This window comes from Metopolophium dirhodum, chromosome 1, assembly GCF_019925205.1.
Source record: "Metopolophium dirhodum isolate CAU chromosome 1, ASM1992520v1, whole genome shotgun sequence".
Classification (NCBI taxonomy): Eukaryota; Metazoa; Arthropoda; class Insecta; order Hemiptera; family Aphididae; genus Metopolophium; species Metopolophium dirhodum.
This window is the reverse complement of record NC_083560.1, coordinates 119,510,642-119,570,561: the sequence shown is the minus strand read 5'-3', so window position 1 is coordinate 119,570,561 and position 59,920 is coordinate 119,510,642. Positions and strand designations below refer to the sequence as shown.

The 59,920-nt window shown below is 28.8% G+C and overlaps 3 pseudogenes; 2 read left to right on the top strand and 1 right to left on the bottom strand.

Moving 5' to 3' along the window:
- The first annotated feature begins 12,249 nt into the window (after positions 1–12,249).
- Positions 12,250–15,590, top strand: LOC132936395 (dynamin-1-like protein; annotated as a pseudogene).
- A 7,151-nt stretch (positions 15,591–22,741) lies between these two features.
- Positions 22,742–29,689, bottom strand: LOC132953568 (uncharacterized; annotated as a pseudogene).
- Positions 26,030–26,738, top strand: LOC132933907 (zinc finger MYM-type protein 1-like; annotated as a pseudogene).
- Positions 29,690–59,920: the final 30,231 nt, after the last annotated feature.

Below are 59,920 nucleotides of genomic sequence, written 5' to 3'. Positions count from 1 at the left end.
TTTTATCCTTAAATTTTATAATAATATGTCTGAAAAAATATTAGATAAAAAGCATTTTTTACAAATTTTTTAATACAATTATTTGAAATAAAATATAAAATCAGAGATCGATGCGGGCTGTAGGAAGTCTTCTAATTTCAGATAAATATAGGTATCGGGTAGTAGATTAGTGGAAAAGTATTATAATTGAGGTAGCAACTATGGGGGGGGGGGGGGGGCTTACAATATATGTTCCTACTTCGCATTATATAGTTCACTTTTTTTGAGAAAGAACAGTAGTTGATTCGTTATGTTCCTCTAATGGATTATTTTCGCCCTCAGAATTATTCATTAAGCCCCCTTTTTTTTTTACTAATAAGTAATAAAATAGTAGTTATAAATATAGGCAATCACTACTTACAGGCAAAGCAAGACAGAGAAAAAAAATAATATAATAATAATAATATAAATATAACAATTTATACTATTTTATAGTGATAACATGTTATATAATATATAAGAAAAAAATAATAATTTTAACTCACGAGGATCGGTGTACCTATATATATTTAGTGTCATCCTGTCCATTGTTGAATAGATCGTTTTCGATGTTGAAATGTTCGGGAATATGGTATGCTGATCGATCACGTACTCCTCTATAAAACGACTACTGTCCTTTTCGACTGCAATGTTTTGATTCGAAGTTTTACGACCCAAAACCGCCAGTGGTGGATTCAGAGGGGGAGCAAAGGGTGCATTTCCCCCCCCCCCCCAACCAAAATCGTCGTAGTTTACCTTTGTTCTACACTGTATTTAGCTAATTTTGTAGCATCATTTTGTATTTTTTGTACTTTAGCCCCCCCCCCCCAAAAAAAAAAAAATTAAGCCCTGGAAACAGCTGACGCAGGGACCAATAATTATTAATATTATATACGAGTATATTCAGGTATAGTAGGTAGAGTTTTGAAATCTTGAAATTATTTATCAAAGATTTAATATGAAAATTTGCTAGACATGATAAATTTTTCAAAATATTTTGGTTTGTTCGTGTTTTTTTTTACACATATTAATTTGTGGACTATTTAAAAATAATTAACCCTGATGATTAAACCATGAGACATGAGAGAAATGCCAACAATATAATTTATGATCAACTAGGTAAATTAAATGTATACGAATATTCGGCTTTATACGAGTGTTAAAGATTGTATCCGTGCAATATGTTTTTTGACGCTCGACATTAACGTCGAAGGGTGGTCACCAACGATATCTTAGCACAATGGACGACACGTGTGGCTTAGCCCCCCTCACTAAGATTTAGCCCTCCACAAATATCGCTTATTGATTTAGATATAAGCCCCTAGATATGGGTTATTTTAAATAAATAGTTTTGTGCCTCCCCCCCTCCATAATTTTAACTCTAGTTGCGCCTATGGACTGGCCGCCGGCTAGCATTAATGGGATATTGAGAATTAGTATGCAAATTGCAAACTTCACGACGCGTGAGTGCAGGATTCGTCAGGGAGGACGGGCGGCCGCAGCTTGCGCTTGCCGCAGATCGGAAAATAAAAATATGCCCATTAATTCATACATTTAGGTTGTAAATGACAACGTTGATTATGACGAAATTAGACAACGTTGTATCACAAAACTATGATGGTGATGAAACGTAAATTGCGTAGAGATGTCAACTGCACAATAACATTTACATTTATAACATAATAATATTATAATACATTTATAATTATTATAATTATTGTTTTTTATATTTTTATTATAACGCGGTGCGCGTTTTATAACTAATTCACTACGTACCATAATATAGGCAAAATGGTCTGTCTGTACTATCTATACTAAACTGTATTAGTGTACACGACAAAATTACGTATTTGCGTGTTGTTTATTATACGCGGCGGCGCGTACACTATGACGGCGGAGATTTCACGGTCATGACCTACTTTCTTCGCGGCGGTTCGATCGAATGTCAATAAATCACCGTGTGGCGTCCGAATCGCGGCAACTCTCGTTTGCTGAAGGGCGTTACCTCCACACGCAACAAGTAGTGCCCACGACGCAGTGCGGTGGCACCTTATGACGTGCTTATTGCGATGACGTCCCGCCGGTCGTAGGTACACCACGGTCATCCGTTAACATCTTCTGACGGCGATTCGGGCGGCGGCTGCACAATAACGTATATTGTACTGGCGGGCGAGTACGGGGCAATGCGTTAAATCGCTGACGTTATACCCTTTCTCACGCTGTGCCGTTCAATACGACGCGCTACGTTTTACGTAATATTAAATTATATCACTTGAAATATTCCGTAGATGTTCCGAAGTTTGAGAATGTTCTGGCGAGCATTTAATGTTTTGAAGTTGTTGACGACTAAAGCGATAGGAGAATAAAATTTTGGCGTAATTTCTTTTACTCGTGGTAACGGATACTAACTAATGTGAAATTATAATGTTTTTAATTTACTTAAAGCTGCCACAACTGCCACCAAAAATGTTATGGACGCTCACTTAGCGACTCCACAGCAAATAAAATTAACGATATGACATTACTTTGGCTCAAAATTATATTCTTTATTTAATTGTAATAATGTTTTAATAAAATAAATACTCTGAAATGATCTGTAATGATAATGCGTTACTTAAAGACTAACTGCTAAGTATGCGAGTCCCCGCATACGAGCTGGTCGTCCGTTAAAAAGGGTTTATTCAGCAGATTTGCAGATTCCTTGGAGAAGAGAGTTCTTCTCGCCTGTTGTCACACGCGTATCAGTTTACAATTATAATATGTTTAATTATTTTACAACTAAATACAATAAAACTACAACATATAAAGAATAATTGTTGCTAACAGTATATTCAATGGTTCTTAACAGATTTCTATTTTTCTCGGGATTTTTGTTAGGGGGGAGGGGGGTTTACAAAATATGTTCCTACTTCCCATTATATAATATGTAGTTCACCTTTTTTGCCTAAACACAAATACACAATATTACTACTTATAGTTATTTCAACTTTCATCGTTTCGTGACTTTGACAGTCACGACTCACAATCGATAAAAGCGACGCGACGGCTTACGACCGCCAGTATATAAATCTAAATAATTTTCAATGAAATAATCGTTCGGCGATTACCATACGACACAACACAAAGTATAAACCTCATTTATACATCTGTATGACTGTATCGAATATGATATTCGAATTCGAAAAAAAAAACATTGTAATATATTATATTATTATTCTATTTGTGACAAAAGTACAAAACAATATACTATAAAAAAAAAAAATTATAATAGTATTATATAATCTGATATAAAAATAATTCCGGCCTTTCGGGTGCACCACTGACAAAGCCATATAATTTATATATGTTTATATAAAATGAATGCATGGTGAGTACAGCGTGATGCTGTATATATTATTATTTTGTTAAAACTTAAAATTACTACACAGTTAAACATTTCTGATGACCACTGACTATTTTACAAAAATGTACACGAAATAAAAAAATAAATTAATAAATTAATAAATTTAGTATCCATTTTATGAACATAAAAACGTTTTCATAACGTTATGGATCGAACTTCATAAAATGGATATCTATTTGGAACTACCTATCATGAAAAATTTAACTATGAGCATGCTAAAAATTGACTGTATACATTACATTACTAAACATTGATATATCTCAAAGACTCAAACAGTAGTTTAACCCGCGGAAAATTAATTAAAAATTTTAAGGTTATAAAAATTAAAAGTTATTTTTTCTAAAGATTCCTATTTTCTTAACAATTTCTGTAATAACAAAAATCATAACAATTGTGTAACATATTATATTTATTATAATTTATAGTAGCCATAGACGGAAGTATCAATTAATAATTGTCTATCAAAAAATGAGCTGCTTTTCAGATATTGTTATAATGTTATTTTTAAGTATTTCCGTACAGGTTTACATTACTACAATACTGTCTACTACTACCATTGATTATAACTACTTTATTAAATATTTAAATAAATACTAGTACCTATTTATAATCAATGTTACTATATTATAGAAGTTTTTGGAGCCTTATAAGATAATTACCATAATTACAAATAATAAAAGCATATTGTATTTTATTTTCTAGTAAAATTGTTTTTATCTTTGCTTAGTTAAAAATCACGTTTAATATGATGTCAGCACACTATATTTTGTTTTCTCTCTCTAGCCGACGCGCAACATAGACAAAACGTTTACGCAGAATAATTTTCCTATGTTTTTAAGAAATCTTAGAGCAAAATCACCCATTAGAAAAATGATAGGGAATAGTATTTTTGAGGGAATGACATATCAATTATATTTTATTGTTGTTTGACTTCGTATTCGACTTCCAAAGTAAACAAAAAAAAAAAATGTAAATTTAAATGATACTTAAATTGTTTTGACACAATATTAAGGCAAATCGATATGTCATTCCCTCAAAAATATTATTCTCTATCTTTTTTGTAATGGGTGATTTTACTCTAAGATTACTTAAAAACATAGAAAAAATGATTCTGCGTAAATGCGCTTTGTCCATGTTGCGCGTGGACCAGAGACAGAATATAAATAATGCGCTGACATCCTCTTAAGAAAACCAACATATATACTTGGTTTATGCGGTGATGTACTAGTTATTTGTATTAATAACTATGTACAACTATGTATTGCTATTTTCTACACCTTAACCGTACACGCACAATACAAATTTAAAAATATATTTTACTAACTAAAAAAATGTTTATTGTTACGCTCGGTGTATTAAAAATAAAAATATTAATCAACAACTAGTCTATTTTTTCAAAATTGAATGCATTTAGCGACTAAATTGAGTTCTTTATATATGCAAATATTTGACTATTATTTATATAACTGTTATTATTCAAGAGTTAAGAACATACAATAATGATAATGCACTATGATTAATACGTAACTGAATTTATTAATGTAATAGAAACCTACACGGCTGCACAACCATAGGCACAATTGGGGAGGGGGGGGGGTCTAGAGGGGGGCTTAGCCCCCAAGTTTTTAAATATATTCATTCTTAAACCCACCTAATAAAAAAAAATATCAAATTTAAAAATTTAAAAAAAATGAATTATGGGATTTTTTAGCCAACTTGATAATCAGTGTACCTACGTATGTTGTCTAATAAGTAATAAGTAATAATTAATATCAATTTATAGAATATATAATCAATTGTTGTTATTAATGTTGATTACTTGAGATGTATATTATTATGTATTTAATTTATCAAGTATATTTTTTTTTTTTGCTGTTGAGTTACCGTAAAAATTACAACAAGTGGTGAGGCAGTGTGGGGGCGGAGCCCCTACAGGTCTGTATAGAATTTATAAATTTAGCCCCCCCCCCCCCCCAAATCAGTTGTCCAAATTGCGCCTATGAGCACAACCACATGACATAATACTTACAACCAGTGGCACCAGTTTGTCAATCTTATATTATATTACCCTAAATTCGGCTCTGATTGTTACCGTATAACATACTTAGTGCCCGTATTACAATCGTTAAACCAAGGTTAAACCGCCGAATTCGGTAAAATCAGTGGGTTAAGCCTTAAGCGTAATCGAGGTTTAAACTATGATTGTAAAACGGGCCCTCAGTCGTATTTAACCGTACAAATACCGTACACCCTATTACGCGTAGCAGGAACTGATTAATACAGAGCACCAGACGTGGGGTAGGGAAGCAGTGAAGCACTGTGCTTCGTTTCCCCCCCCCTCTACTTTCGTTTACGTATTCCTCGCTACACTAACCGATATTCAAAAACAAATGTAAAATTATTTTTATACAAATCCAATCAAAATTAAATATTCATTTAAGTATTCACTTCGGTCGTGACACTAGCACACACAGGTTTTTAACCGTTGTATAATTATAATTACCTATTATCTTGTCAATGTTTTAAATTTTTTATTAAAAATAAAACTAAAATAATTTATTTATGTTTGTATGAAGATGAATTGATATCAATCCACCTTGGCTTGTATTGTGGTTTCACTTATCACGGTTTGTTATGATACCACACTTTAAATAAATGTAACCTGCACTTTGGTAACTAATAACTATAGTATGCTCTTCGATCACGCACTTAAATACGAGTATGTAGGTTGTACTGTTGTAGGTAGACAATCCATGTATATATATTATTATCCATGCGCATGGCAGTCGACAAAGGTCCGCTGCCACCTATGAAGTATTCACTTCAAAAAAACATTTCCTACTTCACAGTTAACTGACCTACCCATTGGTTAAATTTAAATTGGTATTTGGTAGGTACTATATGCCGTCATACAATGGTTTACCGTATACATATAAGAACAAAACAAGTAACGACACTATAATATTATAGTGTATAGAGTAATAGAGTATACTAGTATAGACAAAAATTATAAAAACTATCATAGGTGGAGCCACGGGGCGAGCAGAGATATACATACTTAAATCGTTACATACTTAAATCTAAATTATTATTAAATATAAAGTGACCATTAAAAACATTTTAGGGATTAGCCCCCCAAGCCCCCCTCCACCTAATTGTGGTGGGCTGATTTAGATTCTGCATACGCTGAACAACTTCTGACTCCACCTATGAAGACTATACAATACTATAAAATATAATTTAATAACTAATAATATGCCATTGCGGTAATCCATTTTTTTATGAAATGATTTCATATTATTGTAGGCAAGTGGGATTTTGTACAAAATACACAACATACTAATATTAAATAATAAATATTCAAATGTTTTGTAATTTCGTTGTATAAAATTTAAATTCAATATTATATTGCCTTGAGTAGTTAAGTCTATAGACTATGATTATTAACCTATGTTATTTGACCGGATTATAGAAAACATTCAAGCTAAACCAGCTAACTATTTTTAACCATTTACAGATAATTTGGACCCGATTATGTCAAGAAAATTATTAAATTATTAAAACCATTATATAAAATTAGTTAAGTACTGATAATAGGCAGAAAATGATGTATTGAAAATTACAAAATAAACATTTGGTGAAAATTTAAAGTATCTACGTTATTTGTTGTGGAGTTAGGAACCTACTCCAAAAAAACTACATAGATTTTTTCGAAAATTCATCATTGAGTAAGTCACTGTAATGTATGTGTTAAATTTTGTATTGAAGCAAAAATAGTGAGTAGCATTAATAGTAGTTAATACTGAATATTGTTGTTGAAATTTCAAATTACCGCGCATAAGTACACTCGTAGGTACTTATACCATTGACCTAGCTATAGCTATCATACTTGTTTGTGCGATAGCTGTTGTTTTTATTTATTGAAAAGGTACATACTACATAGGTACAAAATGTGTTATTGTTGTTGCACATTTTTAATTACAAAATATAATATAATATATGACAATGTTAAGTACCTCATACATAATTTTGATTAATATAATATAGTACAAGGTACAGTTATTTTATTGTGTTTATTATAGTGGCACATTAAATGTTGTTAATATTGTATTAAGTTATGTTTTGTGGCGTATAATGTAAATATAATTTAAATTTAAATTTAATGATAAATTATTTCATAGGAAATAAGATTTTGAGCTCTGTATTTATTTTGGTCGGTCTATATTACAAGGTATATTTTATGATATATGTATATTACTATTAAAGTTATTTATTTCATTACCATTTATCAATATAAACTATCTATAAAAAACCATTATATAAAATTAGTTAAGTACTGATAATAGGCAGAAAATGATGTATTGAAAATTACAAAATAAACATTTGGTGAAAATTTAAAGTATCTACGTTATTTGTTGTGGAGTTAGGAACCTACTCCAAAAAAACTACATAGATTTTTTCGAAAATTCATCATTGAGTAAGTCACTGTAATGTATGTGTTAAATTTTGTATTGAAGCAAAAATAGTGAGTAGCATTAATAGTAGTTAATACTGAATATTGTTGTTGAAATTTCAAATTACCGCGCATAAGTACACTCGTAGGTACTTATACCATTGACCTAGCTATAGCTATCATACTTGTTTGTGCGATAGCTGTTGTTTTTATTTATTGAAAAGGTACATACTACATAGGTACAAAATGTGTTATTGTTGTTGCACATTTTTAATTACAAAATATAATATAATATATGACAATGTTAAGTACCTCATACATAATTTTGATTAATATAATATAGTACAAGGTACAGTTATTTTATTGTGTTTATTATAGTGGCACATTAAATGTTGTTAATATTGTATTAAGTTATGTTTTGTGGCGTATAATGTAAATATAATTTAAATTTAAATTTAATGATAAATTATTTCATAGGAAATAAGATTTTGAGCTCTGTATTTATTTTGGTCGGTCTATATTACAAGGTATATTTTATGATATATGTATATTACTATTAAAGTTATTTATTTCATTACCATTTATCAATATAAACTATCTATAAAAAAACTGTGTTTATAAAAATTTTTAGATTTTTTGTCTATTGATTGAACCATTAATACTTTTTTAACTACAATATAATTTGTAAATTAACGTGGTTTTGACGAATTTTGTCAAATCATGAACTTTTAAGTCTAAATGATTATTAGAAAAAACTGTAATAACTATAATAACAACTTAATAGCAGGAAACGTGTATTCAATTTTCAAGCTTTTTGGCCCAGCAAAAAAATATTTATCCACATTTATGGAAAAAATTGAAAATTAAAACTGTTTATAATATACATAAAGCTCAAAAAGAGTCAAGATATTTTAAAAATGTTATCAGTAATACTAATATAAACATTTAGGGAAAATTTAAAGTATCTAGGGTAATTCTTCTATATTTTAAAAGATGATCGATTTCCCCGATGACAGACAAAATGTTTTATGGCAATCTTCGCATTTAGAGAGAGGGGGGAAACGAGTTCCAGCATACTGAATAATATAATATATCGATTTGCGGCAGCCATCTCTCCTCTCAGTCAGCTGCCACCTCCATTCTCCAGTAGTCAGAAATTCAGTACAATTGTTACTTTTCCGTTTTCAATATATTTTACTAATCAGTACCAAACAGTTCAACGGTTTAACTAGTCCTATTATAGACGTCTCTACAATTTACTTTCATCATTACTGTTGTCTCTATTAGAGGATCAGATAAATATTAAGATTGTTGCACTTGAATTTTTTTGCAGAAGACAAAGTCTGTTCATAGTTCATACGGATAGTATTACCTACTTATTACTTAGGTATATTACCTGACATCGTCATCATCGTCGTCTTCGACTGCTTAGGTTCATATTATTATATGTGAGTATAAAATATATAATATGCAGATAAATAATTACCATATATTTATAAATGAATAAATTTCTACATAATAATAATTTATTATTATACATAGGACACAGGTATAAGTAAAAAATTAACACGTGTTCTCGTGTATGTATAAAAATGTAGAATATAATATTTTCAAATAGTACTGCAGGAAATCACATAATATTATTATCTTTTGAAAATAGTAAAATATACACATAAGCGAAATTATAGAGCCCAAATATTGGCGGTGCTGACCCCTATGTGATTTTTGAATTACGAATGTGTAAAAGAACAAACGTTGTCACTTGTCAGACAATATTAAATAATATCGAAATTCAAAGCGGGTATAACGAGTTAAAAAATTTAAATTAAGTTACTTGGCCACGATTTCTTAATTGTTTTTAAATTAACTTCTAACTTAACGAATTAAATGCATTCTATTGTTTTACATAATTACCTACATAGGTAGTTAGGTACTAGTTACTAATCAGTTAATTAATTTTATAGTCACGTCACAGTGTCACGCGGCTCACGTTAAGTTAAGAGACTTATAGAGATGCTACACGGACATATTTTATTGTCTCCGTCTTACATTTGCGTAACATAGTAAATTTTATGTTCAGCAGATCACCCTTAGCTTCGTTAGTTTAAAAATTAGAGTGAGCCTATATTGCCCAATTATGAAACTTGATGGTAAAAACTAAATACATTACGTGCTGTATGATAAATAAGTTTTCAAGCGAGTTATGACTTATGAGTAATTTTAATTTACGCTATATTATACACGCAAAACATGCTGAAAAAATTGAACTATAATAAAAAAAAACACAGCTAATGTTTTTACCATAAATTTTCATTATAGGCTAATTCACTCTAATTTTTAAACTATCGAAGCTTATTAACGCAATTTGCTATGTTACGCACTTTTAAGAAGGAGACAACCAAATTTGTTGATATTTAATTTGACATTTAATGTCCGTGCAGTATTTTCCTAATATTAAACCATTGAAACCTATAAATAACCCATTTAAATATATTTTATTTTGTACAAATTATTATTTTTATACAAAAAAAATAATGGTAAATATTACAATATTATAATATGTATAATATTTTGATTTCATGATTCTATGTATTATAGTTTGATTTATCAATACACTTAGAACACTTATAACGTAATATTATGTTTAAAATATAAATTATGATTTATGAAATTACATTAAAGGTAGGTATACAGTATGTCCCAAAAGTCCCGTATCACCCTTAATATCTCCATGTAAAATCACTATATTTAAACGCGGTTTTTTTTTACAGTACTAAGTATGAAAATTCTGATTGAATGGCATAAAATTCATTTATTTTTTTCTTTAAATTCAAAAATTTTCAAAAAAATTTTTTACGCATTTAAGAATTTAAAATTTTTAAGATAGCCATTTTGTTGAGCATATTTTTTAAAACAGTTCAAAAACAAAAAATACTAAAATTAAATGAAAATTAACCAAGTTAGAGCAAATTATGTTTTTGAATAATTGTAGTAAAAAAAATAAATATTATTATTTCACATTTCAATAATGAATATCTAATTTCATATCTAATAATAATATTTATTTTTTTACTACAATTATTCAAAAACATAACTTGCTCTAACTTGGTTAATTTTTATTTAATTTTAGTATTTTTTTTTTTTTTGAACTGTTTTAAAAAATATGCTCAACAAAATGGCTATCTTAAAAATTTTAAATTCTTAAATGCGTAAAAAATTTTTTTGAAAATTTTTGAATTTAAAGAAAAAAATAAATGAATTTTATGCCATTCAATCAGAATTTTCATACTTAGTACTGTAAAAAAAACCGCGTTTAAATATAGTGATTTTACATGGAGATATTAAGGGTGATACGGGACTTTTGGGACACACTGTATATAGATATAATATATTATATAAATGTAATAATCAAATGGTATCAGTGCAACACAATTGCGACAGTCTTACCTTTATACTTTGCAAAAGACGCAACACGATTGCACTCCGTGATATATAGGTGTTGTTCTTATAGTAATTTTCCAATACACAAAGTACTTAAAAATAATACAGTCGGACTTAATTAACTCGAAGTTTATGTTAAAAGTTCGAAGTACTGATGATTTTGAGTTAAAGAAATTCAAATTAATCAAGTTTGACAGTATTAATTCATATTATTAACATTATAAACAATTGCCATATTTTATTTGGACAAATATTATTATAAAAAAAAATTTAATTTGTAGTTTTTGGTGTCATGCGTAGTTTTAAATATTGTATTGCGTGTGCTAATGTCTTAATATGAAACGATTTTTAACCAAGCCCACAATTTAATTTTGTTGTCAGTCCTAAGCCTGTCAAATTGGTAAGGAAAATAATTGTTAAAAGGATAACACCTATATTTCATCGCATTGCATTTTTTGTATGCAAAAAGTTAATACGGACACAATAATGTTACACCCATATGGTATTTGTAAATATAAGACTAGAAATAATAATTGCTTTATGTAATATGTTCATATGTGATGGATAATTATGTCTATTGACTATATTACATTAATATAGTTTACAGTTTTTAATAACAGCTAAACATATAGCTATGTTTTCTATAGGGAATGTTTATATTTTAATATACTACGTGAGGGGATTTAAACACTTCCCATTGTAATCTTAATTACCATATTAGAAATATATATTAATAAAAAATATGACAACATAGGTATTATGTAAAAATCTGAATCGTAAAGTACTCATTTTTTTTGCATTGTACGGCCGATGGGGCCTAATGTTTCAAAACAAAACAACTTCCTAGCTAAGTTATTGATAACAGGTCAAATAATACTAAAATAACAAAAATTATTAATATTTTAGGTTTTGTTGATCAACATTTTACAATACTACTATGGAATCATTAATTCAAATTATAAACAAGTTACAAGATGTATTTGCTGTAGTTGGTGAGCATAAAATCGACTTACCTCAGATTGTTGTCGTCGGATCTCAGAGTTCGGGAAAGAGCTCGGTCCTGGAGAGTTTGGTCGGCAGATCATTTTTGCCTCGAGGTACAGGCATTGTAACTCGTGCTCCACTTATACTGCAAATGATTAGGTATTCCAATACAGACCTAGAGGACATGATAAAATTAAAAAAAAATCATAATATTAAATGTTGGGCATCTTTTCTTCATAAACCTGGTACAATTTATGATAATTTTGATGAAGTGAGATATGAAATAGAAAATCGGACCGACGTGCTGGCTGGTGCTAATAAAGGCATTACCCATGATCCAATTGTACTTAAAGTTTTTACTCTTTCGTATGATCTTACATTTGTAGATTTGCCTGGTATTACAAAAGTACCTGTTGGCGATCAACCTGAAGATATAGACGAACAAATACAAGAGCTCATATTCAAATATGTGCAACAGCCAAATTCAATCATTTTAGCTGTCGTGACTGCAAATACAGATCCGAGTACGTCGGAAAGTTTAAAAATTGCTAGAAAAATGGATCCGGAAGGTGCAAGGACATTAGCTGTGGTGACCAAGTTAGATCTGATCGATAAAGGAACGATACAAGATACAACAGAACTTCTTTGTGGTCATAAAATTCCAGTAAAACTTGGCATTATTGGAGTTGTTAACAGAAGTCAAAAGAACATTAACGACAATAAGTCGATGAAAGAAACTCTTAAAAGTGAAAAAGATTTTTTAAGAATGAACTATCCCGACATATACAAAAAGCACGGTAACAAAGTGTTAGCTAAAAAACTACAAGATATTTTGGTAAAACATATAAAAAAAACGTATCCGATCTTACACAAAAATTTGCAAGACACAAAGATTAGACTAGAAAACGAATTGAAAACCATCCAAACACCCGACAGTAAGGTATCGTTCATATTAGGTTTATTGAAAAATATAAACAAATCCTATTGTGATACAATATTGGGAAACAGAACAGATGTTTCCGATAAAATAATTATGGGTGGTGCGAGAATATCACAAATAATAAATGAAGAGTACTTGGAGAAAGTGAATAAAATTGATCCTTTATTTGACTTAACTGATGAACAGATTGGCATTATTTTATTAAACACTGCTGGAATAACAAATAGTTAATTTGTGAATGAAAAAGCATTGGAAAACATGGTTTGCAGACAATTAAATAATCTCATCGAACCATCAATGTCTAGTGTGGAATTTGTTCGTGTAGAGATGTTGAAGATTTTTGATTCTATTGATGAAAATCTTTTAGAAACGTTAAAAAGATTTCCCTGGATAAATTCTGATGTAAGTATGATTTTTAACAATAAGTTATTGTATAATATTAAATACTGGTTTAAAATTACAGAAAAATATCTTGTAATCTGTAGAGAGTTTCGCTCTTATACAGCTATGGGTAATATTTTATTATAAATGTATAACAATTTTCAATTTACATTCTGTTTTTGAAACACAGCAGTGGTGTGTATTTTTGTAGTTTGACTAAAAAGCCAGCCTAGACAAGTTAATGTTAATTATTAATTCAGTTAAGTTAAATCGATAGAAAACATTTTACTTAAAAGTGACTCGTTCTTTATTAAGTGCACTATAAACACATGCACTTATATACATGTATATCAACAAAAACCAATAAAGTTAAAAATTAAGTTAATGAAAATAAAATGTATAAAAAGTATAAACATTACATATTTACCAAGTAATGGTTTTAATATTTTTATTCAAATTTAAAATATATTAAAAAAGATAAAAAAAAAGAATAATATTCATTAGGTATTTAATATTTTATCACCTATTCAATGTCATCGATGACTAGAATTAAATGTAAGACATAGACGTACCGAGTACTAATAAAGATAAATAAATACTTATAAAAACAATTTTGCTACTTTATTTTAATATTATTCAATTTATTCTGTTTTATGAATTTACTTACCTTCTTTTCTATTAAGTATATTCTCACTGTTATAAATTCTATACAGATAATTATTGGAAACCATTTTATAAATCATTAACTGTCAAATAATCAAATAATTAATGACACACAGAAAGTGCAAATAAACAATGATTTATTTGTCCAATAATTTCTATTGAATATATTATGTTAGGTAATAACTTATATTCTTAACCATTTTGTTTTTAGTGAATTATTTTCAATCATATTTGTCTCATCACATATATTACTCAAACCTGTCGTTTACCAATTTCATACCATCTACATTGTCATATTATAATTTTTAAGATTAGTGTGATGTGATAACAAATATTATTATTATTATATTATAATCCTAGACGTATGTCTATAATAATTGTAACTGGGTTTGCCCGTTTAAAATATACAAAATAAATAAATAAATATTAATTTACATATATTTAATAATAACCTGCACATAACCATAAAACTTTGTACAGAATAATATTATCTATAGGTTAATTTATTTGATTTTAGGTAAGAAATGTCCTTCACATGATGTTGGATGACAAATTAACTCATTTGAAAGAATTTATAAAATCGTACATTGAGACACACCAAACATGTTTGAACACTACCAACCCTAATTTCCTCTTTCAATTTGTCCGATCTTCAACAGAAATGCAAGATTCCAATATAACTGCATTTATGAGCAACACAAATAAAACCAAGGTGGGAGGGAATGATAGTGATGAAAAAGAAGACGAAAAACAATTAAATATACAACATTTTAAACAAATGTTATCTGGCTTAAACGATTTAGACGGCACAATTGAAACGTCAAAACAAGTAAAGATCCATAAATGCTTGACACAATGTTATTTAGATTTTATTAGGGAAATCATTAGAGACTTTGTACCCAAGCGAATACATCACAAAATGGTGAAATTAGTTTTGAACGATTTTGAACATGAATTGGACGAAAAGATTTTTTCTTCATATGTAATCAATCAATCGTTTGATGAAGTTTTGATTGAAGAAGAAGGAATTGTAGAAGATCGAGAACGAGTAGGGCAAATGTTATTTGCTGTCAATAAAGCTTTGAATAATATGTTAGAAATACAGTGTTTTACATAAAAAGTAACTATATACTATATAGGTATTAATGCTAAGTGCTTTACTAAAATATTTAGAAGAAATGTTATGCTACATTTTAATTAACTCATAATTTAGTAGTTTGCTATAAACTAATATTATTTTTTTCTTTGTAATATTTGATTATATAAAAAGTTCAAAACATAAAGTAATTATGTATTAAATATTAATGTTATCCGACTAACCAAAATAGTTAAAAATAAAATTATTAATCATTAATTTATAGGTACCATTTATAGCCCATAGGTACTTTTTTAATTTGCTTTAAAATATATTATTTTTTCTTTAATGCATTTTATTATGTTAAAAAAATAAGTGTTATTATTTATTGTTAATAATCAAGTCAATAAATCTATAAAAAAATATGGTAGATATGCAGTGTTTCTAATAATAAGTTAAAAATAAAAAGTATATGTGTATTAAAATTATGACTTATGAGCTTTAACAAAACATTTGCTTTTACGATATAAGAGATTAAAAAAAAAATTTTCATTGGTGTATTAGTTTTTTAATTACTTACTTTAATTTTAATTAATCCATACTTGTGTAGTGAACATCTAATGAGCAAAAGGGATCAACCAATATGCACCTCATACAACACCGTGACCACTGTCAAACACCTTCTAACAGAATGCCTCCTCACAAAAGACACCAGAGACAAACTCATGCTCCCAAGCAACCTTTGTGAAATACTAGCACCAAACACGGAAAGAACATCTTCACTCCTAGAACTTCTCAAAGAAACAAACCTTCTGCAAAAAATATAACACAAATTCTAACATACCACATACAATTCACATTTTTATATATTATTAATATCATATTAATTATCTTATATACGTTTTTTTTTTTTTTTTTCTCTTCTGTATGCTCTAGTATCATTAAGTAAACTATAATTAAACTGTAACATGTATATCTTAAACGCCAATAACCCTGGCAGTTGCGGCGTATTTCTAAATAAAAAAAATAAAAAAAAATAAAAAAAAAAAGAAGGAAAATATTTTTTTTGTGAATTATATAAATTATTACTATAACGTATAAGGTATACTCTAACTTGAACTCGGAGTAGACGTGAATATGTTTGAGGATATGGTTAAGGAGAAAAGGGGTAAATAGAGAGATCAAAACGGAAGGGTAGCAAATTTTGATTTTGCCTATGTACACATTTTATATAGAGCCGGCCCTGACCATACGGCAATTAATAATAATGAAATAAAACAATAATATTGTTTAAATTATTTAAAAAAAAAAACGTAGAAATTATTATGTTTGCCGACTTGGGAATAAAATCCTTAAATTTCCGACTAAAAAATTTTTTTAGGTAATATTTTAATGTTTTTAAGGTCATTAACTTCCGAGCCTTAGTTATATAATGCTTGAACTGCACAAATTCTTTTATTGCACTTATTCACACTCACAGTTTTATTATTTATATTTCAATATAATATTATAATCTCCTTCGCTATCGTGTGACTATATTATAATATGTTACGTACATAACTTAGGTGTCATTGACCAGTGTTTGAAATAAATCATATTTTTATGCAATATGACACAAGTTCAGTGTCAATTTGTTGTTGTTGGATTTCTCACATAATTGTTATTTATTATTATAACTATTATTATTTTATTAACAGAGTATATAATACAACACAAGAATGTGGCTGAAGTACCTTTATTCAGCTGACTATATTTTATTGTCAAAAAAATAAAAAGAACACAGTGTCACAGCAGCAAATGAGTTGCAGAATAAACTGATAAAATAACTGATGAAAAAAAACATCACAACAAATTTGCAAAGTACGTGCAAAAATATAAATATCCAGTCTATATACTCTATGGATTCTTCCCGCTAGCTACTTTAACGGGCAGTAAAGCTTGCCGCTAATAAAGTGACCGCTATCTCGTATTTAGTGGTAACATTTTACGTAACGGTACATTGTAATAATGGAATATTAAAAGCTAAATGTGTCCGCTACGTTAGCGTACACCTTAGCAGGACATTGTAATGACCGCTCTTAGTGGCGTAAGATATTATTATTATGTATAGTTGCTGATTTGAAGTGTAATTCCGTTATATATAATATTATACGTATGTGTAGTACAGTTAACGACCCAGATAATTAAGATCATAAAACTTCCAAGACAACTTTATTGTAATAAATGGGAGTGGATATCAAAACTTAATAATAAGTCACTATTGACCATAATATATGCGGAAAAGCATATTATGGATATTATGTCAAAATAATCACTTCAAACCCATGGCTAGAACATACACGTAGAAAAATAAATAATGGGTTATATTTTTGTAGTTATTGAAAACTCGTAATTATATAGTAGGTATCCAAAACAATACTACAATAGGATAATGTTACAAACAAATCCATATAGTCTAATCTAATTGATCATTTGTTTTCATATTCGTCTGAAAAAAAAAAGATAAGAAATCGTATCGGTATCAACTAACGACTAAAGCCCACATTGAACTCCGTTAGTTGTTCAATATTTTAATCTCAAACTTTAAAATAGGTCTAAAAAAAGACAATTTCAAGATTTTTTTTAATAACAGTTTTATATCATTATTTGAAATAAATAAAAAATCCGGAGTTCAATGTGGGTTGTAGAATATAATAATATTATAATACATACCATACCCCCCCCTCCTACTAAATTGGTATTTGACACTATATTTGTGAAAAGTATTACAATTGAGGTGGCAACTAAAACATAAAACATCATTTTCAAACGTTATAATGAATTGCCGAAAATTTGGTAAAGAGGTACCGGGTCTAAATTCAATTGAAATTGAGTGCATCGTTGCTTTTTAAAAATCAGTTGTATCTAATATAAACAAACATTAAACGATATACGAGTGACAATAAAGATAAACGTGATATTATCGGAATTGGACGAAAACAAAAAAACAAAGTGTTTATAGAAGCACTTCGTTTTTTTGTTTTTTTTTCATTTGCTTATAAAAAATGATTGGATAGTGCTATTAAAAAAAAGTACGCTGTTGCACAGATAAAGTTCATTTTTACCTGCTGTGAAAATTTGGTAGTTCTACAACAAATATGGTGCGAAAAAAGTTGTCCCACGCAAAACAGTTTTTGCTATGTTGTACATTTGTAAGACGGACGCACATACGGGTGTGACGTCCTCTCAAGACAAGTAAATCAGATTTGTAAACATATTACAAGCACAAATGTAAGTATCGTGTAAAATATACACGAGTGTATGTGTTGTACAATAACATAAATTATTAGCATAATTATAATTATCATGATAAAATGATAGAATGTAATTTACCAAGTTATTAAATGCAGGGGCAAATGCCACCCTTGCCTCACCACTAAATGACGCCACTGATTATAGCCAGACAGGTTGTACCACAAGAACGCCGTGCAGGGGGAAAAATAAAGAAAACGGAAATACCTATTTACGCAAAACTGGTTTTCTAAATAATCGATTTTGTTAGGTATTTAGCGTAACACTAAAAAACCCGTACTTTAGATAAATTAAAATTTCACTTTATGTTTAAACTACCATTTTCAAAATATTTGGACTTTTTTAAGCTATTTATAAGCAGAAGAAAATTTCGATTTTTATTAGTTTTTTTAAAAATTATTATCCATAAAAATTATTTTGTTTGGCCAAAAACTTAAAAATTGTATACAAGGTTTCTTATAAGTTGTTTTTAGTGGAAATTAAAACAAAAGTTGAACGTAGGTAAATCAACAATATTTTTTTATGAGAGACATTGGATGCCTATAAATACATACCTAATCACCTATAAATTAACAAATTCTTATGGGACTTTTCTTATTTTATTGTATTCATTATACAAAAACTAATAACCGTAAGTACCTACTTGAAATGTTCACCAAACTTTTTTATTTTATTATTTTCTATATACATGAAAATTGAAAATTGAAAATTAAAATGAACTATTTATAGAAATATTCATTTTTTAAAGTATTATTTAAATAGATGTCAATACATTTCTAAATTTACTTATTTACACAGTAGACACCTCCCTACTGTTCAGCAAATTAGTACCCACTTGGAAACTTGCTAACTTTTTTATATATAATATTAGCGCGGGGGGCACTACCTTGTGATTTATCTTAAAAATTATAAATATATAGCCCCCCCCCCCCCACAATAGAAATTCCTTTCTACGCCACTGGCCATACGATTATTGAACGAAGTTATTATTTACGAACAATGCAATATATGTATAGGTAGTATAGGTACTTACCTACCTACAGATAAACTTTAAAATTTTATGAAGTTATTGAAAATGTAGCAAGGACTAGATAAAATTGATTGAATGGTCAAAGGTGAATGTATGGTAAATAAACAAATTTGCAGTGTAACTATAATGTCATATTCGGTGGGTACCTACCTACATTTTGTAAAAATCTAATCTGTCAACATATATTTTTTAAAACACATTGTAAACATTAATGCCTCGGACAAACTTAGGTTTTTATTTTTTGGCGTTGGTATGATAACAAAATATTTAATTAGATTTATTTATAAGACAAACGTATAGACGTAGACTGCAATTATTATCATACGAAATACCTCCTCTCTCACGACACCCAAAATTATTGATTTATAATATTATTTATATTTATAATATATTATATTATAATATATATGTATGTGATATGCATTTCTTTTGGAATTTTCTTTATACATGAGCGTCACGGTTCTTTGCTTAATTGTTAATATTTTTTAATATTTTTGTAGTGTGCAGTGTAACGATTTATTATCTTGTCAGTATATTATAATAATATGTGTTACTTTTTACGCCAAATAATTTATATAGATACTATTTATTACCTAATTATTATTATTATTACGAGTTATGAGATATGACAAATTACATTTACATAGTACATTATACGAATAGACGCTTGTAAATTTGTGGCAACTACATTTCAAAGCATATACCTAATTAATCATTCAATTTTTTTTTGTTATTTTTACCAATATAAAAGTGTAACATTGGACGATTCCGATAATATCACGTTTATCTTTATTGTCACTCGTATATCGTTTAATGTTTGTTTATATTAGATATAACTGATTTTTAAAAAGCAACGATGAACTCAATTTTAATTGAATTTGGACCCGGTACCACTTTACCAAATTTTCGGCAATTCATTATAAAGTTTGAAAATTATGTTTTATGTTTTAGTTGCCACCTCAATTGTAATACTTTTCACAAATCTAGTGTCAAATACCAATTTAGTAGGGGGGGGGGGGGGGTATGTATTATAATATTGCAACTTCTCGCACCATATTTGTTGTAGAACTACCGAATTTTCACAACAGGTAAAAAAGAACTTTATCTGTGCAACAGTGTACTTTTTTTTAATAGCACTAACCAACCATTTTTTATAAGCAAATGAAAAAAAAACAAAAAAACGAAGTGTTTATAGAAGCAAATAACTTTTATTGTATTTATGTTATATAAAATATAGGCACGATGTTGCATAGATAATTTTCTATCCTATATAATATTCAGAAATTTTGGAGCCATTACTACAAACACAGAAAGATAACATTTTTCAGCGCAAAACAGTTTTTGCTATGTTGTACATTTTTTAGACAAAGACAACACATGCGAGTGTGACGTCCACTTAATATTCTATGTTTAATGTTAATACAAGTTATTAAAGCATACAATTATATGAGTAAGATATTGTAGGTAGGTATAACTAAATAGCGCACCTGGATTAAAAACATGATTTTTACCAGAATGGGTGATTATTTAGACGCGTCTATGTGTACGGTAATGACAGGTATGCAGGTAGGTAATCATTTTCGATAACCGATATGAACAAGTAACAACAATAATTAGACTTGATCACAGTACGTTATTATCATTTATTATATGTGTGTCTTTATTATCATTATTAGAAAACATTTTGTGGTAGCCGGTAGGTACCTATACTATAATATTAATATGTTCTTTGTTAGGTTTTTTAGGGCATTGAAATCCCAGGTCTTATTATAATTAATATAATTATTGTTTTTGTAAAATACACAATTTATAATAAGACCTGGGATTTCAATGCCCTAAAAAACCTAACAAAGAACATATTAATATTATAGTATAGGTACCTACCGGCTACCACAAAATATTTTCTAATAAACATGATACTAATATTATGAGGATTGGCGTTACCTATTATATGTATATAAATTATAATTTTTATAAAATGCCTATACTGTTGTTATTTTGGCTGTTACGAATTGGTAAGTACACTTTATAACTTTTTGAGGGCAGAGTATAAATCTTAGTTAGCGGAAAATCTATATTTCGTTGTAAAAATTAAAAATTGCATAGAGCTGAAATGGGTTACTATCTAGATTTTTTCAAATATATTTTGTAATAATATAGGTTAGGTATGTCTACTCAAGTACTGGATTACCTACGTAGGTTAGGTTATAGTAGTTAGATAATATGATAATATGTAGGACGTAGGTGTCAATATATTATATTTCATACTTAAGTATTAAAATTGTCTACATTTTATTGAATTAGGTGATATATGCTTACTCTTCAAATTGTTTCTGTGTTTCTTCTTTTATTTCACGCTTCTGCGTTCTTAACGTATTTATATTTAACACTAAGCATGATTTTACTTGATTCACAAATCTTGATTTTTCATTGTAAAACATATACATATATATTATATTAGGTATTCTAAAAAATTCAAACAGTAGAATTTTTTTTTTAAATAATTTAATATATTGAATAATTATAATAGTATATTGTGCGGCAAGGGCGGAAAGTGAGCTATTTCAGTCGCAGGCGAGGGCCGCATTTCGCCCAAGACTGAAATGGCCTTCCCGCACGAGCCACACATACTATTTTTTATAAGGCCTCTGCGTTCATTGATCGCGCCATCACGGCAAAGGTAATTCAGGCTAGAATTTATGTAACAACCAGACTATTCTACGAAAACAATATTTCATGAAAGAAACGATTTGGTTTTATTAGCTATGCGGGGATCTATGCAACAACCAAATTATTATACGAAAACAATTTCATAAAAGAAAAATGTTTACGCGTCATGCAAGGAGGTTATAATATAAATATAAGATGTAACCAAAAGTTTATGTTTTATGAGGACCGTAGTATAGATTTTAGTGTTTGTTTGTTCAGAGAATACGCATGACGTCTGAGCTCAGTACTCTTGGGGATTTCCATTTTACCGCCCGGTACTTTTGGGGATTCCCACTTTTCCGCCCGCTGGACGGAAAAACGTCGCTTTCCAACGCTTCAACCGTCATCGAAAACTAAGCTTTTGGTGCAGGCGTGACAAAAACATTTTAACCATACCATAAGTTTACTTTATTTTTCATTAAATCTGAACGGATCTCCTCCATAACTTTGCTTATAGTTTTACAATGGTGAGTTCTATGACTAACTAATTGGCACAGTGCACAATGCCATTTATTGCATTTGGTACAATATGCCTCAATGTATTTCTCTAACGTAAATAATTATAAAACTGAATTATATGACAATATTACAAATACAATAAAGTTACGATTCAATTATTAGATTACCTATAGTTGATATTTTTTATTATAATATTTTTAGGTATTTAATTAACAATTAAAGCATTTTTATAAAAAGAAAAAACACCGTTACATATATTTTTGTTTATACGTTTGCGTCAAACGTAATTGTGCTTGGTTTCAGTGCCGCAACAATAGGGGAAGCAGGGTATGCAATGCATTCCCTGGCCAGGTTTTATGTTATGGGGGGGGAGCCCATCATCAAAAACGAAAAATTAAGCAATTTATTATTAAAAAAAAAAAAATAGAAAATGTACATTCCATATTTCTATAATAGATTGATATTACAATCATACGCCAAATGATGAATAAATATCCGATAAAATTGAGACCACTGATAACTGATAATCTTTGTTTACATCTACGATGGTAATTCACATTTGAAAATTAAAAATAGATTTATTTATAACTCTCAACATAGTACACACCAGTGGCGTAAATACCGGGTGGGCAAGGTGGGCAAACGCCACGGGCCTCGGGACCGAAGGGGGCCCCAGCCCAACATACAATACCTACACTATTGCCCATTGGTTATTTCTATATTCGTCATTCGATTCAAAATTTCACAAAAATATGTATATTATTTTGATATCTGAAAAAAATACTAGGAAATACGGACCTTATATTGGTACTATATGTAGGTATATGGTTTATACGCTAATAAATAATAATATATTATTGGAGGCCCGATTTGGGAAAAAAATATTATCTAAAACGTATCTCATATCTGGAACTAATGGCTTAATAACTCAATGGCTAAAAATAAAATGGGAAAACAAACTGATAAAGACAACAACAACAATACTGTTATATCATAGCTTCAGCTCTGTTGCTCTATGTGCTACAAATTACAATGACAGTATTACACTGATAAGTATAGTATAGTGTACACACTTACCAATATTAAAATTTCCTTGAAGCTTTGAAAGTGTTTTGTTTTTTATGTTTAACTGTTTAAGTTATAACATGGTTCGTATTTTTATTATTATTAAGGATTAAATTATTATTATTTTCTTTTTAATACATGTAGTAGTGACAGTTTATAATAAACGTGCTATACTGCTATTAAAAACAATACTAAAATATCAAAAATAATTCGCAATATAATGTCTGATAAAAAAAAATGTTTGAGTGGATACCAAAAACGAAAAAAGAAGAAGGATATTCAAGAGAAAATGTCAAAAATACCGAAAATCAACGCATTTTTTTCTACAACTCCTGCTGTTGTTCCTAGAATAGGTAAGTAAAAAATGGTTAGTCTAGGGTGAAACAATGCTAACGCAGTTTCCAAGGCGAAACGCAGCGGCAGCGAATCGACGTTGGTTTTTATTATTATTAATTATTATTTTTTTACCCGCCTTGGTCTGTTTTTAAACAAGAAAAACCCTGGAAAGTTAATAGTTATAATTTTTAACATAACAGTTTTTGACGGCGCACCAAAAATATTATTATTATTATTAATATTATTACAATATAATCTATTAAATATACATAGGTACTTTTGTATTTTATAGCTGATGAACCTCAAGCTTCAGAATTAAATGAATTATACCAGTCACCAGAGATTCAAATCAATGAAAAAACTGTTGATAATTTGAATACTGGTAAATTAATCAATTTCATACTGTTAATATCAATATTGTAGTCATAATCAATTTAAATATTTCTAGTAGGAGTATTAAATGTCTAGTTAGGTATATAGAGTATAGAGTTAAAAGTAAAATAGAATTATCATTATAATTATAAAAAAATATAATGAATAGTAGGTATATGTTTTTCAAAAATTTATTTTCAATAGTTTTACATTTTTTAACTAAACATTTGTAATATGTTATAATGATTTATATAACAATTAAAGCGAATAACAGCAAATAATCCATAATGTTTTTAAAATGTATTTTAGATGAAAATGACCATGTAGAATATGGGGTTGAATCAGATATATTGGACACTGAATCATCTGCAATAAATGGTACTTAATAATTAATTTTATTATTATTGTATATTCTTTTGTTTTTCTAAATAGTTTTACATTTTTAACTAAACATTTGTTTGTTATATTAATTTATACAACAATTTAAGCAAATAACAGTAAATAATCCATAATGTTTTTAAAATTTATTTTAGATGAAAATGACCATGTAGGACATGAGGTTGAATCAGATATATTGGACACTGAATCATCTGCAATAAACGGTAATAAACTTTATTTTGTGTTAGCGTTAATATCTATTTTAATCATGACATTTTATGTATTGCTTAGGAATTTTGTACAATATCTGACTATTTTTAAAGATGTGTATATTATTTATTTTTTTACAAGCTTTTTTGGGTATTTTATGCAATAACTAAGAATTTCATAATATGACAAATCTATTTATTTTTATTTTACTGACTTATTTTATTAAACTTATTTATTATCTTTTATTTTAACCACACAAATGGGACATCAGTTATGAGTGGTGCATATACTGGTGTCCAAAAAAGGATTTCAGATGTCGTACCAAGTGCTTCCTACATTCATTGCACAGCTCATAGCCTCAATTTGGTTATTTCTGATATTGCTAAAAGCTCTCAAAAAGTAGCTTTATTCTTTGATCTTGTACAAGATATATTTCTGTTCTTTAGCAAGAGCGCACCTAGATGGGCATCGTTGGCTTTTGGTGAGAAGACCGTAGATCAAATAAGAAATAAAGTATTAAAAAATGTGTGTGCTACTCGATGGGAAGCAAGACACAACGCCGTGTATTCACTAAAATTAAATTTTATAAATGTTTTAAAATCTTTAACCAATATATTATTAACAAGTGACAAAAGTGATGAAAAAATAGAGCCAAATCACTGAAAAAAAAAATGGAATCATTTGAATTTGTTATGTTGATGACCATTTGGGAAAATATTTTAAAACCTTTATCAATTGTATCAAAGGTATTACAATCACCACAAACCAATCTTCACAAGGTATGTGATTTATTGCAAGGAACAATTTTATCAATTGAAAAAATGAGAGATGGTTATGATGAAGTCGTTGGGTCAGCAACTGAATTATGCCATAAATGGGGTATATCCACCACAAAACCTGCAACCCATAGAATATATTCAAAACAATACTGTGGAGAAATTCAAGGAGATAGACGATTAGATGTTTAGATGTGCCCGAAGAAAAATTTCGTATAGCAATTTTTTATCCTCTCATTGATACAGCTTTATTTCAGTTACGAGATCGATTTAAAGGACTTCATTCCGTTTCAAGAAATTTTGAATTTTTACTTCCAAAAATATAGTTACCATGAAAGAGTCAGAAATAGTTAAATCTTGTTATGATTTCATATCATTTTACAATAATGATGTGACATCAGATTTAATAAGACAATTAATTTCATTAAAAGAATTTATTAAAAATACAAAAATTCAAACTATTCAAGAATTGTCATATTTTATAATTGAATATGATCTTTCATCTCTTTACAGTCAAATTATCACTGCTTGTATTATATATTTAAGTCTCCCAGTTACCGTAGCTACGGCCGAAAGGTCATTTTCCAAATTAAAACTCCTCAAAAACTATCTTCGGAATTCTATTTCGCAAGATAGATTAACTGGCATAAGTATACTTAACATAGAAAAATCAAGGACAAAAGAACTTGATATTGAAAAACTAATACATGACTTTTCAAACATGAAGGCAAGGAAAAAAAACTTTTTAAAATAAAATATTTGTATAATACCTATAATATTGTTTATTTTTTGTTATTGAAATTTAAATATTATATTATTTAATATTTTAATAAATGAATTGCTTTTTATTAATTTGACTATTTGACTACTGATAACTGATGTATTGTTGGAGATGTGTTTAAAAATATGATGAACTTAATATAACCAACATAACTATACTCTTATAGTGCTTGAATGTTTTAAAAATTGGGGGCCATACATTTTATTTTGTATTAGGGGTCTGCTAAAGGTTATCTGTGGCACTAACTTTATTTCATTATACTGTTTAGTACAGGTACAGGGGCCCCATAACATTTTTGGCATCAGAGCCCTACAATATCTAGTTGCGGCACTGCTTGGTTTGTATTTTATTAAAAACAAAGATATATTATAACTCCTTATTCATATATAGGTACTTGTACTTACATCATCGCAATTTGGACATGGGACTTTCGATATTATGTAGATATTGACCATATACTCTTCTTTTTGGTATTCCTCATCCATATAATTATTTCTTAAAATACTCCAATGACAACAAAGTAATATGAATGAAAAATTAAAACCATATTTGTATTAATATATTAATTATTCAGATAATGTTTTATACAGGTGCAATTTGTGTGTGGTGGAGACGTGGAGTGGTGAGATTAAATGTTGCATGGAGTATGGCTTCGCCAAGAGGTACTGAAGTGATGTCAATAAATCAATAAAATTAATCATCGAATGCTATAGTCATTAACTGCGCGTTGATATGTTACATACTTAAGTACCCCCTCAACTATACTGGCCATTATTTTCCATTAAATTGCACCCGTACCCTGAGTATACAATAGGTACAAGCTGGGTGCCTGGGTATATATAATATATTTTATAATACTTGTGATTACTTCATCAAAACTGTTCACAAAACAATGTACAATTTATGAGTCTTTTGATGTGAAACATCTAATGGCGCGGTACGGGAGTGAGGCCAACTGTGGCGTGACGACGCCTCAGGCCGGGGCTATATTATACATAGCGTATTCCACCGCGTTTTCCCGTTTCCTTCGAATTAAAAACGCATTGATTTATTTCGTAGCAGCTATATACACGACGGGCCATATATTCCGGCGTGGCAAAAAAAAAACGGCGGTCGGCTTGCATTTTCCGCTCAATCGGCCTCAGCTCGGCGATATCCTCTGCGCGCACACGCTCGCCTCTATATTTGCTCTGCTGCCTCTGCGTCCCTTCAGTTTTGTCGGTGTACTTAAGCGTCTTAAGCCACGCTGTGCTACTTTAATACTTGTGTATGACATAGACCTTTAGGTCTATGGTGTATAAGTATCACGCGCTGCTTACTATATATGCGTATATCAGTACCTACCTATAATATGTATTAATTTTTATCACGTTGAACGCGATTATTGGCGCGTAGACCGTATCGCCGCGACGAATATACGTCCGGTTGACTATGCGTCGACACCGGCGAACCGCGCTCTGCAATCTGTGTATAATTAATAATAATTAATTTTATTGTTATATAAATAATTAAAGAGTAGAAGTAAATAAAATATAAATACTGATGGTACTTCTCTTAATAATTTTTTTTTCAAAAATAAATTCAATAATTAGTGATGAAAAAATTTTGTATTTTTCAATCATTCTATATATTGAAGGAACATGCTATACATCCGAAGATATGTTACGTCAAGGGAGCTGGAGCAACCATTTTTTCCATACATTTAGCTCAATAAGCGAAAGAAAATTAAATATACTTCCAGTAGCACGATTTCAATTTTGAAAAGTAAATTTAGTTTGTATTCGGGTATTTCTCTTTTCTAAGCTTGCTCGGAAGTGGATTCTTATATTTTTCATGTCGTCGCTGTATATCTATCCCGAGCAAACCTAGAAAATAGACTAACTAATACGCTCATCTTTTCAAAACTAATATAAGTCGATCGAAACAAGGTGAATTTTTATTCCTCTTTTGGTACTGTTTACATCAAATTTCTGCTCTACAGCCGGAGCAAAAGTATTTTCTTCGTTTTCATTGACTTGTGCATGCGCGTATGGATGTAGAATTCTATAAGTACTTAATAAAATATTTTCTTTAACGACATATTTACTATCCATAACAAGTAGGCATGTACTATGTAGGTATATATTTAGAATACATGATAATATTAAGAATTCCTATATATATAGAATACTATTCAACATAAACTGCAAGGGGTGGAAAAGTGGGTAGCGCTCTGCTGTACAGTAGTTGTCGGGCATGTCATTGTCCTTGTAATGGACGTAAGTAATCAAGCTAAATAATATAAAAAATAAATGCTAATAATATGAACATTTGGTGACAATTTCATCAGTTTTTTCGTTTTTGAATTGTAAAATATCAATTGATAAATTGAAAAAATCGATTGATGGGAATTCGTTAATTTACCAATGAATAGAGGTATCCTATCCTAAAACTGTTAAATTCAAAAAATTTATATTACTTTCCGGTAAAGTGTTTATTAAGGTTAAGGTTACCTACCTACACTATTTTCGGCATTTTTTCAACATTTCAATTTCATATAATTTACTCCGTCAGCTTACATCACTGCTACATGAATTAAAACTATTGTAATTACTTAATATTCAAATTGTTGACCAAATTTAACATATTATTATCATTAATATTGTATATTATGAAGAATATTATCTTATGTCGTTAATGATTAAAATGTAAAACTATGTATATAATATTATAGATAAACTGATAAACAGAATATTAAGAACACTTCACCTGGTTTGTCAAAACCCAAATCAATGCCTACATTTGTCGCATACGCCATGAAGGTAATAATTCAATAATTTTGAAGTAGTGTCCAAAGGCTGTGTGCAAGTCACACATATGTTCAATTCCCAAAGTTGGTTGGCACTTATTACGGCGAGCTTGCATTTATTTCTGGCAGACTCCATCACGAAGGGACTCTGTAATTCAAAAATTGTTTGTTATTCATTATTGTGATACATTTATGTAGGTACCTAGCACATTATTATTTAATAATATTTATTACAAACAACTACGTGAACATGGGGGGCATCGTTGTCGGCAGTTAGCGTAATTTGTTAATAATATAGATTATGTAGAATATAGATAATAGAGATTTGTATTAAAGCCGTACTGGCGTAAAATGATGTACAAAATAAATGTAGGTATCTTATATTTTTTTCTATATAAAAATATTGACATATTCCCTTTTTCCCGAACACTGTCCTTATATAATTATTATGTTGCAATCATAATGTTCTCGGCACAGTCATCTCGGCCATCACTATTCTTTCAGCATTTATTCATTATTTAGATTACAGTCCGCAGTATTGGCCGTTCAGCACGCGGGACGCCACGCCCTTTTCTCCAGTAGGTACCTCTACTCACTTCTAACTATTATAATAGTCCATAAATTATAATAATACTAGTAGGTTTAAGTTGGTACCATCCTATTCAACCCTACATCAACGATTAGTTAGCTATTAGATAGAAGTCCTCTCATAGTGTAAGCTAGCCATAATATAGGTAGGTACCTAGTATATATAATGTAAAATTGTAATATTATAATATTTATCAGTGGCGTCATTTGGGGGTTGAAGAACTTTCCCCTCCTCCCCTAGACAATTTCGAAAAATACTGGGAATTTTCAATTTTACTTTTCGAATGCAATAACTATGGATTCACTTTCCTATCAGAAAAGATGCGTAAGTATACTTACTATAGTAAATCGGAGCATTTTTAGTACCCTAAAAGTTTATGGCAGACAGAAAAAAACACACACATCATTGTAAAACCAATATATTTATTGATACGCTCAGAACCTAAAATGTCAAATGTGTCTATAAATAGCTCAAAAAGAGTAAAAATATTTTTTTCATGAAAACTATTGAATTTATATAACGTAATTAACATGTACCTAAAGTGAGGTACTGAGATCAATAATTAATATTTATAAATTTTAATATATCAATACTTTATATGTTTGCGTGCTGTTTTCATAATATCGCATAAAAACATACAATTTGTATTTTAATATGTAACAATCGATTGTATTTTATTATGACAATCATATTTTTGCCCACTATCATAAAATACCTTACGAACGTAAGTCAAAAAAGTGATAGCTGATATAACAACACGTAAATAGAATACCCAATGGTAAATTATAAGTATTATAGATATTATGATAAAAGGGATAAAAGTAGGTAACCACTCGGCTGTACCTACAATACCTATTACCCATAAGTGCCAAGTGCATATCTTGCATATCCTCAATGAGTATCTAATAGGTAATAGTCACTATAAGGTATGAATTGCAGGGTACATTTTTTTTGTTTCAAATAGGTAGGTAAGTACTAAGAAAAGTATTGGTAATTTTTTACTTTTGACCGGGAATGTATCAACTGGATAAACTTTCGTACCAGAATATATTTTTAAGTTTAAAATAAAAACATTTTTTTTTGCTATAAAGTGTCCAGGCACAAAAAAAACAAATCTTAAAACCAAGTAGGCAAACTCATAAGCACAATGTTACAATAATTACAATGACTACTTTTATGATTTGCAATCATACATTTTTTCATAATTCTGGACTTATTTCGTATGAAAGCACATTTATATTAAGACAAATAGGTACTAATATTTTAATTTTTAACGATATTGGTTTTACGTTGACTTTTGAAGGGCCTCGTTATAGAGATACTACCGTCAACTTTAGTTCAAAAGCCCAAAGATTTGACAAAATTAAATTTAGTTAACGCGTTAATTACGCTATTTTGATTATGAAAAAAGATTTGAGTTCTGAAAATAAATGTCTATATAGATCGAACGGAACACTTTGGAAAAATGTTATCTAATTTAATTTTGAATTGTAATTTAAAACTTGAAATAGGGATTCTATCAAATCATAATATTGTTCCTATAATAATAGGTAGTTCTACAGTTTCACGTCACGTAACACCACGGTGTATACGTCGTGACCTATAATGTCACAACATATTCAATGCATCATATACACTGCGTGCCCAAAAAAAAAAAGTGGGTCAACTTACGGGGAATAGAGAATAGAACTAAAAACAATTAATAATTAAATAAAAACAAAAAAAAATAGAAATTAACTAAAATATCTAGGTTCTTGTCGGTGGCATGTGTCATCATAAATCATAATTAAGCAGAGATATGCAAAAAAAGCAAAAATAATCAGAAAAACTGGAAATTAGCATATTTTTGAAAAATCGTTGAAAATAGCAAAAAAAAACACTTTTAAATTTCATAATTGAACGTGTTGTAACATTACATACACATTATACTTCTATAGAACTCTACTACATACCATAAAAATAAGCAAATGATATAAGTCCCGAGCCCTGCTAATAAATAATAATCATATTTTATGAGTTTATGACTAACACAATAATATTATATTATATAGGTCAAGGCTGGGCAAGTTCATGATTTTTTTTAACTCAGTTAAGTTAAGTTAATATGCATCAATAACAAAAAGTTAAAAGTTATAAGTTAATTTAACTATAAGTTAACTCAGTTTAGTTGAAAGTTCATACACACTTTTTGTTAACTTTTTATTAAGTTAAAAAAAAGTTAATGTGTTTATACAAGGTTAGCGTACTTAATTTTTTCCCGACCAAAACTAAATTATAGACTATAGTGTTTATACTTTATACACTATTTCCATATAAGTAAGATTCGAATGATTTAAATTTTTAACTTTAAAAAATTCACGGTAAATATTTTTTGACATGAAAACGAAATAGACTGAAATAGTGAAATATTGTATAGCGAGCTGTGACTATATACGATATGCCTATTTAATTTTCCATATTATAAACACCGATTTAAGTAATGTCATAGTGTGTACGTAATCATATATTATAATACGCGCCGCGTAAATATAAATATAAATATATAATACCTACGCGAACGAGCGCCGCGTAACTTTAATAATAATAATAAGCGTATGCGATGCGTGTTTAGTAGTAACAACGCATACAGATAACAATATCGAGCGCGTGACCATGAGCGGCGTGCGTCAATGTATATGTTACAGCTAAAGTGTTGAATTCCGTTATTTTATGAAATAACTAGGTAGTTCAAGAATTACCTACGAATGTTAGTTAAATTATGAAATAATACATGACAATTGTACTTTAACTATAGTTATTTCATAGAATATCTAGTTATTCTATACAATTTCACTTTGATATCCGTTAAAGTATAAAATACATTAAAATTTAAAATATATATTAAAATATTTTATTTTACTGAATTGATTATAGTTATATTATTTATTTATTTGTACATGTAAGGCTATTATGGCATTTAGAGTTGCACAATACCTCTTTTTTTCTACAAACCCATCGCTTTGTGTCACATTTTTTGGTACAAGTGCACTTAAAAAAACCCTGACCACTTCCCAGTGACTGCGCAGTTGCCGCAGATCTTAATGTAATACTTTCATTTAAACAGCTTCTACAGCTAACAAATTTTCTGAACATACTGTGAACTGGGATCGAGAGTATAGTTGTTTTAACGCTCATGTAATTATAATGTGTAAGTAGGTATCAAATAAATAATAAATAACTTGTATAATTTAAATTTATCTTAACATATATTTATAAACCCTATTTGGTTTTAATGAACGGTTTTTGACACTAATATAAAACTTATCTTTCATTAAATCGAATTCATTCATTATGAACAATATAGCTAATACTAAAAATAATAGTGTAGAGACAACAGCGAACACGTGTGACTGTAAAACTATTACTAAACTTTAAACCTTATATTAATTTAATGTTCAACTTTTATAGCTAAGGATTGAAAATTGAAAACAAGGCTCTTAGGCTCCACGTAAATAGCCCGAATAGGTTATATATAAATTACTTTTTTCACAATAATATTATCAATTATACTTGGGAATATCATAGGCTGACTGACCATTTTCGCTCAGAATCGTTTTTCTTATACAATTATATTATATCATTGAATTCAAATTTAACACCATCCATTACAGTGGCCCACTTGTAACCTACTGTACAGCAGAGCGACATCCACTTACCCACCTTTTTTATTGATAAATCTTTTCGTTTGGCTCAATGTAATGTAAAAACAATTTTTGAATATTTAGGAACTACAACTATTATACTGAACTTTGGGACATATATCAAATATATACATATTATCATTGATTATAAATACTAAGTATTTTAATAGTATATACACATGTTGCCACAGGTTATACATATAATAATTTGAATTTATAATTTTGAAATTTGAAAACTATATTTTAACCCACGTTTGTTTATCCGAAGTTAATAGACTTAAAACTACTAGACGATTTTTAATAAAAAGTTATACCAATTGATTCCTTAAAACTTAGATGGTGTTTATAGTTTATTTTTTCAATCCCTATATACCTATATCTATCTAAAAGGTATATCTCAAACGTGACTTTTCTTTTAACTCACGAAAAAAGAATACTTTTTTGTTTATTTATAGTTGCCAATATTACTATTATAATTAGAAAAATATTATCGAACATACATTTTTTTACAAATAAATCTATAAAAAAAATCAAATCTTTGACACGGGCGGGACAGCTAATACGTTATAACTGTCTATAGTTATCGCCCAATTCCGCAATGTTGATACTAGTATACACTAGTAGGTAACAAGAAATTTCTACTAAGAAATTTGGATATCCTATTTTTGTACTCCGATGCCTTGGTCCATGACAATAATAAACTACAATAATTACAGTGAGTTTTATGTGATCACTGGTTTATAGAATCAACCATTTATTTGAATCAAAAAGGACAAAATCCAAACTAAATAGCTCATATTATGTGACAAATGTTAAATTGACCTTTTAATTTTTATTAGAATCACTAGCTATAGGTATGTACGGGATAATTGAATAATTTTTATGAACATTTTTTTTTATCATTCTTCAAATTGATTATATTACAGAAAACCAATTGCTGGTACATTTAAGTATTACTGTATTAGCCATTATACTGCATTGGCGCAAATATGGGGGGGGGGCTTGGGGAGACTTAGTTCTCCCAAATGTCGTTCAAGTCCCCCCAGTTCAAAATTTAGTAATTAGTACTAATTTTTATATTCTGTGGTACTAAGCAATATGGCTTATGGGGAAGGGGGCTTGAGTCCCCCCAAAAATTTAGTCAATTGGCGCCTATGCATTATAGGTATACAATTTTATTTTTTATACTTATCAGTGTATTGATATTCGATAATAATATAATATACTACGTAATACAAATATAATATATATTATATATATTATATATAATATATAAAGGTTTACATTAACAAACGCGGAGAAAAAATTATATTTTGCTTGATTATTGAAATTCGGGCGTGGCATAGGAATAACTTACTTATTCATGAATTTGTAAACTGGACGCGACTACGCGAGCCTTACAAATAGATTAGGGACGAATAAAATGCTTCTTGCATCTGGTTAGTCGCCGTTTGGGTGGGTGTGTGAACATAGAATAGATAAGATAATAATGAATAGGCTACTCCTATATTAACTAAAAAATAAGCCGTTGTTCGGAATGTGCAGAGCTGTATTTGAACATTTTGCGCCCCGGGGCCACATATTTTTCCGCCCCCAAAAAGTTATTTCTTAAAATGTAAAGTGCCTATTATTTTGGGTCATAATGTATGATTCATAAATGTGGTTAGATTTTGAAAATTTTTTTTTTTGGAAACCTTTGTTTTTAAATGAGTTAAGAACAATCAGTGATGCAAACAGAATTTGTCGGTCGGACTTAGTTTCAAAGTTGTACACGAGTTTGCGAATTTCCATCCGTTGGGGGTTTTTTTTATTAAATTTCTTTATTAATAATATAATATACAGTAAGTACAATAAGTAATTTCTGATTTCACCAAAATTATAAGGATAAAAAAACTTACATTTACGAAAAAAGAAAAAGAAAAAATTTTATTTTTGGTATTTTAATAATAAGATTTTAAGGTTTTGAAGTTTTTTTAATCTTATAACTTCTACATAAAATTTCACTGACTTTTTTTATAGTACCATCATTAAGCGTGGAAAACACACATTTTGAAAAAAAAATGCACGAAAATCGATTTGCAGCTAAACTGCATTAGTCTATTCCTTCCAATATTTCTTATTTTAATTTATTAGTTATCTCTTAAATCTCTAGGAAAACCAATGTCAAATAAACATACTTTAGTTTTTATAAAAAAAAGTATAAGTAAAATAAAAATGAATACAATATTAGGTACAATGATTTTTTTATAACCGTTTAATTTTTCATCTTATTGTAAAAAAAAATTATTGCACATTATTTGAAAGAATCTAGTACCGTTGGTATCCGAGTAGTTATTAAAGTAGTAATACTCATATTATAAAAATAAATTATAATATTTTATAATATTATATAGTGCCCTCCATCTAGCAAGGAGTTTTATCATTAATTTTATTTGTTATTTAATTGATAAGTACTAAGTAGGTACCTTTGAAACCCAATGTCCTAAATATCAAAAGGTTCATTCTCGCGTTATAGATACTGTGGTAGTGTATCCAGTCTTATATTATTATCTATATAACTATATATGGATAATAATTAACCCTTCGTTTGTGTGTTGGGGTTTATTAAACCCCACGTGACAAGATTTTGCGTGATACTACTAGTGATTAAACTAGATAAAACTTTCACCTCCATGAAATCCTTCTTAACATAGTATACTCTATAATGCAAAACTGTTTTGGTTAATAAATTACCTTATGCTTAACTGTTATCATACAATCAACTGAGTAATATCAACTTTTGGGTATTTCAAACCCAAACACATCATTCATGTGTATGAAATTATGTATATATGTGTATTATATGACATTTCTTTTTCTTTTTTTTTATATAATGCTATTTCTATACTAACTAGTTGTTATAAAATTAAATTTGAATTAAAGTTTAACTATAATTTAGATTTTTTGTTATTTTTTCACTGTGGGGTGTAATAAACCCCAACACATCAAAGATGCAAAAAACCGTCAACACACTAACGAAGGGTTAATATGGTTATGAAGGACATCGTGAGACAGCGCGGTTATGATAAACACAGACGCGTGCGCCGCCGTCGTTTGCTTAGGTGGTCACATATAGGCAGTTACAATAATTTTTAATAAGTATTTAAAATTTAAATTTTTACAAAGCTAGTCATCTTTGGGTGGATCTGCATGTATTCTATATTGGTCGTAAATATGTTTCTGTATTTGTTTTGTATAATATTAAGACTATATGCTCACCTAATCGCGTAACCTAATCATTATTACATATTTATCGTGTTTTTTGCTCATCCGGTTAGGCGATAGTTATACACATAAATACTTTTACTATTGCGTTAGTGCGCTACTGGATTTAGCGTAAAGTTGGTCGCCACAGCATGCAGATCATTTTAAGGCTGTCAGAAAGGCAATAACTAGTTATGCACAGTTTTTAAAAAATCCCTTTTAAAACCATGCAAAATATTATTCAAGTAATCATTCGTGTGCACTATATATAGGTACTACGCGTTTAGACAATATACTATGTATCTATTTACTATTATCTTCTTATCGATAAATGTTATATTTTACTAAGCTATATAATGTACTCACCATTAAAGATAGAAAAAATTATATGTACAATCGTAAATATTATTTTTGTAATTTTGTTTTTAACACTATAAAATTGCTTAGAAATACAGCTTTGGGGGGGGGGTCTTAGCCCCCCCCCCCCCTAGATCCATCCCTGACAGTTCAATGGATAACAGTGCGTAGGGTTTGGTCTGCGTAGACAAAGTCCCTACTATAACCTATTACCCAATAGTGGGAATAAGTTTGTGCAGTCAGAAAAAATCGTTAAAAAATACCTTGGATTATCCCTAATATATTATATATTTTATTTCGTAAACCAATATTAATTTATTATATTGTTTAACACATGCACTTTAGTAACAGAGCTTGTCGTGGGGTCATCGACACCCCTGTCCCTACAATATTTTACGTAGAATATCACCTTATCCCTATACACTTCATTTTTCTATAGTTGTTACTTTTTCTTTTCCGTTTATCTTTTCATATTTTTATTCTAATACAATTATATTCTTACTAGTTGCTACGTAATAATTTAAGGAGGATAAGTTCAAAATATAATATAGTTTATAGAATATATACCATAATACCAACATATTATAACTATCTACCTGGTTAAAACTCATAAGTCGATATAGTTTATACAAACGATCTGGCAAAAACAACAGTGTGGTTCAATAATCGTTTGCACACCTTGGCACGTACAAACAAAATCAAAATATATAAACATTTATGTTATTTTTTTGTAAAATATGTATTATATTACATGACATATTAAACAAAAAGTTTTATTTAACATTTATTTTTACAATTAGAGTTTTCGGCTACGCATACTCCCGATAGGTAGATAGGTAGAAGTGGCATTGTCACACGCGCGAGTCACCAGACGTGACAGGGCGATAACGATTACACGGCCGCCGTCACGATTATGTTTTATACATATTTTATAACATTATATTTTAACTGCGTCAGTTGTAGTTTCGTGGCGGAGAACTTCGCATCAGAACCATTCTAGCGGTTGAACATATCGATGCATTTCATTTTTCACGGACGATCCAACGTTTTGCCATCAAAGTATCAGAGCTGCGCTGCAGTCTGTACGATTCATGTCCAGAAAATGACTTGACATTTTCACATTTCACATCGAGCGCCAAATACTGCGGGCATCGTGTCATCGTGAGTATCTATCATATTTTTTCCTAATTATTATAATATTTTATATTTTTTGCACCTGTAAGTTTACTATACTATTGGGCCACCGCCCGTTATAGGTATATCGTATATGTCAAAATAAATAATTATAGTAGGTATACGCTATTGTAAAATAGTAATATTATAAATGCACGTTTCCAACGTTTTGTCAACGTTTAGAGGATATAGCTACAAACAATTTTTTGTCACGCCTGCACCGAAAGTTTAGTTTTTGATGGCGGTTGAAAAGTTGGAACGCGACATTTTTCTGTCCAGCGGACGGGAATCCCAATGGTGCCGGGCGTGGAAATCACCAAAAGTGTTGGGCACGCATAATATCACTCGTATCCCCTGAACAACCAGGCACTGAAATCTATACCACGGTCCTTTGCCGTGGACGTAGAGGCGTGACAAAAAATAATATGCTTGTGGCTCGTGCGGGAAGGCAATTTCAGTCTTGGGCAAAAAGCGGACTTCGCCTGCGGCTCGTGCCATAGACGTCGACCGCGACTGAAATAGCTCACTTGCCACACAATATTGTAATATTGTATCCCTAAATAGGAATTATAATGAGCGAATATCTGGATCAGAGTGTAGTTCGTGTTACAACAAATTATATTACCTCCATACGGCCATAACCTATTTTCTCGCCAAGAGTAAATTATTAGTATTTACATGTTAAGTTCGCAAACACTAACGATATTAATTTTGAGCGTCCAGTTACTTATTAGTTATTACTTGTTGTCATACATGATGACGAACTATTATAATATGTCCGTAATAAGCACGATGTAGATAAAATATACAATACGTAATAACTTGTATGGTATAATAGGTAGTCGGTGGAGTAATATATTTTTTTGTGGCGATGATGGGTTAGTGGCTGTTTAATTTTTAAATTCTAAATGGAGCGATTAATGTATTTTAATTTTACAAAAATTTGTGTGTGTATTGTCCAGTGGTTTTCAAATAAAAAATACCAAAAATACCTACTCATAATATTTTTTTTTCAGTTCAAATATCAACAAAATTAGTCAATTTTTAGGTGGATTTACATTGCATTGAAACTAAATGATCGCCCAATATTAATAGGTAGGTAACCAAAATGACCTATTTATTGCGATTTTTTGCTAATTCGACAATAACACACGAATACGTTTTATATTGTATTAGTGTGCCTCTGAATTTAGCGTGACATCGGCCGCATCTGATCGTGTGTTGGCTGTCCAAAATAATTCAACTAGAGTTAGCGCATTTATTACAATTTCCCATTTAAAAGTACACAAAGTATTATAGAAGTATAACCACTCGTTTTCACAATAATATGACTTAATTACTATATTTTTATGCGTATAATATTTTATTGTCTGATTGTCAAAAATTATATTGCACGTGCCAGTATATTATTTTATCATTTAAAAGATAACCATACGTATCGAAAAGATACACAACACAGCTATGCGGAAAACATTCGAAAATTAATTTTCTCACATTTCATGTCAACCTTGAAAAAATTAATCTCATACCTCAATTATAATTATTTTTCTTCGTTTTCTACAATAATCTGTGTCAGATTGTGCGCAAACTAGTTATAAAAATGTACGCTGATAAGTTGTGCATATTATACTATAGGGCCGCCCGTCTGATGTGATGCCTATTAATAAGTAAAATAAAATTATCATTAGGTACATTATTCAACCATCGCCGTACGATGCCGGCTAGAGAACGTAAACGATAGTTGATACTACACTGTCTATACTCGATAGGATATAATATTATATTGCTGTAGGTACAAACAAGTAGTAATACCAATTCAAAGTAACATAATATTTTATTATATAAGTGGTCGTATGTCATTAATACCCTATTGTTGGTTTTTGGTAAAAACCACTCACTCAGACTAGGTTTTAACTAGTATTAATGTCTTGTTGAATATGCCCACTTTTGAAAACATTATATTGTGACTTCTGGTACATAAATAACATAGGTATTGAAACCATTCATTTGGTATACGTTACATAATACGTGTGCAATACCTAATTAATAAAAATCAACTCACTTTTTTAACTGAGATTAGTTAGTACAAATGTACGATTCTCTATATTAAATTTAAACTTTTATGGTTACATTTATAGATAATGCGTAAACTATTAACATTGTATAAATTAACATTGAACTTGACTTAACTAATTCAATTATATTTTACCGTTAACTTCAGTCTTGACTACCTATCTTTGCATAATATATTAGCGTTGCACAAAGTTTATTAAATTAAAATTTGTTTTACAATGATGGGTTTTTTATGTGTAAATTATTATTTGTTTTACCGCAACAATTAGGTACGTGTCAAATAAGTAGGTACATAGTGTGATTTGACGTACCTACCATTTATAAATAATAATACACTTTAATTTGTTTTTATTATTATAATTGTTTTATTCAAAATAAAAACAAAAATGAATAACAACTTATATCAAATATAATATATATTGTTGTTGTTTTATATAAAACCTATTAACTAATGGAGATATAAAAAAAATAGTCGTGTATATATATATATAATAAATTTGTTCTATATTACACAGATTACTTTCATTATAACATGATATTGCATTATATTTTTAGTGTAAAATTGTAAATATTTGGTTTGCAGAAAATGTCATGACCTCAAGAAAAAAATAAATTTTATTGTGTTGCATGTTAGAAATTTCTTTAATTATTATATTTTTTTTTAATACTTAAATGCTTATATTTAAATCAAAATCACTATGTATTAAGTTAGAGATGTTAAATTACTCATTTATTTAAAAAAAAACTAAATTTTTATAACATACGTATAGAAATAATAAAAAAGGTGGGCAAGTGGGTATTGCTCTACTGTACAGTATATGTGGTTTACTGTAATGGATGTAATGGATGGATGACATTTTAAAATGTTAAATCATTGTAAACAAAAAAACAATTCTGAGCGAAGACGGTCAGACTATGTTATTAAGTATATTTTTTGGTATTATTGATATAATTTATTTTACTATTAATAATACAGTAGGTTGAATAAATTTGGTCAAAAACTGGTTTTGCGTAAAAAATTCCGTTTTCTCTAATTTGTTTGGGAGTTTACCCGATGATTTTGAAATTATTAGCAATTAAATAAATTTTACGCGCAAGTTAAAATTATATTTTTTTTATGAAATATGTATTTTTTTAGAATACCCAAAATACTGGTAGGGGGATACTAGTTCTCTAAAAGCTAATACAAATATTTGGTTTCAAGAGGCATTGCAAGTTTGGCATGTTCAAGTGTCTATAATTATTCATTTTGGGGATTCAATAAAATATAAAAAATCGATTAATGGGCGGTATTCGTTATAATTTACCACTAAATATCAAATATCGTAAAAATGATAAGTTCAAACGCTGATAAAAATTAAAGTTTCGTTTCAGAAGTGGCGCAACTATGGCTAAAATGTTGCGGGGGTGGTGCCACCACATAGGGGTGTATTTTAAACTATAAATATAACACGAAATATTTCAAACGACATGACTTTACATTTAATTTGGGTTTTTTTACTGCATAAAGGACTTAATATTACACATATTTTTGAAAAATTTACGTTTTGCGGGGTACCAGTGAAATATCACACTCCGCTCCTCAGTACTTCAAATATACTTATAAATTATAAATTAACCATCCAAAATTTGAAGTCGCTCTGCTGTATAGTATCTACCTAGGTGTCGAGTGTACCTCGTCATTCAGTAATTCACTGGAACGTGTGTGTTAAACTTAATTCAATTATAAATCATTGCATATTATATGAAAAATGATTCTGAGCAAACAAAGTCAGACTATATTCCTATAAGTATATTATATTATTATAATATTATATTGCTTTTTTTAGTAATTTATTTTATTTATTGTAATAATATGGTAGGTTTATTTATTCCGAAAACAAAACTAATTTTTAACATGCTATATTATTATTTATCATAAATTATAATACCTAGTATATCTTTATATTATATATTTGATGTAGAACGTGAGAAAAGGTTTGTGGTATCCTACCTAATAACTTAAAATTAATATAAATAATATTTTTTTGTAGTATTTTTTAAGTTTATTTCTTAATATTATGTTTTTGTTATTGCTATTAAAGTAATTTAGTTTACCTACTTGTGTGAAACACTGAAACAATTTTGGTAGTGGAGGTTACTTTGACTATGTAAATCTATATAAATTATTAATAGAACGATGTGTGGTGCAAATAGGTACCCATCTACTAGTAAAAATATATTTTTAAAATAATGGTATTTCAAACATTTAAATTAATGCTAAGTTATTTATTTAGCACGGACCTTATTCGCAGTCCACAGACTTACCTATAAGTTATATTTTAATAAAAGCTTGCAATATTATATTATAACTATTATAATATACAGGATCTATCTTATGTCACTGTACGCGAATTTTTTTTAATGATCATCGATCGATAATATGGAATTTCTTAAAAACAAAAAAGACGGTTTTCTTTATTTTTAACTGGCAATTTTTTTTTTATCAAAATTTAAAAATGTTTAAGCACGCAGTAAAACCAACAGCAAAATCAACTTCATTTTGTACAACGACATTAGATATATTCTGTATAATGATTATAATTAATATTATACTTATCCGTTTTAGTTGATATAATTATTTAATTTTTTTTTTTATTGATCCTGAAGCCCATTAGCTGTTTGTTTTTTTGTTTTTTTGGGGAAGAATTGTATGTTTAGAAAACACGTGCGTGTTGTTTTCTGCAGATTTTCAAGTGGGCACCCGTAGGTAACACCGGTGGCACCTGTTCATCAGACACCGTGACTTGCCCGAAGAAAAATGCAGCCCGCGGCCGTGGTATCGAACCGGCGCCGGTGTGCGTCGCAACCGACGCCTTAATATGCGGGGAAAAACAAAATAGCTTGTATTTCGCCGCATACGGGCAACGCATTGCGTGCAGAACTGTTGGTCAATATATAAAACGCACGCACTCGCCCGCACTAGCTAAATAGGACATTACGCATAGATCCGCTCGGCCACTCCTTCCCCTTGATATAATTAATTAACATTCTTAATGTTTATAAATTGACTATACAAGGTTGTACACTGGAATGCCTTAATATTTTATTCGGATTTCGAGTGTTTAGTATAAAATGATAGCTACGTGCAGCTACGTGCAAAATATTATTAAAAAAAAATAATATTTTTAGATAATTCTTAACAATTGTGTACGTAAATAGGGATATAAATATATAACGAATTTCTAAATAAAAAAAATAATATTAAATATGTTATGGTCGTAAAATAAGTCGATAACCAGCATAGCCAGTGGAACATAGGTATTATAGAAAAATGAACTGTAGGTTAGATTAAAAACTTCGCTGCGTACAAGTCAGTATACCATCTGATCACCAAGAGAACATGGTTTGCTTGCACCTCTGACCCAACCCGACAGGTATAGTCACAGCAAAATCTCACATAAAATCTAAATAGGAATAATTTTAAAAACATGTTAGAGTTATAAAAATTACTTAGAATTTAGAATTACTTTTTAAAAGTGACAATGCATAATATTATACATGAATTTAGCATTTCAAAAATTTCAAATTTTTTGACGATATTATATCGACGATCAGCATTATTTAAAATATACAATATATTATGGTTGTGTTTAAGAACTTTTCCTATAGGTAGTTAAAAAGAAAATTAACATGGTCTGACGCGCTATAACATACAAAGCAATCATTTTTTCTCACGATTAATATTTTACCTGCGCTTGACTCACTAGGAATCAATAATATTGTTCTGGATAACTCGACATAACCATTCGCTTAACAGTCAGATCGCCGTTTCGCTGGATAATTTGCATGATATATTTTATTAGATAACTAATTAGATAACTACGTATGTACCTAGCTATAATTATTATGAAATGTTTGTATAATATATATATATTTAAGAGGATGCTACACAGATAGGTATATGTTATCACGGTCTTACAAGTGCGTAACACAGTAAATTTACAAAGCAGATCACGTTTAGCTCCGTTAGTTTAAAAACTAGAGTGAATCGACCTATTATAAAACTATATGTTAAGAACATTTCAGTGTTTGTGTGTGGGTTTTTCACGATACTCAGTTTTTAAGTGAGCTATGAGCATTTTTAATTTATGCCTCATTATATACGCATAATTTGCTAAAAAATTTAACCATCGTAAAAAACCCACACAAAAACACAGATAATGTTCTTAACATATAGTTTTATAATAGGCTGATTCACTCTAGTTTTTAAACTAACGAAGCTAAACGTGATCTGCTGAGCGTAAATTTGTTATGTTACGCTGCACTTGTAAGACGGTGACAACAAAAATCTTAATAATAAATTTACCATAATTAATTTTAGCACTGCGTATCTTAAATCAATAACAAATAATTATAATGAACCAACCGAATGTCCATAAAATGTTTGAAAAAAAATTGAAAACTTGATAAATAAATAGTTTACGAAAGCATCATGTCCTGTATATCCAGTGTAAAATACGATATTATTAAATAACGTACCACAGGCATGACGCGTGAATGCATGATACAAATACATCCAGCCGTATATTGTGCATTGTCTGTTCACCTGCACCAAATTATCGTACGTCATATTATGGGCATCAACCATCAACATACTAAACAATAATAGGTTCAAGAAAAACAAAATTTAGAAGAGTAATTTGAATTAAATAATCAATTAAATACAAAGCGTATAAGTTTCGACATAGCAGACCGATAGGAAAATTACAGTTTGAACGATCGCACTTCAGCTATTAAAACAGTAAAATATACTTATTTACTGCAGCGCTTAAACAATAAATTGAACTGATGGTTACAAAATGTTATCCTGAGCTCAAAGTTTATTTAAAAAATCGATGTGTTTATTATTATTATTATACATGTATATTTATATATAGTGCCAGGAAGGGTTTTTCATCCAAATTTGTTTTAGCACTAGGATAGCTGTATTTTGGCCGAAACCCGTGAAACCAGCCGGTCCGGTTGATTATTATGAATTGATTGTAGCGCATCACAGTGGACCAACAAATTCACAAACTATGAACAGCGATTCATCTTCGCCAACCGCTTTAGCTTCCACACAAATACAGGAAAATCCGAACAATTTCTTATACCACAGCAATTGTAAATATCAATGTACTAGATTTTAGGTTTTTAATAGGATTTTATTGGGTTTTTTTTATGCACCTAGATAACGTGTTCCGTGTTCCTGTTCTGGATTGTAATAATGAACAGGATAAGGGTCAACCAATTTTTTCAATTGCAGTACGAGCTGTGAATAACAATCCACTTGATCCTCATAGTCCATATTATGGTCAGTGGTCCGTTCTTGAGTCAGCCAGTTGTGTGTTACCAGGTAATTTTCTATGACAAAATAGATTTAAACAATTTCAAATAAAGATAGGTATTTAATGAATTATTAAACTATAATAATATGCTCATCACGTAAAAACTAGCATTAGGGTAAATATCAACTACTTGAACACTAGGCTACAATATGTTGTATGTATTAAGTTATAAATAAAAAAATAATATGTATGTTTTCCGAGTCATTGAAATCATAAATCTTGTAGTAAATAAAGGCTTATTTATTTCATATTATACAAGCATAGGTATAATAGGTATAATAGACAATAAATTATAGATGGTTGATAAATATACACGATGACGCAACAGACACAACCTTTTAAAAATAACGTGATATTTGTTTACGAAATTTTATTTAAAAAATTATGTTAAATGTACAATTTTGTCCTGGAAATATTGAAAACTCAAAACGTCCACCGTTAAGTTTTAAGAAATAAATTATTTTTATTATTACATTTTTTCCTATTATTAAGATATATTTGTAACTCTTACTTTGAAAGATACAGGCTGAAAAGAGGTTATTGATTTTTCATATTTAATAGTGGTAGTTCCTTAGTTCGTAGCTGCAATATTTTTTTATAAACGTTTAAAATTATTATTTTAATGAGATTCGTCAAAATAGCGAAAATGTGAACATTATTTGTAGTAAAAAATGCATAACATTTTAGATTCTGAGCGGAGTGGTGACTATTGATTTTACAACGATGATTGTTTTATTCATGTATGTTTCAATATAATGTTATTTTTCTTTTTATCATGAACAATTTATTAAAAATATTACATTAATATTTGTTTAATTAGTTTTATACATATTTAAAATCTTACTTTGAATCTTTAAAATTGTAATTTAATTTAATTTCTTTTTATTAATAATTATATTTTATTATTTAATATCTCTCCATCTCCAATACAAGCTTTGCTTAAAGGAGATAGATAATCGAAAATTGTATCTTCTTATCTTCGACTTAGTATGTCGTTTAAACAATAAAAAAACATTTGGATGGGGTAGAAAAGTGTTGAGTATTTATATTTTGTTTTGGTTTAAGGTGTGTAATTTATATAGGTACATAAGATTTAACAAATGTTACAATATACTATTGTCATTTCAGTAGGTATACACATCATTACATCAATGATAATTTGATAACAGACACCAACATGTAATAGTCAAAGTCTCCACAATATTGATGTATAACATTGGTTTGCTTAACTTTACGTTTACACATAGACACATTAGAAATAATGTTTAAATAATTAATAAATAAATTATGAAAATGTAATTTTCTATTCGACCTATTGTGACTTATTAAGAGGTACCTAGTGTTAAAAATTAATTATTAAAAAATATTCCCAGAACCAAACATATATTACGTTATTTCATTGCAATGGTACTTTTGATTGATATCTTATCTATCATTAACATACAATATTATATATATAATTTGAAATACATGAAGTATAATTAATTTAAACATACATATACAAATGTATGCCAATTTTAAACACTTTCTTTTAATAGGAATAAAAATTAATAAATTAAATTGCCGGGATAATTGCATAAGGTTAACTTGTCAAAAGTCATATACATTTATAGGAAGGTACAGGTTTATGGTATTAAACCTTGGACATTGACAATAATTAAAACAAAAATCATATTTGATGTTTTAATCAATGAATTGTCCTTAAAATATTTACCTCGATTCTGTTATTTGTTTAATTTAAATGAACATAAAAAACCCATGACAAATTACTATTAAAATCTATTAGGTACTTACCAAAGAAAGTTTTTGGCAACACATGAATACATTTAAGACGAGCTAATAAATTGTAATACCTACCTAAAGGCTGGGCAAGTTAATAATTTTTTTTAACTCAGTTAAGTTAAATTATATGCATCAATAACAAAAAGTTTATAAAGTTAAAAGTTAATTTAATTATAGGTTAACTCAGTTAAGTTAAAAGTTAATACACACTTTTTGTAAACTTTTTATTAAGTTAAAAAAAAGTTAATTTGTTTATACAACGCTAGCGTACTTAATTTTAATACATATTTTTTGACATGAAAACGAAATAGACTGAAATAGTGAAATATTATGAAATTAAAAACAAAATAAATTAACTTAACTTACTTCTTAAAGTGAAAAATTAACTCGTTAATTTCACGTTAATTAAGAAAGAAATTTAGTAAGTTAATAGATAAGTTAATGAAAAGCCAAAAGTAACTAGTTAGGTTATAAAGTTAAAATAAAATTAACTTTTTAACTCGTTAATGCCCAGCCTTGCCTAAAAGTATTTAGTCATAGAGAAACAATGAATAATGGTTACCAGTAAAATTAATAAAACCTTATAATGAAGAGATAGCTTCAATTTGTCAATAAGTATATAAGTCAAATGTTCTGTTAAACCTATATGTCATACTGAAACTTCAAATTTGTATCGAGCAAAAAACATTGTTTATATAATTTAAATTAATTGTTATACTCTTAGAATCAGTTTAAAATAATAATATATCATATTATTATCATGTACCTACCTATAGTACCTACCTTATGTTAAATAAAAATGTATTAAAACGCAAAATACTAATTTATATTCAGGTTGTGTTGAATGTCAACTTTTAACTATGGTATAGGTACCTATAGGCTACTATTGTATTCAAATATAAGAGTCGCTAATGAAAACTATGTACCTATTTACTTGGACAATAGTACTTGGAGATACAACAGTTAGGTAATTTACAATATTGAGCAATTGACAGATCTCATTTTTGTGTATGTAGGTACTACATTCACGCATAACCAATGTAATGTATCGTTGGCTTAATGATTTATAATTTGATGGTATGTTTTTGATCTTAGAGTTCAAAATTGACAAGTCTGTACACTATAAGAACTTAATATAAGAACCACTGGCTAGACATTGCGTTCTGTAAGTTCTGAGTGTTTTCAAATGTGCGTGAAGTGGAACCGCTGTTATGTAGGTACTACATTCACGCATAACCAATGTAATGTATCGTTGGCTTAATGATTTATAATTTGATGGTATGTTTTTGATCTTAGAGTTCAAAATTGACAAGTCTGTACACTATAAGAACTTAATATAAGAACCACTGGCTAGACATTGCGTTCTGTAAGTTCTGAGTGTTTTCAAATGTGCGTGAAGTGGAACCGCTGTTATGTAGGTACTACATTCACGCATAACCAATGTAATGTATCGTTGGCTTAATGATTTATAATTTGATGGTATGTTTTTGATCTTAGAGTTCAAAATTGACAAGTCTGTACACTATAAGAACTTAATATAAGAACCACTGGCTAGACATTGCGTTCTGTAAGTACTGAGTGTTTTCAAATGTGCGTGTAAGTGGAACCGCTGTAATGGCATGTAAGTTTCATCTTGTGTAATGAATAATAATTATGAACATAATTCATAAAAAATCATTGTCCAAGTATTGCAACCGTTACAAACAATATTTGTGTACATACAAGTAGTAGGTACCTATATTATATGCAGTAAAGTATACAATTTTGAATGATTTCGTTAAATCAGTAATTTTATATTGGTAATATTTAATACAATGTACCTATATAAAATAGGCAGGTACTGTACAATTTGTATTTAGGTAAAAATACATTAAAATATTAGACGATGATGATGATAATATGATATTATATTATACAATTTAAAATGGAGTAGTTACTAAAAGTGCATACAAAATTAATTTGTATTAAAATATTTCAATAGCACTATTAAATGTTTGTATACGGTGGTTATATTAATATTGGTATTACACAATATATTTTAACAGAACTGTAGACAATTTTCAAAAGTGTTGGGTGAGTCAAGAAAATTATTATTTTTAAAATTAAATTAACGTATAGGCAATAGCAATTTAAGTCAACATAATGTTAATTTATTCTGATGAATGGAGAAAAATACTAATATGAAATTGCAATTTTCATCAAACAAAAACTAAATTAAATTATTTCTCTATGACTAGGTATCTATGTAAAATTATTGACTACATTATACGGTTAAATTAAAACTATGGTAAACTAGCTGTCCCACCGGCACTGACCGTGCCGAAGATTTTTTTACAAATATATTAGTAACAAAACGTATATGTCATATTTCTACTTATCATAATAGTATAATATAATATTTAAATAAACAAAAATATAATATTTTTTCACGAGCTGAAAAAAATACATGTGTTAATCAGTTTATAGCTAGGTACCTATAGGGATTGAAAAAATAATCTATAAACACTCTCTAAGTCTCTAGTGGTAAATATATATTTTATACTGTATACTATAAAACTATAATTCCTGTAGAAAAAAATTATGTTCTTAACAAGTACCTCCTACTTATAAATTGATGACTAAGAGGCCAAAAGTTGTTAGTCCAATTTTTCTCAAAATCGTTTTATTAGTCCATAGAGTTTATCTGGGTCGTCTTTTTGATTCGGTAAAACATTACAAGTTAATATCATAAATAAAACATGTTTTATTTATACTTTAATTTTTGGGTTTTTAGTGCAAGATATGTTTTTTTTAGTGCACACATATAACAAGTCCTAATTTAATGAGACATACAATAAATATTTTAACATGATCCAAATATCAAGCGGACAAATATAACAAGTCCGGACTTGTTACTTTTGTCAAAAACAATACATTCAATTTTGGACGCGTAATGTTTTAGATAATATTGAATTTGTTTATCTATTTATAAAAAATTAATATGTCCGGACGTATTATTTTAAATAATAAAAAATTTTAATTTTAAATTACACTAAATAATATGATATCTTCAATTAGCATAAAATATCACTAAACACGGGTTTTATTTGACTAAAAATTTGATGAAAAATGCTACTTTATTATTTTTATACATTCAATAAAAAATTGCAATATTTTTTATATTTTTTACTTTTTTACTGCATTTATATAAACAAATTGAATTTTTTATATCAAAAAAATTAGTCTTACATACATTTTAACTATTTATATAATAAATTAATTAGAGTTTATATTAAATTAACAACTGTTAATATGTCCATCAAAACCTTATATGTCCACGGTAAAAATATATTATAATAATTGTCATCCATAACAAGTGCCATTCAAATTTAAAAGAAACATTATAATTACGTTGAAAAAAAATGTTAAGACCTAAAAGTAATAATTTATGTAATCTACAGAATATTTTACAAATAAATCAGTTGCAACACCGAAAAACAAAAATCTACAACACGAATGTTTTGGTGTAGAATAATTTAAAATCTTAAAACTGCTCTCCTGTACAATTTGATGTTTTGGACATACAACTTTTGGCCTCTTAGCCATCGAAATGATGATATGATATTTTGTTATAATATAATATAATGAGAAAAAAATTATATAACTATATATATATATATATATAACTTTGATGATTGAAATTTAAAGTTCATCAATTATATAAGTTGATGTTTCACTCTTAAAAAGTTTTTTTGGGCAATTTGGGGGGTGCTTGGGGGTGCTTAGCACTTCCAAAATCCATATTAGCACTCCCTACATTTTTGATAGTATCATCGAATTTGTATTTATTATAATATAATATTATGCCATGGGTATTTGGATACATTTATTTCTAAAACCTTATCATTTTCATAATAATAATAATACATTATAGTAACCTACCTATCAGAATAATAATATAGATAAAATCGTAATATGTTATAGGTAATTGTTTATATTAAAGTTAATGCGAGGGTGTATTAAATTAAATTGTATGCATGGAGGCAGAGGCCCCCACTAATCGCTTTAGTCGACATTAATCTAGCACCCCCATGGCCCATAAACTTAACCCGGATTGTGCCTATGATACACCCCCGTTTTCATGTGAGTACATCAGGCAATGTAATTATTCCGATCATGTAGCAATTTTACTCCGAGAACATCCGTTTTTACGAGCATACTTCACACTCTTAAGCACACAATGTGTGTCAATTATCCAAAGCCTTGGCACATATGTTTTAATAATATGGATAAGCTAGCTATGGGATAAAAGTTTGTATAGTAACTAGGTAACCGGGTTCCGGGGGGAAAAAAATATGCCTTCAGTCAATATTATGCAATATGCGTAAATGTAAATTTATTATTAGCCTGTAAGTAATTTTCAAAAATAATATTTGGCCCTTTCCAAAATACTAGAGGGAACAACTGACCTAAATGCTATATGGTTTATACACGAACGATTAACATAACATAATACATGGAGTATTTAAAACAAAATATACATACCAACTGGAGCACAACATTTCTTGATATATTTTGAATCAACATATATTAATGGAACTTTTAAAAGAATAGGGACAGACGAGTTCAATATTCGTCTTCGAAGGATTCCTCCAGCTTTCCCACTTTGTACATGGAATGTAGGTACATCAAACTACAATATCGAATGATAGTAATAGACGCAGAACAAATAATGTTACAAAAGGATTGGAACAATCGATTTTCCCATTTAATTGATCATCCAAAAACATCCCGTAGTTTGGGGCATTTAATTAGAAAAATGAAATATGAGATTGCTGCGGATAGTTTTTACACTACATTTATATAATAAAATTACAAAAAAAATATTTCATGATATTGCGAGTATGGTATATGATTATGTTGAAAGCCTATAGGTGCAAAAAATAATTCCGAGAAGTTGACTGATGGTACCTCTATACGTTAGTAACGTTAGACGCTCGTGCCACTGCGTTATCGTATGTAAAAAAAAAAATCGAAATCTAAGAATTTCCTAAGTACCTACATTATATTACAACTTAGTAGAAATGTTATTAATTGTTAGTGTGTGAAAAAAGTCATTGGGTATTTAAATATAATTTTGGACCGTGGGAAGTTTGGTAAGTTTTAAAACAGACCCCCGTATAAATTAGTCAGTGACCCCTGATATTGACGATGGACTTACTTATTCCCAGGTACGAAAAGAAGTTCAACTTTAAAATACTTATGGTATGGCATGTCATAGATACAATTATAATAATAATAACAATTATTTTTCTAGATATATTTCAAAAGATTTTTTTAAATATCAGATCTATAATATAAATGCATGGAAAAAGAGAACTATTCAAAATATTAATTTATCTTACAAACAAAATAGGAGTATATTATTATAAAACTAAATAAGGTCAATGGACAAAAATATGTAAAACAGTATTTTAGTGTATATTGTTTACTTTTTAATGGTAAAATACATTTTTATTATAATTCAATAACATTAATTTCACAAAATATGCATCGCTCATATAATACCACCAGGGTATTTTGTGAACATTTGGCTTTTAACATTAAAAACTTTCTTCGGAGATACTACTTGGAAGGGAAGTGTTATATTTTATAAGTATGTTTTTAATTATAGAATATTTTTAATTTAATGACAGAACACATACCTATTGTATTAGGACTTTTTGATAGGTATCCGAATATTTCGAATATTTCACTCCCGCTCGCCTAACTGTTGTCCGCGATTTTGCTAGGTATAATATTTTGAACAATAGATAAAGTTGATTAAGAATTTTAATAGAACAATTTGTTTGTCACAAATTAAAAACTATTTGTCAATTAATATATATATATATATATATATGTATATGTATATTACGATTGATACAACACCAGATTAAGTAAAATTATGATTGTAAATATTTTAAATGTTTAATTGTTATGAATGTCCATAGATATGAAATCAGTGCAATGTAGCACCGAAAGGAAGTCGACAGCATATTAAAACACCTACTAAAATCTCTCAGTTATAATTATAAATTATATTAGGTACACTTACTGTATTGTTAAAAAAAACACATTTAAAGCACATTATATTTATACAAAATATTTTATTATATATATTTTTGTAAAAATTAAAACCTCGAAATAAAATAGGTACCACATTTCTTAATAATATTTTTTCGATAGTGTAAATTGGCTAGTATGAATCTACATATTTTTTATTTATTCATGGTACAGCTTCAACTGCTAAGGTTATTAGCTTGGATTATATAAATATTTATATAGGTGTAGGTATAGGTCAGTGGTGTAATTATGAATTTTTCATGAGAGTGGGGAGAGGTCACATAATCGTTTTATAGTTGATTCACTAAGTATATAATTGCTATATATTTTGATTTGTTTAACATATATTTAATTAAGCTATTTACGGTTATTTTTAACTGATTGATATAAATAAATAAATAAATAAATAAATAAATAACTTTTATAATATTTTGCTCGGCCCCATTTTCGTATTATTATTGATATTCTTTGAAATTGTTAGATTGTATAGTACTTCATAGCAGAGTGGTGCTGTTATATTCCAATTTTATATTGAGGCTGTAGTCTTGTACATTTGTAAAAATTCTAGTACAATTCCATTTGACCACCAAAAACCATCTTGTATTGTGTACTCTCATGAACCTAATCCTTTTTGGCCGGCTTTATCAACTCGGTAGTGTCAAAACATTTGGCGAATTAGTATATACACGATAACCAACGACAATATAATTTATTTAAATAAATCTGCAAGTGTAGTAACAAGTATTAAAAAAATGTACAGTCTATAATTCACATGAAACCTGCCTATCAGTTAAACCACCTAAACAATTTTCAATTACTGTCCTACAGACCAATCGATATGTTTGTGCACACATTTTTTTAGCAACTTTAAGCATTTGTTTTAAATAACTACAACCTTATAATGGTTATGATTGTTGTAAATTGTAAGTATAAATTGATGATCAAAAACAGCTTAATGAAAATATGTATATTTATAAAGAATTAAAATAATAATGTTTACACTGCACAGTATCCCTTTTCCACCCGATAAATTGTTTTATTCAGTTATATCATCAAATCAGACTTACTTTTTCATACATTTTAGTGTTGTTGTAGAACGGAACGTAGTTCGTGCACAACCATTTATATGCAATTTTTGATGCCATTATTTGCACATCTTTGTTTCCTGTGTTGTCTAAAGCCATAATTGTGATGTATTGAAGAGGGGGCCATGCATTAGGCTGATCCCATTGTTCGTCGGATTCCCTGAGCGTTGTTGGTATACCCCCATCAGTCTTCAGTATTTCTCTATTGATCAAATAGTTGAGAACCCTTGTTACGAAATAATCAGTTTTGTTTTTTTTCGTAACACCCAGTCCATAGTGGTGATAATATATTAGTAAGGTAAAAGTAATTTCGCTTTATATTATTGATCATATCGAAATCTAGCCACGCTCCAATTTCTTCATCCCACAGAGCAGCCGTAACGGCATATCTCCATTGCAAAGATATAGTTTCATATTCCAATGCCTTGACTGTGTTATTCATATTGTTACGCCAATAATGGGGCACCTATAAATGTATCATATAAAACGTCGCAAGACACTGTGGGTAGCTGTCAGTTTCACGGTTCATTTGTCAACACACTTAGCCAACAGAAAAAAGCTACATACTCGCTTCAAGATCATGAAATATTTTTTAATATTCCTCGTCTTTTACACTTCTGGAACTTAGAGTTCTTCGGAATATGTTTCAACTTCTCCCGCTTGTGACAGGTAAAATAGGTCTTAAATTATATTTTCGTTATCTTATAATTCCGTATACATTAAATAAAATACAATATCATAGAAAAGTAGCTTTTTCAAGCTTTTTCAGTTAGCTAAGTGTGTTGACGAATGAACCGTGAAATTGACGGCTATCCCACAGTGTCTTGCGACGTTTTACATGATACATTGATAGATGCCTCACTATTGACGTAACAATATGAATATCACTGTCAGGGCATTTTGAATATGAAAATATTTCTTTGCAACGGAGATATGCCGTTACGGCTGCTCTGTGGGATGAGGAGGTTGGAGCGTGGCTTGATTTTGATATGATCAATAATATAAAGCGAAACTACTTCTACCCTACTAAAATATCACCGCTATGGACTGGTTGTTACGAAAAAAAACAAAACTGATTATTTCGTAACAAGGGTTCTCAACTATTTGATCAAGAGAGAAATACTGAAGACTGATGGGGGTATACCAACGACCCTCAGGGAAGTCGACGAACAATGGGATCAGCCGAATGCATGGCCCCCCTTCAGTACATAACAATTATGGCTTTAGACAATACAGGAAACAAAGATGCGCAAATAATGGCATCAAAAATTGCTTATAAATGGTTGTGCACGAACTACTTTTCGTTCTACAACACAAAAATGTATGAAAAAGTAAGTCTGATTTGATGATATAACTGAATAAAACAATTTATCGGGTGGAAAGAGGATACTATATACTATTTCTATATACAAGCCAGGATTAAGATAATTTTGGGCCCGGGGCCGAACAATTTTAGGGGCCCATAAACATAGTCAAAATATTGGTGACCCACAAATAAATATATTTCAGAGATAACATTTTTTTTCTTTATAGGTATATTATATTTCATTATTTTCATTATTTAAATACTTTTGTATAAAATGTAAATATTTGAACAATGAAAATAATATACATAATAAATTATAAATATTATTGTATGAATGCGTTCATTATTCTAGGTAATATTCAAAAGTTAACATCAAAAATTATATTATTTTGTTTTCATTTTTATCAATATCATGTACTGTAAAATTGTGTATAGTCAATTAATTAATATTGTACTCTTACTCTTACTCTTACAAGCTATTGCTTTTAGAGAGTAGGTATCAACTTTAAATGTTAATTTAAATGTAAATATTATTATGAAGAAGTTAAAATAAATTATTATTATTATTATTATTATTATTATTATTATTAAAAACAGTTTTACAGTCAAATCTATAATACTTAGTAATGATGATTCAATCATCATTCGCCGGAAATTCGTAATTGACGGTATTCACCATGCTCACTACTCAGGTATTCCTATAAATCCCATTTCCTAACCAATTATTTTCCTGCTTAAAATAGACGACATTGTCGATATTACGATAACATAATAAAAACATAATTAATCATTATCGATATATTATATAGTAATATTTAGTTATATTAGCTTATAGGAAACCTTAATATATTTTATTCAAATATTTCTAATTTAATAAAAAAAAAAATCCACTAAGGGCCTACTATTAATTGATATCCGTTGTGGCTTGTGAGCCTGGGGCCATAGCCTCCTCTGCCCCCCCCCCCCCTTAATCCGGGACTGTTTATATATTTTCTATTTTGATTTTAATCGTGTAAAATAAAATAAAATATATTGAGAATTTATATAATTGGTAGGAGGTAAGTATATTTGTTATTGTAAACTATAATACTTAACCTCGAAATTTAAACTTCAACAAAAAAAACAGTTGAGTGTTTCATAGTTACATATTGATACGGTGTAGTTTATATGTAAAACATAAAAATCGGTATTGGGGCCAAAGCAGGGGCATCATTTGAGGTGTTGCAGGGTATGCATACCTAAAATTTATCAAGATTGTATTTTGGCCTGACTATAATTTTTCTGTGCCAGGCAAAAATATATATATTTTTTTTCAATTGGTCTTAATGGGGAGTTACAGTGACATTTGTTGTCTCCGTCTTACAAGAGCGTAAAATAGCAACTTTTACGCTCTTTAATCTTATCTTTAAATTTCATAAGAGGTCAATTTGATCTAATTTTTAAACTAACGGAGATAAATGCGTTCGGCTGAGCGTAAAAGTTGCTATGTTACGCACTTGTAAGACAGAGACAACAAATGTCGCTGTAACGTCTCCTTAAGTATCGGCAACTATGGCTATGTGATATTATGATTAATGTATTATTAAATTATTTAAATGAGATATAAAAATGTTTGGTTTATAAAAGATATTTTATGTGTAATTGAGGATTTCAAAGTTTTGTTTTATGCATTTATATAAGTACACTATTAGTCCTCTCAGTGGGACCCGTTATTTTGAAAAAAAAATGTCAATGTTTTTAGGCACAAATTACTGTCTATTTAAATTTAAGTTTAAATAAATACCTAATTACTAACTAAGTAGTTAGAATTATTAGATATACAATATTCATAAAATATTAGATTATTACGTGGAAAATATAAAGATTCTAATTTTAAGAAAACATTTTTCCTTGTAATAACTCTATAGTACAATATATATTGGCCAGGAGCCATTTTTTTATCCTTCATATAGTTGTTACCATAAGCCTTTCAAAAAATTGAAATGATACGCCTGGACCAAAGGATAAATGGAAAATTGGTACAGTCTATTGTGCTTCGAATAAAAGAAATGAAATAGGCCGAATATTGGTAAGCAATATAAAATTATTTATTTTCAGTGGTTCAAAAAATATGATAGAAATATACAAGTATTGTTAGTAATTAAGATTTACAGTAATATTAAAAGTATCAAAGTAAAATATATGGTGTTAAAATTAAAGATATATGTTACCTATAAGTCATAATTAATTTGGTAAACACGAATAAATGCGTACCTTTTAATAGACATTGAAATAAGTATTAATAATAATTAAAATTGTTTTGATGTATAAAAACATTTATTGTGACTCATATTAAATGGTAGGTATTTAAAATTATAATAACTACATTTACTTAAATGTGATAGCATACACGCTATTATAAGTATATCTATCTAATTAAAAATTTTTGTTCCTCATATGACAATGATATGTTAAACAATTGTATATTGTGTAAATGTTTTTTTATTTTTACCCTAAATTAATAATGAATGTTTATAATAATACACGAAATATAATGTATTAATTTATTTTGAAATTACCTTATATTATTATCTATTTTTTGTTTTGTTTATTTAACATTTTTACCGAATAAACATAAAAGGTTAGCTATTTTTTTGTTTTTATATGCAGAAGTAGTAGAAGACTTATAAACTATAATGCATATTAAAAACATGACACATAGGTATAATGAAAAAAGGTTTTCTTAATTAAAAAACTTATAATTCTTAAAAACTGTATAAAGTAGGTGATGCATTTTTAAGAGGTGTGAGAGGCAGACTAGTTCCCTGGGGCCTAACAACATTACGTATTTACGTGTGTATTTTGAATTGGGGGGTGGCTAATTTATTTACTGCCCTGCGACCTTAATCATCTAGCTACGCCACTGGGGCAGATACACCTATGGCCTATGGGTATGTTTCATTTGAATATGTAAAGCACCTCAGAGTCAAAAAATTAATAACTTCTTACTTAGTAAAATAGTTAAATTAATTTCTGATTTTATTAACAAATGTATTATACAGCTGTTATTAAAGTTAGAACGAGTTTGTTAGTGTTTGGGTGGAGTAACCCGGAGCACAATTTTGTATTTGTCTATAGCGAGTGAGAAGCACAATATACGCGTTAGATTTACATGAGTACAGTTTGTTTACCATGCGTCCGCTCTATATGTACCTATGCTAAGGTGAGCAACTATATTATATTATAATATACATATTAATATTAAGATTTTAGTTTAAATGTTCTGCCTCCCATAATGTTATTAAATCTATTTTAAGCAGGCAACACTAACATTTTAAATACATTTCAAGTAAGTATAATTAATTATCAACGAAAAAACCCAATATTTTATTTTTTTAGTAGTTATTCAATATTTTTATTTTTCAATAGGTGATTAAAAAATCTTAATTCTGAACTTTCAATTAAGATGAATATATAGTAACGCTTCAATGAATGTAAGCAATTATTTTGAGACTTAAAATAACTCTAAAAACGTATATTTTATTTTAATGACAATAACTTAATAAGAATAATAGAATTTTTACTAGAAATTAAAAAATAATGGGTTTCAGAATAAATAAAAAGGAAATTAATACTTATATATATAA